Source organism: Leptonychotes weddellii, chromosome 12, assembly GCF_054177405.1.
Source record: "Leptonychotes weddellii isolate Sample4059 chromosome 12, ASM5417740v2, whole genome shotgun sequence".
Taxonomy (NCBI): Eukaryota; Metazoa; Chordata; class Mammalia; order Carnivora; family Phocidae; genus Leptonychotes; species Leptonychotes weddellii.
Window position 1 is genome coordinate 41,945,533 of NC_138380.1, and position 72,089 is coordinate 42,017,621.

The 72,089-nt window shown below is 41.8% G+C and overlaps 1 long non-coding RNA gene across 1 annotated transcript; it reads right to left on the minus strand.

Moving 5' to 3' along the window:
* Window positions 1–1,619: 1,619 nt before the first annotated feature.
* LOC145716526 (uncharacterized) lies at window positions 1,620–22,296 on the minus strand. The gene is made up of 2 exons (XR_014139232.1): window positions 22,045–22,296; window positions 1,620–3,725 (listed from the first exon to the last, which is right to left on the minus strand). It is a non-coding gene; the product is annotated as an uncharacterized LOC145716526 (long non-coding RNA).
* Between the last annotated feature and the right edge of the window lie 49,793 nt (window positions 22,297–72,089).

Below are 72,089 nucleotides of genomic sequence, written 5' to 3' on the forward strand. Positions count from 1 at the left end.
AGTATTTTTCTTTGGACTTTTGTCAACCATTTGAAAAAGTAAAAACCATTCTAGCTTGTTGGCTGTACAAAAACTGGAGCATGCGTCCCCCTCTTGTTTGCCAACGTCTATTGTGGAAGATCCCACATCTAGATATGTCTCATTGCTTGCTCAGAGTACATTCGTTTTTGGCAGGTGACATTTACAGGGCGATGCTATGTATTTCTTTTTTCATCCCAGCAAAAGGCTTGGGATATAAGGTCATTCCATTATAGGTGACACGAAGATCACCGTTTTTAAATTTTTTTAAAAAATATTTTATTTATTTACCTGAGAGAGAGAGCGCATGCGCGCGCAAGAGAGAGAGCACAAGCAGGGGGAGGAGCAGAGGGAGAGGGAGAAGCAGACTCCTCGCTGAGCAGGGAGCCCCGATGTGGGGCTAAATCCCAGGACCCTGGGATCATGATCTGAGCCAGAGGCAGCCGCTTAACCGACTGAGCCACACAGGTGCTCCTAAGATCACCATTTTAAAGGTACATTTTCCCCTTTGTAATTAGAAGTAATCCGGATGATACTTAGGATCCTGTGAACATCCGGTTCCCCAAAAACATTTCACTGAGTGGTTTTAGCTTTCATGGATGATTCTTGCCTGAGCCAATCATTACTCTGGAAGTAACAAAATAATTTTGATATGACTTTAAATGGCTGCCTAGTATGCCACTGTGTGGATTACATAATCACTTATTTAGGGAATCTCCCAGGATTGAAATTTTAGATTGTTTCTTTTCTTTCTTTCTTGGTTGCTATTACATGTAATGCTTTCATTTATATCCTATAGCTAAATATTTCTGTATATCTACGATTAGTTTTTTTCTCCTTAAAGATTTATTTATTTATATGAGAGAGAGAGAGAGAGTGCACGATTGAGTGGGGGGAAGAGGCAGAGGGAGAGAATCTTCAAGCAGACTCCCCGCAAAGTGTGGAGCTGACACGGGGCTCCATCTCATGACCCATGAGATCATGACGTGAGCCGAAACCAAGAGTCAGATAGATGCTTAACTGACTGAGCCACCCAGGCGCCTCCATCTATGATTAGTTTCTTAAAGAACATTACTTGAACTGAAACTAGGTCACAGAGTATAGCCATTTTTTAAAGGGTTTTGATCTATATTAACAAATTGTACTTTAGGGAATTATACCAAGTTTTGTTCCCATTAAGAATTATTAGTGTTTTGTTCCTGATATCTGAGCCAACATTTAAAGAGTACCATCACCATCATCAGATGAAAATGGTTTCTCATTATTTTAATTTGTGTTTATTCAATTATAGTGAGGTTGGAACATTTGTATTTCTTCTACCTGGTCATATCCTGTGCCCATTTTTCTATTCATCCTTTCCATATTGCTCTGTAAGAGCTTTTTATATATGAAAGATGTTAATTCTTTGCCTCTAATGTGCATTGTGCATATTTTTCCTAGATTTAGAAAAATGTGTTTTTTAAAAATATTAAAATTTATATGGTTATTTTCCTCCTCAAAAAAATTTAGGAATGGGGAGGGAAGGCAAAAAATTGACCAAGTGTAGAATTATTTTTGTTTACTATGAACTTAAGCATCTTTAAAGAAAAAGAACTGCCTAATGAAATTTAAAATTTTATTATCAGCACTCAAAATTCTCTTCTGATCTTTGCTACATATGCATATTATACAGCTGATCTCATTATGCACAAAACGTGCATTGTTTTTAATCCATCATTCCATATCTGCTTTACATAATCAGCACAGTTATATATATAATTTTTAATTAAGTCTATGAAATAATGCAATTTTTAATTAACAGCATGACTTAATAAATTTCATTTAGTTCTCATAAACCATTTAAGACCTATTTTTTCACTGGAATAAATAGCATTGCTGTGAACATCCTTGTATAAATTCTTTTTGGTTTCTTTAGGGTTAAATTCTTAAGTCAGTCTCAAAAATAAAACTACTCAATAACCAGAGGAAAAATCATGATACATTTAGGTTTTTATTGATCTCTGCCAGAGAACACTCCAGAATGACTCATTCAACATGTATTGAGTCCCAGGTATTTGAGTGTCACCTGCAGTGTTTAAAAGGGCTTATTTCCCCAAATCTCCAACATGGGTTTTGTTAAGTTTATTTATTCTGGCTAAGTTTACAGGGTTGTGGTTTCTGAAGTTATTGTAAATGGCACTTCCTTGGTGCTGGCAAGTCTACGCAAGAGCCCCATGATTGTCCCATGTATATTTCCTTCACTTATAAACTTCATCTCCTTTATCCCTTGTGGGATCAGATTCAGCAGTGGAACTCCAACACTGACTTCTATTCTTTCTACACTGGCTGGAGAGCTTTTAGATATAATTCACATTATGTGTTTTCTTTCCACTCTCTTCAAGGGCCAGAGCCAAGTTTCAGGCGGGTCTGTGTCCCTGGCACATCAGATATGGTCAGCGTGCAAAGCTAACGTCAGAGGGGGCGGCACCCAGGCACACCCTCACTCTCTCCAGGGGAGGAGGTCTGGCTTCTGCTGACTTGGTTCATCATCCCTAGGCAGCCCTGCCTCTGCAAGCCACGTCAACACGGCGTCTGTATCTTTCATCTTCCACCAGAAACAGGAGCTGTGGTCAGTGCTGGACCCGGCTCTCTGCGGTGGCCTGTGGAGGTCAGGCTGAGGGGGAAGAAATGCTCTAGAAGATGCTCAGAAGAAAGGTTTGTTGTCAGCATTAAGCACAAATACCCTTCTAAGATAAGAGGGGGATGACTGCACCTCTAGGGAAGATTTGGCAAAGTCTGGAGACATTTCTGATAGATTCAGTTGGTGATGCTACTGGCATCTAATGGGTCAAGGCCAGGGATGTTCCTAAACCTCCTACAACACACAGAACAGCCCTCCTCCACGACAAGGATGATCATCTGGTCCTAAATATCAGTGGTGCCGAGGTTGAGAAATCTCTGTTCTAAAGCAAAGTAGCTGCCCTCTGGGCCTCTCCTAAGCCCAAACTATTAAACCGAAGAAGAGTATCCAGTAATACAAACTGGAATGGACTGACTTCAGTCTTGTGTAGATAGGGAAATCACATTTGAGATTTACGTTTCACTGCGGTGTTTCATACGACCCTTGGCTCGTGTGGACCCAGAACTAGGCTTCTGAAGCCCAAGCACTGTGACCACCATCCACAGCACCCACCGGGAGCAGACTCCACAGCACGCCTTGCTGACTGTGCACTTCCCCGTGGCCTCTCACCTGAGGTTTCCAGTGAGATGGGAGAGGCAGTTAGGCTCGGGAAGCCTGCACAGAGCAGCAGGAAGGAGAAGAGAAATGATGCAGGCGTTCGTACACAACACCGAGGCAGCGGGTGAGAGCTGCTGAGAAATGGGGAGACAGCTACCTGGCCAGGCTGGTTTGGAATCAGACCCTGGAGCCCCCAGAGGCAGCTCCGAAGATTCGCCCTGCCACAGGGGAGCTGGGTGGTGGCTGGTTCTCAACGTTTAAAACCTGCTCAAGTGTATTCAAAGCAGCTTATGCTCAACAGTAAACCAGACTGAACGACAACAGGGCTTACCAGGGGCACTGGCGGTGGGGGAGGGGGAGGAGCCCCCAAGGGTGGGGGAGGTGGAGGCAGAGGAGGAGGCGGCGGTGGTGGCGGGGGCGGGGGCACTGGCATATGTCACGGCGTTGGTGGCTCTTGCTTCTGAATGGTCCCAGGAGAATCGTTTCTGCCCTGAAAGGGAGAAAAGAGACAGTTTTAAATCTGCATGTCTTTATTCATGCACCGGTGATATGTATCATGCAGACACGTGCATTTAATGGATAGCTTCCTTCTTTCACTTGTCCACTCACTCATTCGTGCTCTCATTCGTTCTTGCAATAACTACTGAAGGCCCCCTGTGAGGCAGGCATTGGGTCAAGTGCTAGGAACAAAAGAAGTAGCTAGATTTGGGCGCCTGGGTGGCTCAGTCAGTTGAGCGTCTGCCTTCGGCTCAGGTCATGATCCCGGGGTCTGTTTCTCCCTCTATCTCTGCCTCTCCCCCCTGCTCGTGTTCTCGCTAGCTCTCTCTCTTTCAAATAAATAAATAAAATCTTTAAAAGAAAGAAGTAGCTAGACTTTAGAGAGAATTAGGTGATAAAACTGATTAGCTATTAGTCTCAATATAAATGGAATATATAAATATGTCGATGGCAACACCCCATTCCGTAACGATCTTTCCAAATAACTGCATTCTATCTCTTTAGCATTAAACTTTCAGTTTTACCATTTCCGATGCAATTTGAAAATATTCTGTACATACTCCCATTTTCCTAAGCAGAGCAAATGGAATGAAATCTAACCTTTCTGAATGTCACAGGCTCAACGTTACTCACAATGCCAGCCTTGAACAACGCTTGCAAAGTGCATTAATCATTTTCCTGCTTCCTTCTCTTCTTTCAGCTCTCACTTTGCTTGCTGTTGCTGTGCTGCTGTTTCTATACAATCTGGTATTTGCTACATAGAGGGCTTTGGGGCACAATTCTGCAAATATGGTTATGTTTCAAACAGTTAATATTACAGGATGTCTGATCTCCAAATAAATGTGGTCTTTCTCTGTGGAGCGTGTGTGTGTGGGTGTGTGTGTCTTAGAATCCACATCAAGACACACTGAAAAAGCTTAAAATATATACTAAAGAAAAACCCCACAGTTTACAAGAATGAGGAAAACCTATATGAGAATCTAACAATTTAAGTGGAAACAGAAATAAACATCAAACTTAGGCAAGGGTGGTTTTGTGTTCAGAACTTCTGTCTCTGTAGTTAGTGGAAGGTAGAACAAGGCTTGTGCCCATTTCTTTAGCTTTAAACTCCTGTGGCATTTGTATTATTCCATGGTAATATTCTTATCTCTTAGAGGCAAAAAGCAATTATGTAACCTGGTACTTTGTTCTTAACCTAGTCCCCTGGATTTTGCTTACTTCAAACATGTTCTCTTTACCTTTGTGGATCGTGGCTGCCATGTGACCGGCTAATCACATTAATTTCCTCTAAGGTCAGTAGTTTAATCCCAATTTTATAGGTAAGAAAAATGACATTCAGAGATACTAAGTACTTTGCCCCAAATCCCACACAGCTAGTAATGGGTGGACCTGGTGGACTGGAACCCAGGCTTATCAGGCTCTAAAGCCCAGCCTCTTCTCAACATGATTTTTGTGTGTGTGTGGTAAAATGAACATAATACAAAATTTATTATTTTCATAATTTTAAACTGTACAATTCAGTGGCAACAAGTACATTCACAATGTTGTGCAATCATCCCCACTATCATCTCCAGAATTTTTCATCATCCCAAACAGTACCCATTAAATAATAACTTCCCATTCCTCCTTCCCCTAGTCCCTGGTAACTTCTATTCTACTTCATATTATTGTGAATTTGCTTCTTCTAGGTACCTTAAATATAATATTTGTCCTTTTGTGTCTGGTTTATTTGTCTTCAAGTTTCATTCATTTTGTAGCATGTGCCAGAATTTCCTTCCTTAATTGTATGTATACACCACATTTTGTTTATTCATTCATCTGTTGATGGTACTTGGGTTGCTTTCATCTTTTGGGTACTGTGAATATGACTATGAACATTGGTATACAAATATCTCTTCAAGACCCTGCTTTCAATTCTTTTGGGCATATACCTAGGAGTGGGATTGCTGGATCATATGGTACTACCCTGTTTTCAGCAGGGTTAAGAACCCCCTAAAATTGTACAAAAATTTAAAGTGGTGGGGCACCTGGGTGGCTCAGTCGGTTGAGCACCCGACTCTTGATTTCGGCTCATGTCATGATCTCAGAGTCATGAGATCGAGCCCTGCATTGGGTTCCTCACTCAGCAGGGAGTCTGCTTGAGATTCTCTCTCTCCCTCTCCCTCTGCTCCTCCTCCCGCTCACGCGCTCACTCTCTCTCTAATAAATAAATAAATCTTTTTTAAAAATTTAAAGTGGTATAAGATATACATGTAAGTTCAACTTTCATGTAGAAAGAGTCCATGATAGTTTTCATAAGAATTCCAAAGAGGTTCATGAGCTGATCACTATAGGAGACCACGATTTTCTTATAAAGTATTTCCCTCAAAGTTACTAGCACCTGATAATTTTTGTGTCACTGTTTCTTTCCTTGATAGTAAAACAGGAACAGAAAGACAGACAAAAATAATACTCATCAGAGTCCAGAGAGTAAAACTATACTAAAATTGAGCAGAGGTCCCAGGTGGTAGTAGATACTTCTTCTAAGTAGTGTCAATGTTATCTTATTATACAATAAAATGAATTGTGTGTATTAGACAATACGTAGAATCAGATAAAGCTGGCGTTTTACTGGCTGAATGCTAAAGCAAGTTGGATGTGAGCCCACAGTTCAGTTGGAAAAAATATGAATGATCAGTTATTTGTATTTTAACAATTTCTTTCATAAAAGGCACTGGCTATATCTTTTTGTCATCCTTCAGTGGCAAAATAATTTCAGTCAAAACTTTACAATAGGGATTAAAGGGTTGGCTGAAGTATCACAGAACAAGAGAAAACACAGAGGTCTCATTATGTAAGGATTATATCTTTTAAGCAAGATAGATGAGACAGAGCTGCTTCCCTTGAAGAACTGGAAAGGGATTAGAAAAGTAACTTTAGAAACTTAAATGTCACTTCCCTAAGGGTTTTGTCAATTATTGAAGGAAAAATGACCACAGGAAGTAATTAAGGGAAACTGTGGCCGAACGATTCATGTAACCCCTTAGCACACAACTGGATTATATATCCCAGTGTCCTCTGTGGTTAGATGTGACTATGTGACTGAGCACTGGCCAAGAGAATGAAGGTAGGCGTGATGTCTTCCACGTGTAGGTTGGCCCATAAAGACCTTCTACCCACAGCATTCCTCTCTTCCTCCACCCACTGGCTGGAAGGAAAGGTCCGATGTGTGGGCTCAACCACAAGGTATACAGAATCTGGGTTCCTGACTCACCTCTTTAAGGCCATCTGCCAAACACTCGATTGGACTTTACAAAAATGAAAAATAAACTTCTACTGTGTTAAGTCAGGGAGAGTTTGGAGTTAATTTATTAGAGCCACTAATTTTGAAGCTACCCAATACAGGAACTTAATAGAATATAGCCAATTCTCATTATTTGTGGTAGTTATATTCTATGAAGTTGCCACAGACACTGAGCTAGCAAATACTGAACCACTGCTCTTCACAGAAAGACAGGGTCAGACTCCTCTGGACATCTAGTCACAAGACTCTTGTAAACTCACTAATATAGAATCTTGTTTTATGTGTGTTTCTGCTTAAAGACACCTTATTTAATATATATTGTTGGTACATTAACTTGAACTCATGCCAACAGCATTATACCTCATGCCTGAATGAAGGTTCTCTACCACACATTTTCTCTGTAAGGCACGTCACAGCCTTTTTGTGCTCAACAACACTAGGGAGCACTTCAGCATTATATTTGGGAGGGGCCATTTCAAACAGCGAACTCATAAAACTTTGAAAAACATGGCACTAAACAGAATGTGCAAAGAACATAGGATTACAGTGTAAGAGCTGGAACAAGACTGCAGAGTCCTGCCTCGTTCCACCTCAGCTGGGAATGCACATGTGCATGGGGCGACTCCAGTTTTTCCCCTCTCGGCACGTTTCCTCCAGCAACCATGACAGTGCCCGTGAATACTGACTCTGGGGTTGCAGAGTTCAAGGAGTAGGTGATTAGCAAACTATGGAATCTGTGAATAATGAGGGTTGACTCTATAACTTTTTGAAACCCCTAGATGGGTTCAGGACTGCATTAGGTACTTATCATACAGTGTTCTGTTTAATGCCCTCAACGACTCTACAGTAGACACTTGGCATTTCCTATGATGGAGAACTGCATTTTGTCTCAGAGACATTACCTCGTTTCTACCAAATTTCAGAAAGAGTACGAGAGATGAATTAAGGCTCTGGTCTCTCTGATCCAAAACCTCATTTCTTTGTTGTCAGTTTTTAAAAAATTATTTATTTATTTATTTACTTATTTGAGAGAAAGAGAGAGCACACACAGAGGGAGAGGGAGAAGCAGCCTCCACGCTGAGCACAGAGCCCAACGCGGGGCTCGATCCCAGGACCCTGAGATCATGACCTCAACTGAAGGCAGACGCTTAACTGACTGAGCCACCCAGGTGCCCCATCATTTCTTTGTTTTAATAACTTGGTATCATTCAGGTCATATGACTTCTCTGCTTCCATTTGGCAAAGATTTTTAAATATTTCTGAGACCTTCAAGTGAAAGGGACCTCATACAGGTAAGTATAATTCTTCCACTTGCTTCTCCTGAACGGAGGCATCCTTGCTGTCCATTTAATTTTATCTTGAGAAATCTGAGAGGAATTAGGTGTCACTGGGCTTCTGTCTCGCTGAACTCACCGGAATGATTTTGCAAACTCTAGGATTAAAGGATATTTTTACGTGTGGGACTGATGGCTGTGAAGGCTTTTTCTTGACAGATAAAATAATTAAGCAATTACCTAGAGAAGTATTTGTTAAAATCTGACAGTTAAGAATGCAGAGCTCCAGGAAGTCACAGGCTGTACCCATGAGCTCTTTGAAGCTTTTGCTCTCCCAACAGACTTAAAACTGTTATTCTGCTCTGTAATGTATTAAAAAAAATGCCTAGGATAAAAAAAGCCAGATTCTCAAAGGCTTTTTTATATTTTCTCCTGACTCAGGAAGTAACTTTGAAAAACAATGTTGAGATGCAGGTTAGATATCCAAGCACCCTTAGAAGGTGTGCAGGATAACAGAACTAATGCCATTTCCACGTGAGACCCCGAGGACAGGGGACTGTGCTGCTCCTCGAGTCAGACCCGCGTCCTACTTGTGCCTCTGCTTTTCCCAGCTGTGTGGCCTTGGTCAAGCCACTTAGCCTCAGGGGGCCTCGTTTTCTTTATCTGTAAACTATCTATAATGCTTAACTCCTAGTTTGTCATCAGGACTAAAACAACGACTGTACATGAAGAGTATTATTACAGAGGTCATGACACACAGCAGACCCTTAACTGGAAGCTATATTTATCATCATCACACCACCACCTGCATCACCACAAATAACTACAACAAAAGGTGGAGTAGGACACCTGCCCCAAGAGGACTGTGGGGCGCTAAGGAGTGTAGCCATCAATTCAAACACCAGGAGGGCGGGGGAGGGGCAGTAAATAAATGTTTGGTAGAAGCTATTGCATTCTTCAGCAGGTGAAAATGTGGCTATAGGAGGCTGTTCTAGTTAGAGGGAGTAGCACATAAGCAGAGATACAGAAGGGGGAGAATGCAAGCAGCCTGGGAGGCTCTGTGTGTGTGGTTGGAGGACAGAAAAAGGCTAGAATCACAGAGGGGCCGAAAGGACACTACACTATTCTGCAAGTATCTCTTCTCTTGGCGGGGGGGAGGGGGGGGTGGACATCTGTCTCATTGTAGCTATCCACCATCTTTCGAACGTTTTTCCTATGCCTGAGGAATTTCTCACAGGAGTCCTACCTCCCTCAGCCAGAAGCCAGGAGCTCCTTTTCCCAGCATTCCTGGCAGGCAGGGAGCCGACTTGCGACCACTGAGTCAGAGGTGAGGAAACAGTGCATGGACAAGGTGTGGAGGGGCCCTGGCTCACAGGAATGACAGTCTGGGTCTGCAGCGGGAGGCTCCCCCTGCAGAAGGAATGCAAGCCCAGTATTGGCCCCATCCTCCCAGTTTTCCCCCAAAGGCCCCAAATCCAGACTTTTGTGGGAAGTCCAGTTTTGGAATGTGGGTAACTAATTCAAAAAGCATTTTTAAAAATCAGTGGGCCAACAGAACATCCCTGCAGGTCACACAGGATCCAAAGACTGCCATAGTGCAACCTCTTATCAGGAGCTAGTGGGGTTGAGGGTGTGGGAGTGAGTGATGAACCCTCCCTCCTACTCCTCTGCTCCCCTTCCTTCCCCACCAGATCCAGAAATAGATGTGGACTGGGCTTGCCGAGCTTGTTACTATAAAAAGTTCTATAGGTATATATACCAACTGAGCTTTTTCAGAGTGATTTCAGAGAGAAATCGCTTATGGTAAACAATTTTACACACCAGTTGTTTTTGTCAAAACTATGCGCTCCTTTTTTTTTCCCAAGAGTAATTTGTCAGATTACAGTTGGTCACAAGTAGAATATGTGCCTATTTTAAAAATATAAGCAAGAAGGATTACTGCTACTATTTGACAAAAGCTTCTTTTGCTGGTTCTTAAAATACATTTCAATAGGAATTAGAAAATAAAATTCTCTGTGCACTCATAACTTTTTATGTTTTGTCACTGTCCCACTGAGTCTCTTATTTCTTTGACTATGAAATGGGGGAGGCGAGCAGAGATTTCTCACCTCTGAACTTTTTTTTTTTAAAGATTTTATTTACTTATTTGAAAGAGAAAGACAGCATGAGAGAGGGGAGGGTCAGAGGGAGAAGCAGACTTCCCGCTGGGCAGGGAGCCCGATGTGGACTCAATCCTGGGACTCCAGGATCATGACCTGAGCCTAAGGCAGTCGCTTAACCAACTGAGCCAGCCACCCAGGTGCCCTCACCTCTGAACTTTTTTTTTTTTTTTAAAGATTTTTTAAATTTATTTGACAGAGAGAGACAGCCAGAGAGGGAACACAAGCAGGGGGAGCGGGAGAGGGAGAAGCAGACTCCCCGCTGAGCAGGGAGCCCAATGCGGGGCTCGATCCCAGGACCCTGGGACCATGACCTGAGCCCAAGGCAGACACTTAACGACTGAGCCACCCAGGCGCCCCACCTCTGAACTTTTAATAAGGCAATCGAGCCCCATGTGACTGACAACCCATTGCTCACATTATGATCTCAGCAGGGTCCTACAGATCAGTCATTTATTTATTGAAGGTGACTTGTGGCCAGGAAATCACAATCCACAAGCCCATGAGCATACAAGGCACAAATAAAACACTCCTCGAAAAATATACGTGGCAAAGTTGCCAAAGCTATAAGGAAAATAACAAAGAAAATTAAAAAAAAAAAACACCTTCTCTCCAGGCGACAGTGAAAATGATTTATGAGTGCTCACTTCTGCTGTCACTTCCTCATTGTGTGATGAGTGAATTCTTTGGGCATCGCCTTCTCCTGGGGCTTCCCACCTATAAGATCTCACATCCCACACACCACCTCTCCCAGTTAACATTGTCCTCATTTAGGCCAAAGGGAAGTTGATACCCTCACTGGTATGTATCCTCAATGGTATAAAAGTCCTGGAAATCTTTAGCCTTTTGGGGGAGTTGGGGCATGTTGGGCTGAGTAAGCAGGGAAGCAGGGGACAGGGGGAGGGGAAATAAAAAGCACAGGATAAAAAACCCTTGACCATTTGTGTCATAGAGAATAGTAAAACAAGTTAGCTCTGATATAGCCATTACTATGTATCGGATCCTGTTCTTAGGGCTTTTTGTATGTTAACCCATTTAAGCCCCACAACAGCCCAATCAGACAGATACTACTATTGTCCCCATTCTTAAGATGAGGACATTGAAGCACAGAAATGTTAAGAAATCTACCCAAAGTCACACAGGGAATTAGTAGGGGAGCTGGCATTCAAACCTGGGATATCTGGCTCCAGAGTCCATGCTCTTAAGCACCATGCTAACTTAAGTCACTTAAAAACACATGGCTTCTACTCTGGAAAATAGTATGGAGGCTCCTTAAAAAGTTGAAAACAGGGGCACCTGGATGGCTCAGTCGGTTAAACGTCTGCCTTCAACTCAGGTCATGATTCCAGGGTTTGGGGATTGAGCCCTGCATCAGGCTCTTTAAAGATTTTATTTATTTATTTGACAGAGAGAGAGAGAGCACAAGCAGATGGAGCAGCAGGCAAAGGAAGAGGAAGAAGCAGGCTCCCCGATAAGCAGAGAGTCCAACGTGGAGCTCCACAGAGAGATAGACAGACAGACAGACACACACACACACACACACACACACACACACACACACACACTGGAATATTACTCAGCCATCAAAAAGAACGAAATCTTGCCATTTGCAACAATGTGGATGGAACTAGAGGGTATTATGCTAAGTGAAATTAAGTCACTCAGAGAAAGACAGATACCATATGATTTCACCCACGTTGAATTTAAGAAACAAAACAGATGAACAGAGGGGAAGGGAAGGAAAAATAAAATAAGATAAAAACAGAGAGGGAGGCAAACAATAAGAGATGCTGAACTCTAGGAAACAAACTGAGGGCTGCTGGAGAGGGGTGGGTGGAGGGTGGGGGTAATTGGGTGATGGGCATTAAGGAGGGCACATGATGTAATAATGAGCCCACTGGGTGTTATATGTAACTGATGAATCACTAAATTCTACCCCAGTAACTAATAATACAGTATATGTTAACTAAACTGAATCTAAATAAATAATTTAAAATAAAAAAATTAAAAATTGAAAAAACACATGGCTTTTATAGTTTTTGTCACATTCGTATACCGCCTGAACTTACTTTTAATTAAATACTTTTATTTTGCAAAAGAAACTTTAAATTGTTGCTATAAATGGAAAACCAGTATCATCTGCCATAAATAGAAGGTAGTAATAAAAATGAATGCAATAATTATTAAAATAAAATGCTATCTATGTACCATCTAAACTCATTCAGGTTTCCCTGGTGATACCTAAAACTTTGTGCTTTGGGAAACAGTGATCTAGAGCGATGCTTCCCAGACTTTAATGGAGAATGAATCACAGTGGAGGGTGGGAGTATGGATCTTGTGAAAATGTAGATTCTGATTCAGTAGTCTGAGTGGGGCCTAAGATTCTATATTTCTAACACGCTCCTAGGTGAGACCAACACTGCTGGTCTGGGGACCACATTTTAAGTAGTTCTAGAATGTAAGAAAGGCACTGTGTCCACCCCAGACCTCCTGAATTAGAATCTTTGGGATTATCTTATCAACAAGTGATTTTTGCGCCTGCTAAAGTTTGAAAAGCTCTGTTGCAGAATATCTAGGATGCTGAAACTCTCTGTCCCACACCATTGGAAGTTGTGTCCTTCACTGAAAGGCTCCTTTTCTATAGATTCATTTAACTTCAGCAGGCTGGATCCATGAAAATGGCATACTGTACTTAGAATTGGAACTCACACACAAACGTGAAAGGGAAACCACGCTGAGTGCCCATTCACGTCTCGCCTAGGTGATGGGAAGGAGTTCTAACATCTGGGAAACACCGCCCTGATGAGAGCAGCTCCTGAAGCTGAATCTACTCAGCCCTGATCAGACATTGTAGTTAAGTGTCTGGTGAAATGCTGAAAGGATTAATGCAGTCTTGCCTATGCGAGTTCTAAAATGAAGACATACTTTAACCACAATCTAATATGAAACCTAGCAAGTCACGCCTACAATGACTCATAAATTGGTTTCCTTTTATAAGACTCTTACTGAAACGCAAATTTGTTCCCAGATCATTCATCGAATTTGTTATGATATTTGGACAGTATTTGGCAAAGGGAAAAATGGAGTTATTGGTAATATTTATCATTGATTCGGGTATTTAAATTATAGCTAAATGCCATGAAAATCATTGCGTGTGCCATTCCCAAGGGTGAAAGGAGAAAACATTGATTTCCTGTTTTTCTTTTTTTTTTTTTTTTGCTGCCTTTGAATGAACTAAAAGAAGAACTAGGCTTATTAAAAATACATGATATTAATCACACATTTATAAGTAAGCCTCATTTTATATAACAGCTATGCTTCTGAAAAAGGGCATCTCTAATTTTGGAAAATTTAGTATACAAAAGGAGGGGGTGCCTGGGTGGCTCAGTTGTTAAGCGTCTGCCTTCAGCTCAGGCCAGGATCCCAGGGTCCTGGGATCGAGCCCCACATTGGGCTCCCTGTTCCGCGGGAAACCTGCTTCTCCCTTTCCCCCTGCTTGTGTTCCCTCTTTCGCTATCTCTCTCTCTCTCTGTTGAATAAATAAATTTTTTAAAAAAGTATACAAAAGGAGTTTATTATGCAATGGAAACCCGTAATCAATGTTATAAAATAATGAGTCATTTTACACAATAAATTGCCATCTTTTTAATTAATTTATTTGAGGATGTTAGATTTTATGAGGAGGGTGTTTTTTACTTTCTAAGGCTAAGGTGGTAACTTTTGACTTAGGATGGTGAGCCCTCCTGAAAATGATTTTTTGAGAATCACTGAGGAAATAATGTGAGGACAGGAGGTGGCCCAGGGTTCAAGGCTACAAGACAAATCTTTCCTTTTCAAGTTTCACTTCTGAGACAGTATTTTCGCCTTATTTGTACTGCTCCAGCTTGGGTCAGAGAAGGACCAAGCAGATTCTGGCGCCTCTAGTCTCTTGTCCACCTCGACGTTCTGCTAGAACCTCAGACAATCCGCTGCAAGGAGCCACTCTCATCTCTCACCAGGCAGATCCCGTCCTATGGCAGCAAGCACAGTTCAGTGACAGCCAAGTGACATGAGGTCCCACCTCTCAGGCCTCAGGGCATCACTCCCCCATTTCACACATGCTCCTTTCGTGGCTCCTTTCGGTGGCAGCAAGTTCTACATCTCATCCTCCACTCTGTTCTACGCACCGAGACTTTACCCACACCACACTTGAGACATTTTCTTACATACCTTTTCTTTATATGTCTCTTGGTCCATGTTATTCAGGCTGCATATTATAGCATCTGCCACCTGAGAAATTCCTACTGATCCTTTAAAACACACTCAGGTCCCAGCTTCTCTGCAGAGCGTTCCTCCTCCCTTTGGCTGAGCTAACTGCATGCTGCCAGTGGACATGTAAAATGGTGTGGCTACTTTGGAAAAGTCTGGAAGTTCCTCGAGATGTCCAACAGTTATCATAAGACCCCCCAATTCTACTCCCAGGTATCTACCCAAGAGAAATGAAAACATATGCCCACACCAAAACTTACATGTGAGTATTTCTAGTAACATTGTTCGTAATAGCCAAAATGTAGAAACAACCCAAATGTCCATCAACTTACGAGTGGATAAACAAAATGGCCATGGGAGGAAATATTATTCGGCAATAAAAATGAGGGAAAGACTGATACATGCTATAGCACGATAAACCCAAAAACCATTATGCTGAGTGAAAGAAGCCAGTCGCAAAAGGCCCACATACTATACTGTCCCATTTATATGAAATATCCAGAATAGGTAAATCCACAGAAGTAAAAACTAGATTGGTGGTTGTTAGGGCTGAGGAAATGGAAGATGAGGAGTTACTGCTAATGGGTTTCTTTTTGGGTTGATGAAAATGTTCTGAAATTAGATGATGGTGATGGTTGCGTGAATATTCCAAAAACCACTGAATTGCACAATTTAAAAGAGTGAATTTTATGTTATGTGAATTATAACCCAAGAAGGCTGTTGTTACAAAAAACAATTGGTGCAACAGGATTAGTTTCAGGCAAAACAGAATCCAGGGCAAAAAATATTAACAGAAATATATGGTGGCTCTGGAAATGTGAATTAATTGCTTCCATGGGTAATGGACATGTAAACAGCATAAGAAACCTCTGAAGCAGACCTTCCGTGGTTGAAGGGAGTGAGGAGGGTATGAGCAAAGCTTTGCCACCCGCACATGTGCCACCCACGAGAATTATCGGGAGAAGTAGCAAATAGGTAGACCAATTTGGGGATCCACAGGAGTGAGGGTGGATATTTATTGCACTAGAATCACAGTAAATGGGATAGAACCAAGACTATTAGTTTGGATGTCTGGAATGGGGGAGAAGAATCAGCCCAGGATAAGCCCACTGCTCCTTGCCAAGACAAGCTAGTTAGTGTTAAATAAGGGGGACGGGAGAAAGTGTGTGTCTGGTGGGGAGGGGCATAGACGGGCAGGGAGAAGTGGGTGTAATTTGAAGCCTATGAGGTGCTTTTGGCAAATGGAAATTTAGATCTGAAATTTAGGAAAGAATCAGGACTGGTGATAGTGATTCAGGAATCTTTACATAAGGCAGTTGGGTATGTTTCATTCTCTCATGCTAATTGTATGAAGATCTGGAAACGCATAGCATTTTAAACCACTGAGTTGCCCTCTGTAATTTCTAATTAAGTCAGGGACATGGCTAATAATGGCAGTTAGTCAGGTGGCTGATCCTGCTAATTGCCTATTCAATAACCATTCCCTCTTCTTCCTCATGGCAAACCCCCTAATTTGTGGGTGGGGAGATGGCAGTTGCAATTTAACCAGCTAAAAATATTTGATTTCTCAGACTTCTTTATATTTTCAGCAACCTTGTGACATCATCTTGGCCAACAAGATGTAGGTGGTAATAGCTAGGGAGGGCATCTCTTTCTGAATAAAAAGGTAACACCTCCCTAATGGAAGGGCACTCACTCTGGATATTTACACCTTCCTTTTCGTCCTGAGTGTAAGCCCAGAGATACAGCAGCCATCTTGTGACCATGAGGCAACCAGATGTAAGATGAAAGCATTGTTTGAGCTCCTGTATCAGCCCTGGACTGCCCTTCTTGGGAGTCTAGTCTGGTTCCATAAGACAAATAAACATATCTTTTTAAGCCAGATTCTGATGTATATGTGGTTTTTGTTTTGTTTGTTTGTTTTGGGTAGCTGAATGCAATCCTAACTGATGTAAGTTACATTTGAACTAATATATATTGAATATATATATTAGTGTTACTGTATACATTAGTATTATATTAGTATATAACACACATATAGTGAGACTATAAAGACATGACCATTTCAATTACTAAAAAGGAAGTTTAAAAACAAAATATTCTTTTTTTTAAAAGATTTTATTTATTTGAGAGAGAGAGAGAGAGAGAGCGAGCAGGAGAAGGGGGAAAAGAGGGATAGGGAGAAGCATACTCTCTACTGAGCAGGGAGCTGACATGGGGCTGGATCCCAGGACTCCAGGATCATGACGTGAGCCTAAGGCAGATGCTCAACTGACTGAGCCACCCAGGCGCCCCCAAAATATTGATTCTTACTACCACGAAGTCCTGAAAGCATTAAGGGGCTTAAGAGGTAGTATACAGCACTGGATTTTTCTTTTTCCAAATAGTGTGATAAAATTTGCAGCTAATATGGGACTACCGTATTAAGAAAATTCATCAATACACACTCTATTAACGAGCATATGTGCATGAAACACCCTTCTGGATGAGGTAAACTGAGCTGGCATATTTAAACGGCTTTAGCCAAAATGAATGTTCTTAAAGATAGGATTGTTCACATGACTCTCACAAGAATTATAATCTGTGGAAGAAAGAATCTTTCTACTCCCCCAGGCCCTCAGTGAACATAGCTAAGAGAATAGCATGTCCTCAAACCACAGCTTCTGGCCCTTCACAGAAGAGCTTTGGCTGGACTGTGCTCTGGGATTATGTCTCCGGAACTGCAGTCCATAATGTTCTAGGAAACATTTATTATTGCCTTCTACCACAAAACTTCTATTGTCTTCATGGCAGGGACCACGTGGAACACTTAGATCTCTATGGCAACAGTGATTGCTTTGAAGACCTGCCAGGAGAAAGTTATCCCAGGTTTTAGGACCTGGAAAAGCTGTGCAACTTGATCTGTTTTTATCTCATGGCCACTGTGGATCAAGTAACTATTTGTGTTGTCCTCTTTGTTTTGGCTACTGGGAGGCTCTGACAAATTTTTAATCCTCTCTCCAGAAACTACACTAGACTTTATAAGTGAACTTACCTCTAGAAACTCCCTGCACCTTATGATATAGTCTTATTCTCTAAATTACCTCTGATTTTATCTTGCTTCCCAGTGTGTGTGTTCTCTTTACCCTGGTTTCATTCTCTATTAATTTTATGTTTACTATTTGTTTTTGTAAACTCCTCAAACGCTTTATGGAATAGGAAATATTTTAGGCGAACAACTTTTAAAAGCATCAGATAGTGGCAGTTATTTTATTGACCATTGCTATGAAGGAGGTACTGTTCTCAGCATGGAACCTATCTTAAGTTATTTACCCTCAATATGAGATAAGCACTCTGAATTACAAAATTTCTACAAGAAAAGAAATAATAATATTGAATTTCTCAAAGAAGCAGAGACCTTCTGATTTTATAGGCTGAGCTCAGCATCCGTCAGCTTTAAAGGAGATATCTATTATACATCTTGTCTTTAAAGTCATGCCTGATGATCCATATCAACAGAGGGGAATGAGACCGTAAAAGTCAAAAGGGCAGATAATCCAAAAATAATTGACTTTTGCTTTTAGAACATAGAGGTTTTCATTCATTCACTCACTTGTTCATGCAGTACTCATCATGTGCCAGGCATGGTCAGGTTCTGGGAACAGAGATGAAGTAGACGAGTACCTGCCCTTCAGAAGCTCAGCTGCAATAAGCGAGAGTCAGGGAGGCAAAAGGTACCTCGGGGTTATAAATGGGCTGATAGCAGACCAGAGCAGGGTGTGACATGATCATTTTATGACCAGATTAGTCCTTGGTCTCTGTGTCACAGCTGACAATGGGAGTAAGAAGAATCAGCTCCTTTGTAGGGCTATTGTGATGATTTCGTACATATAAAGCTCTTAGCCTAGGCTGGCATGTACTGTGTGTTCAGTGCGTGTTAGCATTTAGCTCCTAAGGCACAGTGGACAGCAGCTCGGCCATCTTGCTTTGTCACACACACATACTCATATGGACACATGTTCTCAGAAGCTCAAGAACTGAGGCTGGCTACTGCTTCCTCCGAGCTTCTCCCTAGGAGCTCTTTTCCGGATGTCATCATCTCAGATTCAGCATCTTCCTGGAATATATCACCCCCACACGGTGAATACTCCTTCAAGTTGTGCTTGAAAATCTTCCACGGTACCTGGTCCACACAACACCCACCCAGCATTTTCCCCACATTTGCTCTGCTTCACTCTATCTCGTTGGCACTTCAACACGGCGGGTAACTACACGATTCCCCTGCTGCATAACGGGTCAGGTTCCCACTTGAACAGGTTTAAGACCCAACTAGAACTGCAAAACGGGAGTCTCAAGTGCGTTACTGGCTGAAGCTGATAAGAAAACATGTGCTGCACCTGTTCAGCATCAGCTGGGAATAGTACGTCTCTTCAGTTCTGTGCAGTGGCTAAATAAGAAGGAACTAATCATTTTCTCACCAATCCTAACTCATAGTTAATCGTTCCCTCTCCCAGTTTGTTTTGTCATGCTATCAGCAAAGTCAGTCAAACATTACGATTCCTTTCTAAATATTCCAGCCGCCAGATGGCAGGAACACTACTGTGACAAGGCAAAACTCGCCTAAAGATAACTTCATGATGCATAATCATGCTTGATGGCACTCGGCTAAGCAGATTCACCCAGAGATACCTCTTTAGTTGCCCCACTTAACCCACGTTCTTTACACCAAAACCTCATAATTCCAAGAATAAGGCAAACATTCAACCCTGCAATATGAAACTGGCTGGTAAAACAAACACGTTTCTACTTCTCTAAGGTCTGAATTTTTGGCAGAAATATAAAATCCTTAGAAGACCACACATTAAGATTTCTCTCTAGATACAATGTTACTGTGCCTTAAAGTTTCAAATATTTCTGCACCAAATTTAATGTATATTTACAACATGCTGGCTAGAAAACAACTTTCCTTCCTCTGCCGAGTTATTTCTGTAGAGTGTGTGGTTTTTTATTGTTTTTGTTTTTACTTAAGCGTTAAGAAAAGTATCTTTGTAAATTCTAGGATGTAGGAAAGTTCACTGTTCCTCCCTGGAGAAAATTCTACTAGAGTTAATCATATTTTGGTTTCTCATACCTTTGCTAGGTTATATTATTCATTGTGTGTGTGTGTGTGTGCACGCACGCGCGTGTGTGTTTGAGTAACCATAAAATCACAACCTGTTCTATATGGTTTCTGAACAATAAATCTCCTAAAAAGAGCGTTGGCAAGCTAGGCCAGCTGGCTTTCTCCTGTTTCTAAAACTGTATGTTCTTAGACACACGCGCTTCCTCCATCCCTTCTGCTGCTGGCTAACTTCAGTCTGTGACAAAATCTCACACGCACAATTATATGAAAACAACAGAGACTCCTGGAAAGGAACACAGAGGGGGCAGGGCAGGAAGCCAACCCTGAAGTCTCTTATCCCCGCTTCAGGTAGCCGAAAATTGTCTGTTTATGGTGGTATGTACAGAATTTGAAGTCTGTGTACCAGGTACTTAACCCTGGCTCCCCCAAGTAAGGCATTTAGAGCATTTTAAAAGCGTGTGACTTTTTATTTGCTCATCTGTAAAATTGGCAGAATAACAATATCTCCCTTAAAGAACTGTGACTCCCACGAGGTGATGTTCATACAGGCATTTGGTAAAGCCCTCTGCAGCGCATGTTTCATTTCCCGTTATTTCTCAACTTTCTTTTCTTCCCCTGTCCTTTTTTTTTTCTTCTCTGATTGGGTTTTTGTAGTTTTTAAATGTATCTCTAAAATGCACTGCCTGGAAAACTGCACTAATCTGTGTGCTACCACAGTGAGTGAATTTTTAGCATTAAATTTTTATTTACTTTTTTTATCGAGGTAACACATAAGTCAAGTGCACAAATCTCAAGGGAATGACTTCATAAATATATGTGTACACTTGTGGAATCACTTAGTAAGGCAAGGGAGGGAGCATTTCTAATACCCCAGAAACCCCCCTCATGCCCTGTCCAGGTCATTACAAGGCCCAAAGGCAACCTCACTGCTAACCTGTATTGCCATGATTAGCTTTGCCTAAAGTTACAAAAATAAACAAACATACAAAAAACCAACTCAGGGAAGGCTGGGGTCCCAGTGATAACTCCTACAGCTGACCATAAGAAATGTACTTCCAACCCTCCCTCTGAAGCAATAAAAGATTTTGGAAATAAGGAGAGGGGCTTGAACTTTCTAAATCACAGGGGTCACGCAGAACAAGGTCCTCATTTTGTAGCTAATGACTCCCGGGGAGGCGAAGTGACAGCCCAACTTCCTGCTACAGAGTAACTCTGCTTCCAAATGTTGCTGTCACAAAACACAAAAACATCCCGAATGTGAGGGATGCTGCCGGGGCATCCCAGCGAGCCGGGAACTGCTCTCCGGGCCTCTCCCAGTAGAACTTTCCAGGGAGCAGCGTACACTCGGTCCCTACTCGGCTCCAGCTCCAGCTCCCGCTGCAGGCACACCCACGCGGCTGGCACGCCACGCTCAGAAGGCACTGTTCCTGCGAGCCTGTGCCTGCCTGCCCACAGGGGCAGGGCTTGTTCCTCACACCCCCTTCCCAAGTGTCCGCTCCCACACCCCTGCTCTCCTCCGCCTCCGGGGTCTGGGGGGAGGGGCAGTCTCTGCCACCTTCTCGGACTCCTTCAAGGGACTTTAAAGCCCATGTGTGGCCACATCTAAATCTCTGGAGCACAGCCAGCGACTGACCTCAGGGGCCTGGAGATGAGCACTGGGAGGGGAGTCTTGAGACCTTCTGTTAGGTGCCAGCTAGGTCACCACGCACGAGCTGTGTGACCCTGGGCAAGTCACTTCACACCTCCGGGACTGGCTTCCTCGTTGGGGGGACTGGCTTCTGTATCCCCAAAGCCATCTCCAGTCCTGCCATGTCCTAGCTCTTCTTTACTCCGCCCCAGCTCTTCCTGAGACTGCCCCCTCCTCAGGGAGACCCCAGCCTTTTGTTCTGGGCGGTGGGGGGGAAAGCGGGGAAGGGAGAGCTCGGTGAAGCCCAGGCCGGGCAGCCTGGGCTCCAGGAGCCGCTCATTGGACAGTCGGGTCAGGGCAAGTCACCAGGCAACCCCACGGTGACCGCGTTCCCTCCGCGGTCGCGTTACCGCCTGGCTCAGAAGGCGCGGCACGGCGGGCAGCGGGGGGGCGGGGATCCCAGGACACCGGCGCGCGCGCGGCACCCCTGTCCGCGCCGCGGGCCACTCCGCCCGGGGACCGGCCCGAGCGGCCGCTGCCCCAGCGCGTCACCACACCCCCAAGCCACCCCCAACCCCCCAAGCCCGGCACGGACCCGGACACGCGCGCGCACCGCTACCTGCAGCTAGCTGTGCCGCGGGCCGGACAGGACTCAAGCTCCGGCCGACGTCCCCGCCGCCGCCGCCGCCGCCTCCAGGCTCCGGGCTCCGTCCCGCAGCCCCGGTGCTCCAGGCGCCGCCGCCGCGGCCACGCTGCGCTCTGTGCCGCTGAGCTCGGTGCTCCTGCGCCCGGTGCGCCCCGCTCCCTTGTCGCCGCCGGCTCTGGGGCTGCCGGGACGCGGAGGCGGGGCCGTCGCCCCACCTGCTCCGCGGGCTCCTGCCCCTGCCGCCGCCGCCCAGCGCGCAAGGACGCGGCCCGGCGGGCGGGGCCGCTCTGGAGCCGGGGGGCGGGTCCCAGCGGCAGGGGCGCGCCTCCCCCGGTGCGCGTCCCGAGTCCGAGCCGCGGACGGAGGGGGCCTGAGACACCGCCACGCTGGGAACACGCCACTGCTTCACCAGTTTACTCGACGACATCGGGAATCCCTCTTATGCTGCAGGAGGCGTCCTAAGCTGTGGTGACAAAAGAGAGAACAAAAATCACCTTTTGCCCTCTCAGAGTTCACGGTCTAGAAAGGGAGACTAATGGGCAACTACAGTCCAGAACCAAGAGGGTGCGGCAGAGGAGGTGGCACCCGATCCAGACTTGGGGGAGGTCAGGGAAAGCTTCTTCAGGGGGCGATGTCTAAGAGACATCAGCTAACTGAAAGATGAGCATGAATTAGCCAGATGAAGGAGGGCCTGGGGAGGTAGGCTGTCCCAGGTGGAGCCTAAGGGGCAGAGGAAGCGGACTGTGTTTTTGAAAACTGAAATGTTTGAGCCGGAAAGACTTGGTGTGGCCGGCACATCCCCATCACACTTCATGTGCAGGCCCCCTAGAACATGCAGAAAGTTTGTGTCTAAGGCTGGGTGTGTTCCTCTAGGTGCAGTGCTCCTTTGGTGAGGATTTCCTACCTCCCATGTCCTGGACCTTCCTACTGGTGGAGGAGCTAAGAGGATACTCCCGGACTGTTCACTCAGCCCTGCAGTGTTTGAACATCTACTAGGAGCCAGGCCCTCTGCAGGGTCCTTAAGGTATGCTGGTGAGGGAGGCAGGGTCTCTAACACTAAAGGAACTACTGGGCTGGAGCAGAGGAGAGACCTGTGCTCAGCGTTGTGCCAAGGCTTGTATGAAATGCATGGGAACACAGGGAAAGAAGCAGTTAATACCAGCAGGAAGGATCTCACACATGGGTTGCAACCCATCTTCAGGTTCGGATTCTGTAGGAGCTGCTGTCAAAGTATGTTCCCACGCAACCCTTAGCTGGTTTCTTAATTACTCATGTTCATAGCAAGGATAAATAATTCACTCCGGATGTCTTTCACTCCTGGGTTGTCAGGAACATGGGTTTCCGTTAGATTTAGGTGAATAAGGGCATATGTGTAGTCAGTGGAAGCCAATGAGGTACATGCTTCCTGCATATTTGTCCTGTGTTCCTCCTGCCTTTCTTCCTTTAGAACCAATAAAATGATCATGGGTATAAAATCTGAAAAATTGTGCTCAAGCTAAAATTCAGAAACAATTTTGCACAGGTGAACACTATTTTAAAAAAACCTGAAATATAATCAGACAAGACACTCCTCCGAATCCCTAATGCTTGTTCTCATTAAACACGTAACGGCTAGAATTCTAATCTTTCAAGAGGGAAGAAAAGATAAGCCAGAGAGTTCCCATTGGGGCTTCTGCTGAGTGGCCCAAACAGGAGCTAGTTGAACGAACAGGCTGCTGGCTCTGTTATTCCATTTCCCATGTTCCTTATGCCCGAACACAAATGGGATGCCTAGGGATGCTGCAACCAGGTGACAACTAAGAGACAATGAACACGAAGCCACAAAGCTAATATGACTAGGATGACTGAGTGAAAAATAGCATGGTACTGCTGGGCATTAGAAGCAATGCCAGCAACAGCCCACCTCTGAATTTCTTGCCATGTGAGAAAAATAGTCCCTGTTTGTTTAAGCCACTAGACTGGGTTTTCTCTTCCTTGCAGCCAAACGGACTCCCAGCTGATACAGTGACCTGGTGAAGGGCAAACATCTCTTCTCCTCCCACTGCTCACAAATGCCTGAAATAGCTCACCTTTCATACCTTCTGCTTGTAAACATGTATTTCCATCTGCTGTGACTTCCTAAGCTTGCCAGAAGAAAGGCCTAGAGGCATCGTAAATGTTTTATACATGTATCCACATCAATTCTTCAAGTGTTTATGAGGAGCTATTAGATGGTGATAATATACTGGTTCTGAGGCTGCAAAGATGAATTCACAGCCTTGCCTGTAGGGAGCAAACAGCTTATTGGGGACATGAGCTTGCAAAGAGTTTTACAGTTCTGTGCGAGAGAGGAGTTTGCCTTGGACAGAGAGGTAATACAGGAGAAGAAATGATGAGCTCTGTGTGGTGTGGGGAAGGAGGGAGACAGTAATACCTGGGCTGGGCTTCCATGGAGGAACTGGAGTTTTCCCTGTCAGAAATTTGGGAAGGGAGGCCATTTCAGAGAAGAGAATGTCTGACAGAGCTTGGCGGTCCAGGAGCCTCAAACTCCACATGTCCGAAACCACACTCAGGGTCTTCCTCCCAAACCTATCCTGTTCTCAGTGTTGCCCGTCTGCCCACATGTCCACCTGGCCCACCCAGCAACTTCCTCAGCTGCCTTTCCCTCATCACTCCTCCCCAAGGTGGATTTCGTCTCTTGGGTCTGTGTGGTCTTACCCACCGGCACCAGGGCCCCTTCTCCCCAGTGCTTCCACAGCAGCCTCCCAGCTGGTCACTCTGCAACATGCTGCTTCTCTCTTCCAGACCTTTCTCCACAGTGTGGCCAGAGAGACCATATTGAAACCCAGGCTGATCTTATTAACCCCCATTATCTGTAGTTTAGTGACTTCCCTTTGCTCTGATAATAACAACAAAGATCCTGAGCTTTGTCTGAAGGCCCTCACTATCTCCAGCACTACTTGCTCAAGCCTCTCCCCCTGTCTCTTTTCTCCAGCCCTGTGGGCCTGCTTTCACATCCTTGAGCAGGGAACATTCTTTCTTGTCAAAGGCCCTATGCACAGGCTATTCCTTCTTTGTAGAGAATATCACCCAAATGACCTCCTCTTCATTTTTCAGATCTCAACTAAACTTCGCCTGGATCTTGACTAGGTCAACTTCTCCTATTATAAGCTCTCAGAATCCTGTGTAACTTTCTGTTGCAGCATTTATTACAGTTTTAACGATGCCTTTAAATAGCCACACTGTCCCAAAGGGCAACAAGGGGATAGTTCACCATCTACGATGCAGTTAAATTCCATCGTGCTGCCTCTACAAATTCTGCTGTTCCAGAAGGTGCTGCACACACAAAAAGGTTGAGATCTACCTTCCTCACTTGGAAGGTCAAGGTGTATGGAGAACATAGGGCTTTACTGAACAGGCAGAGAAAGAAGAGCCAGCCCACAAAGGAGATGGGGGGAGAAGGGAGAGGGCAGAGGAAGAGCTCAGAGCAAGGGGGCACAGAAACCAGGCAGAGAGAAGACATGGTCAATAGTGTCATACTGCATGGAAGTCACATTGAAGGGCCAAAAAAAAAAAAAAAAAAAAAAAGAACCAGTAGATAAAAGGGTCTCAAGATTTAGGAAAGAGAGGGAGTAGGAAATGGAGCCAGGAATTCTCCGAAGTACCTTCACAGACCTGTTCTTTGAGAAACTGAGAAGTAATCTGCTGAACAACATTTCACCAAGTTTTCAAAACTATGGACCCTTCTATGTAAATATATAAAATAACATAAAAAGTCTTCATCTCAGAGACCAGTGATGTGGATTCAAGGTTGCATCAACTAGCTGTGTGATGTTCACTAGCTTGTCAGATCCCCCAAATATTAATTTTTTTATCTACAAAATGAGTGTAATAGTTTCTGCCATGCCTCAGAGTCATTATCAGAATACCAAGAGGTGAATTCTGTGAAATTCAAAAAATTGAAAGCACTTTGTTTCACTACTAAGGGCTATAGGAATGGAAGGAACTTTACCTGTTTTACTGCACCATATTTTAAATTAATCTGTACTTATTGGAAACACCAACTAAAAGAAATTATTATTTAAAATGAACGATGTTACTGATAACTGTTCTCAGCTTTACAGACTCCCCCATGCTAATTTCAGAGTGTTTCCCTTTATCCAAGTTACACTGCGGGTGAAGGGACAGTCAATGTGGTGTAGGAGGGGCGTGATGGGCCCTGTGAGTCCCTTCCTCACTTCTATCCAGATCTGTCACACTGCTAAGAAGATGCGTTTTTCTTCACCTCTTGTTTCTTGGCTCTTCTGTAGCCAGCATGGTCCATTATCTACAAGGCAAATTCCGCTTTCAGCTTCTTTGTTGAAATTGTCATTCAGGTTCTAGTGATTACAATTTACCGAGGGCTTTACCCAGTGTTATCACAACGCTCATCCAAACGAGCTGAGGGTGTGGTCGCCATATTTGAGATTTTGACATGGAAACGTGATGGGCTCGTTGAGAGTCTCCGGGCTGGTACGGAGTAGAACTGTGAGAGGAAATGACTCCTGCGCCATAGGACTCTTGTCCCTCTGCCCAGCACAGTGCCTGGTACAAAGCAGATTCAGTGAATGCATGACTATAGGAATGACTCGTCACCATCTCTGCGTGGTTGTGCCAATGTAACCTCCATCCTGATAAGAGCTACCATGTCATACTAGAAGCCGTGTAAAGTGGAATTTATCCTCCTTCTGGATCACTAGTTTCTGTTAATGATACTATCACTCACCGATTATCTCAAGGCAAAAACCTGGTTCATCCTAACCTTCTTCCTGACTTCCACCACCACGCCCTGGTCCATCACAAAACCCTGTCCATTCTGCCTCCCAGACACCTTCTTTAGTGGCAGACCTGGTCTACTGCCACCATCTCCAAACTGGCGTCTCTGACTACAGTGTTCTTCCTGTTCCTCCCAACTGTTCTCTATTCTGTATCCATAGTGATTTTTCTAAAGGGAAAATTTAATCATCTAATTCGCCTGCTCAAAATCCTTCAATTACTCTTGTTTGATCTCTAGATAAGGCCTAGATAACTTAGTATTGCCTATAAAGCCTCCGAGATTTGTCCCTCCCACATCATCTTCCACTCCTCATCTTCCCTTCCGTATTACGCTGTGCTCTGGCTATCCGGAAGGACTTGGGACCCCTTGGATTCACCATCTGTGCTCCTGACTCTGCCTTCACCCAAGCCATTTTTTTGTCTTGGAATACCTTTTCCCTCTTTGCTACCTGGAGAACTCCTCTTCATTCTTCAATATCAGTGCCCACTTACTTTAACCAACTGAGCCACCCAGGCGCCCCAGTGCCCACTTACTTTAGAAAAGCTTTCTGAGCCCTCAGTGTAGACTAGGGGCCCCTCTTCTGAGTATCTAGCACCTTCTTTCTCTATCTGTACTGCAGCACTTCGATCATGATGTCGGAGCTCTTGGTTACATCTTAAGGGCAGAAATGGTGCCATTTTCTCAATACCACCAGCACCTAGCACATTAGGTGTCGTATAATAAGTCAGTACTCAATAAATGTTTAATTGATTAATTAGTTATCAAAAAATATCTAGCCTTCCTTTTCTCATCTGTCCAGGGAATAATCTGCACCAGAAAGGTAACAGCTTAGAGGGAATAAGTCATCTGAAGTGGATGTTTTATTTCTGTCTTGGTGAGAAAGGACTCTGATTAACCCTCCTGGTGTGACATTATGGAGCAGGTTGGAACAGAATGGTAGGATAAGAAAGACAGTCTCAGAGCAATTCCTGAGTCAAAGCTCAACTCTGTGGCTTTGTTATTTTGTTTAAAATGGTGCAAACTTCTGTACAACAGCTACACATTTCAGATGTTCAAACCAAAAAGTAGTCCAAGAGTAAATAGACATACTTTAAATTTTCCTGCCATTTTGGGCTCATTGCATTTGTATTGCCTAAATAGAGACACCCTGTTCTCAAGGATGATTAAGAATCAACTGTTCTCGAAAGTCCTGGAATTTTGCATATTAAGATGTTAACAAGAGGGTGGCATGTGACACGGTGTTAAACTCACTTAATGGCAACAAAGGAGAGGGACAGCTTCTCTGACTGAAAGGTCAGTCACCCAGATGACACAGCCAGGCCTTGGTCCATCACTTCTCAGAAAAAGAAACCTTAGTCTTCCTCTTTCCACATCTGTAAGGTAGCAAGTTCAGATATCGGATTAGCCGTGTTTCCCTGTCATTAAAAAGACTGATATTCCTATTTTTTTCCAGCACTGGTAAATTTTGATCTGAGATAACGTAAGCTTGAAGGAAGATATTATGTCATGCAGAAAGAAAGGATAGCACAGTTGTCTAAGGGCCTTGCCTACCAGCTCTCTACTGCTTAGTAAGAATAAAAAACTGCATCCTGAAAACATTTGAAAAGAGATGCTTCTAAATCAAAGTTCATCTTAATCAGCCTGAAATATTTATCCTTCTTGGCTGTTCAAGTAAAGAGTCAGGAAGCACTTGGTGAAGGTGGAGGAAGGCACTTAGCTGGAAAAGTCTGCTGAAGAACAGAACCCCAGCAGGGAAGCCAGATTATGATATCAAAGGCCATGTGGTCTAGCCTGGAAAAAAATGTAACTCCCAGTATATCTCCACACATCCAACCAGATGATGTTATAACATAGAAGATGCAAACAGGTGGAAAATATGCTAGAAGTTCCTTTTGCCTTAAATAGGGAAAAGAACGAGTTCTATTCAAGGTTTCCTTTGTTTTTTAATGATAAAGTAATGTATGCTCTTGGCTCCATATAGAGAAAATTTAGAAAATCACAAAGAAGAAAATTTGCAAATAACCCATAATTATTCTACAACACAGATAAGCAGAGGTAATATTTTAATGTATTTCTCTGAAACAAATATACCCATCCATGTAATATAACATATGTACCCCAATGTTCTCCTTTTTTCACTTAACATTACCTCATGAATGAATTTCCTTGTCATTACGTACGTAGTCCAGTAGCAAGAGTGCAGGGACCCAGGCATCTGAAGCTTGGTTGTGGTTCACTCCTCATTTGATGGGTCAACCCGAAAGTGACATGACCCTTGTGGGCAGCTGGGTTTCAATTCCAGTGAGATTGAGGGCTAGCAGCCGCTAATGGAAGAAAAGCTGCACCTGTAAAATAAAAAGTCATGTCCCTAAGAGTGAAATCACAAGTGAGCCAAGAGAGGAAAGGCACAGAACTCAGGTATGCCAGAATCAAACCCTCCTTTCTCCTGCTTGGGGACAGCACAGAATCAAGGAGAGAGGCTTGACATGACTTTTATTTTGCTCACCTCGTCAATCACACTTTAAAGGCCCATTAACAGTCTTCCAGTTTTTTTTGATCTCCAAGGAGAGAAAAGCTTCCCGGGGCCCTTCAACCAACTTCTCTTTCCAAGGGAACGAAAGGGAACTCCCGGTTACTTGGCATGTGTAAACAGAGCACACACACATTCTCTTGTCTTGATCAGCCCAGGAAAATGCTTTAGCTGGAGTTCTTGTGAAAAATTTGCACAGTGAGTTTTCAAATAATACTCATCTTTGCAGAGATGTTATGTTAGCTGTCTCCTTTCCTGATTTAGTTTGACAGATTCTTTCCCTCCACAGTTTATCTCATAAATGTTTTTGGCTTTTTTTTTTTAATCAGTAGTTAAACAGTTAAAATAAGGACCCAGGAATTTAACAGTTTGGTACTTGGTAAACCATTCCCGTGGATCTTTTGTTCTAAAGCCTTCAAATTGAATCAATGAAACATGGACAGAAATGCCGTGTGTGTGTGTGTGTGTGTCTGTCTGTCTGGTGTTGACCTTCCTGAATAAAATGGCATTTTTTTAGTAGGTGCTGAGATTGAGATAGATAGACTTTGAACATAGAAACTTTGATTTTTAGAATCCACAGTATCAGTTGATAGAGGTATTGAGTTCCTAGTAAAGATAAATTAATTCAGATTCATCTATTGGTTATTTCATTTAATATTTTATTTCTCAATTATTACAGTGAAGGATGCCACTGAAGTAGTTTGGATGATTTAGTAAAAGGACAATGACTTGGTAGGTTGTTTTCATATTTTAAAAATGGATTTTTTAAAATCAAAGTGATAATGCACATAAGTTTAAAAATAGTGCTAAAAAGCTTATGAAAAAGAATTTCCTTACTCCAATTTCCCTCCTTTGCAGAAGCAACCACTCCCAACTCCTTTAGATTTTTCTTTTTTATCTCTGCCCACATGTTAGTAATATGCATTACGTGTTATTGCTCAATCTGTTTTAGACATGATCATCTAACTTCTATTACGGTGGATAAGGATTTAGCTTTTTTTTTTTTTTTTAGATTATTTATTTATTTATTTATTTATTTGACAGAGAGAGACACAGCAAGAGAGGGAACACGCAGGGGGAGTGAGAGAGGGAGAAGCAGGCTTCCCGTGGAGCAGGGAGCCCGATGCGGGGCTTGATCTCAGGACCCTGGGATCATGACCTGAGCTGAACACAGATGCTTAATGACTGAGCCACCCAGGCGCCCAAGGATTTAGCTTTTGTAATTGCTTCATTTTTTTGTTTAGTTTTCTTTGACTCTATTGCTAAGTTTTCTTACACCTCTCAGAGGTTCTCAGTACAAATTTCAGATAATCTATCCATTCCATTCTCTTCCTCCAAACTGGGCTGGTTCCTCCTCAGGCCTGCTAACCAGCTGCCCTCCTGGGAATTCTCCTACCCTTCCTCCCATGCTGGATCTCCCAGTGCTTGGAATCCATATTTTCTTCTCTCTCAGCTTTTTGCCTGGCACATGCTTTAGTGCTTGAGACTTTACACACTTAATTGTTAGTTGTGGCAAGTATGGAACTCTAGATGAACATTATGTTCCTGAAAATGTTGATGGTACTTCACTGTCTTCCAGCTCCCAGTGGTGCGGTTGACAAATCCATTGCTGTTCTTAGCCCCAATCCTTTGTTTGTGAACTTACCTTAGATCTTCTCTTTATGTCCAGTAATCTGAAATCTTTTGATGGGCCTTGGTGGGGTCCTTTCTCACTCATTATGCGTGGTAATTGGCAGTTCATCAACATGGAGACATGATTTCTTTGTACTAATCCTGAGTAATTCCTCCTTTAAAAAAAAAAAAGATTTATTTACTTATTTATTTGAGAGAGAAACAGAGGAGGGGGGAGGAGCAGAGAGAAAGAATCATCAAGCAGCCTCCCCGCTGAGCGTGAGCCTGATGCATGGCTGGATTCCAGGACCTTGAGATCATAACTTGAGCTGAAACCAAGAGTCAGATGCTTAACTGACTGTGCCACCCAGGTGCCCCTGAATTATTTCCTCCGATTCATTTTCTCTGTTTACCCTTCATAGACTTCCTATTAATCAGAAGTTGGACCCTGTAATAAGGATTGCTAGTTGCCTACCTAAATATTTGCATCCTCCCCTTCCTTAGTAGGAAAACACTTACTGGTTGGCTGTGGTAAAGAACCTAGATAAAAGAACACATTTCTGGATTCCTTTGTAGCTGGATGAGACCAAGTTAATAAATTCTGGCCAATGAGATATAATTGAAAAGTGTTGGTAAGATTTATTGGAACACTGCTTTTGGAGCTGACTTAGCTGAGAAGCGTACCCTTTGTCCCTCCTGGCTTTGCCTTTCCTGATGCTGGAATGCAGACATTATGGCCAGAGCTCCAGCAGTTGTCTTGGATCATGATGTGAATTTGAGGATAGAAGCCACATGCTGGAAGAGGCAGAGTAAAAAGACGGGAGTCTCTCTGGAGCTGCCATCCCACCCTTAGTACGCCTACCTCCACTTAAGAAAGAATAAATCCTTGCATATTGAAGCCACTAGCATTTTACATTTTCTGTTACATGTAGCCAAACTTAATCTCATCTGATACAGACCTTCTGGATTGATACTCTAATTTTAATATTGTTTCTCTTACTTGTTTTCTGTTAAACTTCCTTGGAGTCTTACTTGACTTTTTTTTAAATTTTGGCTTTCATTTTTTTTTTAATTTCCAATTTTTAAATTTTCTTTCTTTTTCTGTGATCTTATTTCATGGATGCAACGTCTTCTCTTATCTCTGTACTTTGAGGGGAAGTTTTCTTCTGATTTTGGCACTGTTTCTGCTGTCTTCAAGTCCTTTTGCTGCTTGTTTGAGTCTCTCTTTTTCATGTTAGAAGATTTCCTCAAATACCGGGTGACCTTTAGTTGTCAAATCCTGTTTTAGAAGTTCATCCCTGATCAGAAGCTCCATGTTCATGGATGAGACTTGCTGACCCCGGGTTCCCTTGCAGGAGGTCGGGAAGGAGGCAGCCCATCCACTGGATGATCTCCAGAGTTTGAAGATAGGTCTATGTTTATTGAATTCTTCCAGCCTCCTGTGTGAGGATTATAAACCTGGCTGTGGAAATTCTGGGATCTGAGTAGGGGAAGGGAATGTTGCTGTTCAGTGTGCGGATTTATATATTATCCTACAATTTTCCACCCCTTACTGTCTGCCCTATCCTCCACGGGGTCTATTGTCTCAGGGCTGCAATGTCTCTGGTTGACTTTCTTAGTTATTTAAAAATATTGAATCTTGTTACTGCCCTCTCTCCTGATTTGCCTCTGGAAGTTAGTGAACAATGATCTACCATTAAATACCCAGAGTGTACCCGGTAAGTAAAATGCAGGCAGCTTTTTTCTCCTCCCCCAATACTAAGCTAGAAAATAAGAAGACAGGGTTGGAGACTCATAGAAAAGGGCACTTGTGCCATCCCTCCATCTGCCATTGGTACATGCCAGATGGGTTGAAGGCAGGTTGCATTGTTTTCTTCTTCCATATAACTATTGTCTCAGCAATTCCTCTGCTTGCTTGCTTTATTTATTTATTTATTTATATATATTTATATTTTTATTTTTTGGCTGGTTGAGAGAGAAGGGTGGGGAAAACAAAGTTCTAGCTCCACATTCCATGTGATGAATGCTATTGATTTTTTGCAATTGCAGCCAGATCTGCATTGTATCTGCTGATAAAGGGGGTCATGGTACACTGATCTTCAGCTCACAGAAATGTGAATTAGGGCGAAATGATAATAAGAATGATAATGATAGTAAGAATAGTTAATTGAGTGCTAGGCACTATCTCCTTTAATCCTGAGAGCAGTGCTGTGAAGTACACATTATTATCACCTCCATTTGTCAAGTGAGAAAAAGAAGGCATAATGGGGTTAAGTAACCTGCCCCAAATCATACCGTGGACAGTGGAGGATCTGGAATTTATAAATAGATCTGTTTGGCTTCACTCTTAACTATAAGGCAAATATGCTATAATGTGTTTTTTTATTCATTTTTTCTTTTTAATTATGTTGTGTCAGACGTTAAACATGTGGTATGTATTTTTCTTGATTATTTTCCTCATGCATTTGCTAATACTTAACATGTTTTGAAATTGGGATAAAATTTTATCCCAACTTTGTTTTAAAATAAATTAACTGTAGTTTGTAATGACTACCCAGAAATTTATTCATTCATTAAATATTGGTAGATCACCAACTCTATGCAGGAAAGTGTGCTACCTCCAGGTGGGATAAGCCTCCCAATAGCCCTCCTCTCTTGTCTTTAAGTGTTTAATAGTTTGTAGGCATGCAATCAGAGGATTCCCCCTGTTAAAGACTAAAACCAACCATCATGCTATTGGTTTGAGCTTTTAACAAGTCTTAAAAACACTAAAAAATCTTAAGACAAGTTTAAGACCATATTTGGCTGATCCCCTGTAATGAATAAGCATAGGTAGAATTCAATGTCAAAGCCTAAAATTTGGTCTCTGCCTTAATTTGCAGTACCTCCGTGAACCTTGTTTTCCCCACTTAGACAATAAGGGTAATAATAAAGCTAGCTCATGTACAGTTATGATAAAGAAATGAGAGACTGTATGTGAAATACAGAAAAAGAAGGTCTTTGTGTTAATTAGGTTATTGAATTAGTGGCATGAGAAAATTCTAAGCAGGGGAGGAGGCAACAGCTAATTAGCTGACCAAACCAATAGTCCCACTTTGCCCTTTCTAAAGTGCGAGTGCTCACTTAGGATTGAAACTTCTAGGCTTCTATCTTAGTAGCACACCGATGTTGTTTTGAGGGTTGTCAATTTGTGAATAATAATTTGCACACGGTATGAGCTCAGCTGCTTTAGGAAGTTGAAATCAATGAATCCAGGTGGCTTGTCTACTCCTCACTCACTCCCCTTCCAGGAGGAAGGTTTATTTGATTGAGCCAACAATGACAAGTGATTTTGTAAGCTGCTTGGCTGTTTCTGGGTTTGAAATTCATTGGCGGGTGAAGGAGGGGGGAGAAATAAGACACGTAACCCAGTATATAGTCAGGGTTACTCTTTATCCCTTTTCTTAGGGAAATAGGGCGGGGGAAGAGAAGAGAAAAGATGGACAGAGCAGAGCCTCAGGGTTGTCTAGTGGGCTGGATTCTCATGATTCCAGCACAAATGAATTGGACATATTACTGAAATTGTCCACAAATTGCACCAGGTTTAAAAATCAGTGAATGCAAAAGCCCTTGGATAATGTCAGGTTTAATATAACTCAAAAGGCAAGATGGAGGGGGAGGGGGGATGCAAAGCAAAGCTCTGTTCAAGCTCAGAACATCCATTTATTGCATTCTGTTAGAGGAGCCAGATTTTTTCTCTTGGAAATTATCCGGGAAAAAAACAGAGAAAGACAGAGGTAGAGGATGAGAATCTGGACTGTGTCCTCATGTGGATTTGAAAAAGCAAAATGTTCCTTGAGACTCAGCTTCAAATGCTGCCCAATTTGGTGTCTTCCATCCCCAAGACTAGAATATCTACCATACTGTGTCAGTATATAGTGTGTCCCGGTATCCTTTGATAGACCTACAAGATCACAAGAACCTGCATGCACCCTCTTGTGTGAAGAAATAAGATGACCGAGTCTGACCTTCTTCTTTCTTCCTGGGAGTCTTATTCTCCTCCTTCTGAGGACCTTGGCAGAGGCCCCCGCTCTGCCATCCATCTTTATTTTGCTAATATCACTGCTTGGCTGCCCGCAGAAGATGGAATCATGGTTTATTTTCAGTTTGAGTAATGACAGGATTCACCATTTTCCACCACGCAGGTTTCTGGGAGCTTTTAAAGAAATCGTTATAGGTTAAATAACCAGAGGCAGAGACCTTGATGCACTCTTATTGGCAGCTGCCCTTTCTCTAGTCCAGAAATTGAGCAGTTCCCTCTCTCCTTCCGACAAGTGCATTGGAGAATATTTTCTGTGTGGTCAAGTAATGTCAGACTTTTAAAAAGCCCTGAGAGAGGTGATGGGAAAGAATCAATCTTTGCACTAAAATGGAGAGCTTTTCAGATTTAATAAACTTAGACGGAAGGTGACATCTCATTAGTCCATGAAAAATCTCTTCCCTTTCTCTTCAAGAGGGGATTGGGGCTGCCCAGGGAAAGAGCCCTAAAGAAGCTTAGTAGCCTGGCCTAGGGAAACCCTACTCCTTCAAAGCAGGCCCCACTTCCCTGGATTTGCACAAAATAGCTTCAGAAAGGGTCTTGAAAGCTCCCCACGGGACCCTCTTCCTGGGTGGACTCAGGGCAAAGAACATGGGCCTCGGAACTACAAGCTCTGAGTTCATGGCCTGGCTCACCTACCCACTGTAGGATCTTGGACAAGTAGCTTGACCTTTGGGAAAGTCTCCTTTTCCTTATCTGGATTTCGGGGTTGTGAGAGTATTAACACTATATTGTAAGACTGATTACCAAGCATGATGACATTTATAAAGACACTTGAGCATAGCAGGTGCCTAATTAATGACCACGGTTATTGTTGATTGTTGCCATATTATTTAACTGCCCACTCAGCAAGTCCATTTGGATGTTTCATAAGTTTCTCAAATGTAACTTGTCCAAAATAGAACTCTTGGTTCACAAGTCCCACCCCCTTCAACAGTATCCTCCCCCGAAATGATCCTCCTTAGCTTTCTCTACTCCCAGCAAAGGGTAACCACCATCCCACGAGGGGCCTGGTTATCATGACTCCTCTTTCCTTTAACCCCTACAGTGAATCCAAATCAAGCCCTGTTCTGCCTTCAAAAGTTACCCCAAATGCCATAACTTTTCCTATCTCCACTGCTACTCCCAGGGTCTGAGCCACCATCATCTTCCACCTAGATGCCTGCAACAGCCTCCCAACTGGCCTCCCTGCCTCCATGCTTGGCCTTCCTACAGTCCATTCTCCAGAGAGCTGCAAAGTAGTCTTTTTTTTAAAAGGTAAAACAGATCAGGTCACTCACCTGTGTAAAACCCTCCAATGCCTTCCATCCTCTTCCAAGGCCCACAGACCCCTACACAGTCTGGCCTTCCTGTCTCTTCAACTTCATTTCCCACGTCCTGGTTCATTATGCCCAAATCAGTCACACATCAGGTTTATTTGCAGCTCAGGGCCTTTGCACGTGCTGTTCCCACATGTTGTCTGAAACACCCCACCCCACCCCCAATCTTTGCATTGTGGCCTGACTCTTATTATTGAGGACTCTGCTCAAATATTACCTCTTCAAAGAAGCTCTTCTGACTTATTTGAAATTACTAGGGTCATTCTCCATTCACTCTTTATCTGTAACCCTTTAGAAGTTTTTTCATGGTGTTTATCACTGAGATAATAAAAAAGATATGGATAAAATAAATTTACCTATGTTTTAATAAATATATATCTCTGTTCTAGTATGGAAGCTTTGAGAAGACAGAGACCTCCATCTTATTCACAGCTCTGTACTCATCACCTAGAATAGTGCCTCAAATATTTGTTGAATGAATGAATGAATAAAAGCATTATTAATGGTACGGTGTTTTAATTCCATCTCTTATCTCCTTCTTCTGTGGCCTTACACACATGTACCTCAGTTCACTGTGACACATTCTTATTTCCTGCCCACTGTTTTTCCTTTTGGGCTTATGACTACCAACTGAATAATCAATTGGCAATGTGTTAAGAGCAGGGGTTGGAGGAGGGGTGGGGTCGTGAAATTCCTAAAATAAGATGTGCTTCTTCTAATTGGGTTTTTTCTGTCTTATCATTTTGTAGCTTTAATGGTGAACATTTGAGACACTCAGGCTGTGGGGAAGATCTCTGGGCTGTGACCTCCTAAATCCTACCTTCTATCTACGTGGGGTAGGTGGGGAAGGAGGGCTAGTTCTACTCCTGTTTAATAAACTGGACTCCTCCATTCTCCCACAGAATTCCTTGAAACAGTAGTCAGTGACACACAATTGTGTCATTTTTCCTCAAGTGGAAAGCCTATGGCTTTACCTACTTTTATTGGCATACATTCTTCTACTTGACTTTTGAACACAAAACCAAGAGAGTGGCAGGATAGTAAACCTCTTTTAGACCAGCACTTTGTAGAACACTGTTTTAAGGGTATTAACAAAAAAGACAATAACAAATCCAAACAAACAATCCGATGCTCTTATTTCAAACTACCCAAGGGCTCATACTTCAGCTTCCATCTGGAAGCATCCAAGTAGGAGCTTCCATCTGCCAGACCCAACGGCTGACAGCCAGTGTGGTGGGGTGACGAGAACCTGGACACTGGACTTAGGCCTGGCTTTCATCCTGGATCTGTCTTTTCTTAAACCTCTTTGAACTCAGGGCTCTCATCTGTAGATAGAGATGCTAAGAGCAACTTTATTGGGTTGTCTGAGGAGCTAATGAGCTAGCATATTTAAATAAGCCCAATCCCTGATGTACAGAAGCTGCTCAATAAGTATTACTTCCTCTTTACCTCACCATGATAAAGGAGAGCATTTGCTAGGAGTGCTTTGGGCTGCAAGTAACAGAAGACCAATTAAAGAGACTTAAAACTTAGAGGTTTATTTTTCTCACATAACTCTAAGTCAGAGGTGGGCAGTTGCTTGCTATTAATTCAACAGTTTAAACAACATTAAGGCTGATGTCTCTGCATTTCTCTTGGCCTTTTCCTTTTGCTCATAGGGTGGCTACTGCACTTCTACTATCACATTTTGTGTTCCAGGAAGGAAGAAGGAAGAAGGAGGAGAGTAAAGGCAAAGGGGCAAAGGGCCATGTGCCTTTTTACCAGGAAGGCAGCCATTTTTTAAAAGCTCTACCAACCAGAGGTCTGCTTACATCTCATTGGCTGAACTGTGGCAGATGGCCCTCCCTGGACCAATCACAGGCCAAGGGGAATGAGCTCTTCATGGCTGATGTAGATTCATTGCTGAGTATTCTCTGGAGCAAAATCAGGGTTCTGCATTCAGAAAAGGGGTGGGGTGGTGATAGTGGAAAATGACTACTGAGTAGGCAATAAGTGGTGTCTGCCACACAGAAGAAGAACCCATCCATATAATTCTGGCTAGAACAAAACAAAAGAAACTTCCATCTTGTACTGCAAGTTCTAATTACTGATGGAGATCAGTAGCATTTATGACATTGAAAAAAAATTAATGAGAACCTCAGGGATCAATTTCCTAGGAATGGTCTTGCCTGCAAATCTGTCCTTCCTTTGACCACTTGAATTAAACACATGAAAGCATTTAGTGGCCCAAATATCAGGCTCCATCCAGAAAAATAATTCCCATGAACTTTAGTGCACTATGAACTAAATCTAAAGTGAGATTAGTCTGGATTTAAACATTCACTCTAAAACTGTATCATAACTTCAAGCATAGAAATGTTCACAGGCTGTGAAAGAAGGCTGTGATCCAATATTCCCAAATTGTTCTTGGAAAATGATGCCATTGGCAAAATGAGAAATTCATGGAACTCTGAACAGTGTTAAGTTGAAAAGGCCAGAGTGGGGGGGCTGGGTTTCAGGAGGGGGAGCAGGAATCAGGCACCAGGAACACAACAGAATTACCAAGCAATGGGTGTGAAGAAGGATCGAGGATAATTTACTAAATAAGATGATAAACACAAGCATTCATGCTTAATGAAGAATAATTACAGTAAAAGACTACATTTCATTCTACAGTAAGCCTGTATCTTGACAAAGTATCTTGACAAAACCTTATCCGCACGAGAATGGGCTGTATAGGCAAGCATTTTGCAGCAATAGGAAGTAAATCTATGAAACTGCTGCTTATTTCTTTGTTTATCCCCCTGATGGAGTAAAACACTGTTGGAACTGGGGAGGTTGGGGGGTGGGGGAGGGGGTGGTGAGAGTGGAATCACATCAACGGTCCCAGACCTAGAGATCCAAGCCCAAGGGTAAGAGAGAAAGAAAGGTGTAAGAAGGAGAGGAGAACTGTGGAAAGGCCAGCTGGAGTCCCCAAGGGCACCAACCAGGAGATAAGTGTGGCCTCAAGTGTAAGAGAGATTGGCTCATCACCTCCCCGGCCACATTTACCTTATTTTTATCCCTACCCCTAGGTGTCTTCTATCTCAGGAGTCTCCATCTTCATAGGGGTCAGCCATAAGGATGTTTGAAGCAATTTACATTCCCACAAGAAGGATATGGGGGTACCAGTTGCTCCGCTTCCTCTTCCACACTCAGTCTTTTATTTTAACCATTCTCATGGCTGAACAATGGTGTTTCACTGCAATTTTTAACTTCCATTTCCCTGCTGACTAGTGATGTTGAAACCCTCTTTATATACACATTGGACGTTTGGGAATCTTCCTTTATGAAGTGCCTGCTCCAGACTTTTGATCACTTAAACTTTTGGTTTTGCCTTTTAAAATTTAATTTGTAGTAGTCTTTATCGCCGTGGGATAGGAGTTCTTAGTCAGATACATGTACTGCAAATATCTTCTCCCACTTCATAGTTAGCCTCTTATCTCTCTCTTTTTTAAGATTTTATTTATTCATTTGACAGAGAGAGAGAAAGCACAAGCAGAGGGATTGGCAGAGGCAGAGAGAGAAGCAGACTCCCCACTGAGCAGGTGGGGAGCCCGATGCAGGACTTGATCCCAGGACCCTGGGATCATGATCTGAGTCGAAGGCAGACGCTTAACTGACTGAGCCACCCAGGCGCCCCTGCCTCTTATCTCTTAATGGGGTCTTTTGATGGACAGAAAGGTCTTACTACTAAAGAGAAATGTTTCTATCATTTTTTTCTTTTATAATTAGTTCTCTTTATGCTCTGTTCAAGAAATCTTTGCATTTCTTTTTTTTTTTAAAGATTTTATTTATTTATTTTTCAGAGAGAGAGAGAGAGCGAGTACAGGCAGGGGGAGAGGAAGAGAGAGAAGCAGGCTCCCCCCAAGCAGAGAGCCCGATGCAGGACTCAATCCCAGGACCCTGGGATCATGACCGGAGCCGAAGGCAGCCGCTTAACCGACGGAGCCACCCAGGCATCCCGAAATCTTCGCATTTCTTGAGGGTCATGAAGATGATCTCTAATTTCTTCTAGAAGCTTGATTGGTTTTACTTTCATTTTAAGTCTATGATTGGCCTCAAATTCTTTTTTAAGCATCACGAGCTCTTTCTAGTAATACCTGACACATGATTTAAAGCACACTGAAATCCTTTAATTCCAAGAATTACAGTGCCATTTTCAAGCTGAGACAGGAAGGAGTCTATGTCTATTTATGTCATCTGGGCAGGGCTTCAGAAGTGCTCTAGACAGGTTTCAAGGCTCACATTAACGCACAGACAGCATCCATCCTGCATTTCCACCCACAGTGTGAGGTCAGAACATGTTCACAAAAGTACCAGAAGCAGATGGGAATGGAGATAAACAGCCAGCCATTATGCATCTCGAAGCCTTGACCTTTTGATTTTAAGTATTTTAAAAACACTTCAGGGTAGAAATACTATTGTCCTGAGTTGCATTTTTACCAAGGGCTTCAAATTGTGCTTGTAAGCAAACATCTCAGGCTCCTTGGGCTTCTTCAGCTCCTTGATGCCCCAGAGGACAGTCTAACTACGGGGGTGTTTTTCTTTAGGATGTGCTGTCAGGTGAAGCAGACAGCCCTCCTTGTCAACTCGTCAGCAGCCATGGGAAAGAGCGGGGGCAAGGCCTCTCTTCCTTGGACCCAGACAAGTGGATCTTTCTCATTCTGAGAAAGAACCATCCCTTCTAGAAGCCCCTCTGCATTCCAAGGCAGAGTGGGACCTTCCTCCAATCTTTATTGCGTGCCTGCTTCCTGGAAGTTACCTTCACACGCTTCAGTCTGTTAGGTTCTTGCTGCAAACCCGTGAGGTGAGCAGTAGCACTTCAGAGAGGTTAAGTAACGTGCCCAAATTCGCGGTCCTAAAGATGGCAGAGCTGGCGTGTGAATCCAGACCTTCTAACTCCACACTGAATGTTCTTTGTCCTCCTTTGCACTAAACGATACTACCTCTCATTTCTGTACGATTTCGTCAGCACTCGTCTTTCTTAATATGCTTCTCTTAGATGATGTCTTACCATAATTGACTTAAACAACAATTTCTTTCTCACAGGCTTAGGGCTGGAAGTCTCACGATCAGGGTGCCCACAGAGTTGGGTTCAGTACATCTCCTCTTCTGGGTTGCAGACAGCTGACTTTTCTTTGTATCTTCAAATGGGGGAGGGGGTAGAGCTCCCTTCATCCCCTTATAAGGGCACCAACCCCATCATAAGGGCTTCACTCCCATGACCTCATCTAAACCTAACTACCTCCCAAAGACCCCACCTCCGAATACCATCACACTGAAGCTAAGGCTTCAACACATGAATTTTGGGAGGACACAAACATGCAGTCCATAACATATGGGTAGTTTTTAATCTAGGGTCCCCTTTTCATGCTTTTGTGAAGGCTTGAAATTTTAAGGAGATGGTGTTTGGTTGTGCCATTATATGCACAAAGGCCCTTCCTTTCATCAGCTTCCAATTATCGAAAGTTGCCACGAAATAAAGTCACAGTGTTGGATGATGATAAAGCCGGAGCCCCTGAGGTGGCCTTGTTGGCTGTCAGGCGTGGGCAGCCTGGCTTAGTGATGGGAGCATTTGGTGCCCTCCTTAGCTCCTCAGGCTTTGTGAGCATGACAGCCGTCCTGTTTGTGTGGTTGGTGAACTCCTAGAGGTAATATCCCTCAAGTGAAACAATATGTTTTCTTTTCTCTTGTGATTATAGGGAAGAAGAATAATGTTCATAATAAATAATCAAGGCCCCTTGTAAATCATATATACAGTACAGAATGTTCTTCCAAGCTTTTTTTTCCCAATTCTCTTCCCACGTTTCTCCTCTTTGTGTTGTGCTCACATCCCACGGCAGTGAGCAGCCTTCAGGCTGGTTAAAGATTGTCGTAGACGTTATTATCATAACCACAGACTCTCTGGGTGGCAAGAAGCACATGCTGTGTTTGTTTACTGAGAAGTCTCCAATACCAAGAACTGTAGTGAGGTTTACTCAGCTGAAGCTGTTAGGGGTCAGAGAGAGAAGAAATACAAAGCGGAAAGGGAGAGGGAATGAGTAAGGAGGGAGAGAGAGAGAGAGGCAGAGAGGGGAAATAAGCAGCCGGTGGAGAAGGGTGAGGCAGTAACTGGGATTGTAGATTGTTTTTGCAAATGTGAGGCTTTTCATAGGTGTATCAGGTGGCTCCAGGAGGGGACCGACATGCCTTGGAGGCAGCCCCGCTGGCAGACAGGAAAACAGAGCTGGTATCTGTTATTCTGAGTCAGGTGTTATGTTGAGTTTGCTTATCAAAAGTTTGGCTCACTGGCTAGCAGCATTGGCGAGGAAGCTTGTTAAGAATGCAGAATCAGGGGTGCCTGGGTGGCTCAGCCTTTACGCGTCTGCCTTAGGCTCAGGCCGTGATCCCAGGGTCCTGGGATTGAGCCCCACATCGGGCTCCCTGCTCGATGGGGGAGTCTGCTTCTCCCTCTTCCCACTCCCCCGCTTGTGTTCCCTCTCTCGCTAACTCTCTCTGTCAAATAAATAAATAAAATCTTTTTTAAAAAAAAATGCAGAATCACAGGCTCCACCCAACTACTGAATCAGAATCTTTATGTTAGCAAGATCCCCCAAGTGATCCATAAGTACATTTAAAGTTGAGAAACACTGACCAAGGGGACACTCAGGCAGGTGGCAGAGGGGCTTATAATGTGGGTTACTGTGAGACACCAAGAGTCATTACTGAAAGAAGCCAGTAACCAAAATGATTGGATGACAGGTAAACAAGGGTAGTGCAGCCGAATGGTTTAGGAATAGTTCAAATCCCAGCCCTGCCACTTACCAGCTGGGTGACCTTGGACAATGACTTAAACTCTGTCAACAAAGAAACTGTGGACTCCAAATGGAGTCACTTATGCTAAGCCCCACGTCAACAATTCAAGACTTAATACTTAACCTAATTGCAGTTTCAGCCCCTCCCAGGGATGTGACCTTTTGCCAGTCAATGGAGAATTACTTGATCAGCACTAGTGAGGTAATCTACACGATAGATCTCTACCCTCCCCACAACTGAAGGTGACCTTGCCTGAAATATTCCTTTCTTCTGTTTATGACTTCCTTGTCCCAGCTCCTTTCTACTTTTAAACCTTCCCTTTTGTACAGCTCTTCAGATCTCCCTTCTATTTGCTAGATGTGTTGCTGCTGGATTCATGTATTGATTCAATAGAGCCAATTAGATATTTATATGTACTTAGTTGAATTTTGTCTTTGAACCACTCTTTGGGCTTCTGAATCCTCATCTTTAAAACAGTGACAACAATAGCACCTCTATCAGAGGGTGGTTATAAGGAAAATTGAGTTTACATATATGAAGTCTTAGAACTATTCCTGGATGGATAGTCACAGTAGTTGTTGTTATCATCATTATTATTATTTTATTACGTACCTGGCTTCAGCAAGTACACTGAGAGTGAAGAAATTAGAAGCAGGAAAAAGTTTCAGAGTTCAGGGATAGTCAAATCAAGCTGGGAAGAGAGCAGAGGCATTCATCTCTGGAACTTGCCCCAGTACAAAAACAGCTGATTTCATCCCTGGGTAAGCTGCTCTCCTGTTTACCAAGGGCACTAATAATAACCAGCCCTTGCATCTGTTCCACACATCACCTCCCTCCCTCCCCCTTTCCAGCTCACAGAGTGCTATCCATGCATATCTCCTCTCTCCTCCTTCCTGGATGTGGGCACAGGCTCAGGTGGTGTGTGCCCTGAATAGGAGGGCAGTAGGATAAACAGGAAAACATATGATCCAATTCCAGGAGTCAAAGGAATTCCTGGTTCTGTCCTTAGATTGCAGGTATGTCTTTGTCAAACCACCACTCACTTGCATCACTCACCTGCATTGACCATCTGTGTAGTAAGAGGAGAATATCACCTGTTGTGAGCATCAACACTCCCTGACATTGGCCTGAAGGCAGGTGATCACCTGGATTCTGCCTCCTGCAGCTCTCAGTCTTGAATTTACAAGTACGTAAAAGGATTGACAACTTTTCCAAAGTTATTGGCTCTGGGAAGTTGAATTGGCTTTGTTTGAGAATGAGGCAAGTATCTCAAAAAATTTACCTCCCTTCCTCTATTGTTCTAACTACAATGGGTTAACAAGGACCTCTATTAAAATGTCAATACCCCTTGAAAGTAAATGTTAAAATTTATAAGTAATTTCTCCTTTATTATGAATTACTATAGCTAGATAAGTTCTCATCGACTATCAATAACATTAAGGGAAGAGCAATGTTCTTGGATGGGGTGGATGGGAGGAAGAACTTGGAATGGTTTTGTAGAGTAGGGAACTCTCTACATGGGGGAGGTTGGGAGAGTAGCCAGGAAATCAAGAGCTTTTGGGGAGGGGAAGAATATTAAAGAGAAGGCAGCAGTAGGTGGAATACAGGTCACAAAGTGAAATGGGATGACACCAATGAAAGTCTTGATGACTTTGGAACTGGGCCAATGGTTGGTGGAAACAAGCACCTGAACGTACAGTTGGTCCTTGAACAATACAGGGGTTAGGAGCATTGACCCCACCTTGTGCAGTTGAAAATTTACATATAACTTCTGACTCCCCCAAAACTTAACTACTAATAGCCTATTGTTGACCAGAAGCCTAACCAATAGCATAAAGAGTTGATTAACACATATTTTGCATGTTGTATGTATTATATTCTGTACTTTTACAATAAAGTCAGCTACAGAAGAGAGAATGTTATTAAGAAAATCCTAAGGAAGAGAAAATACATTTGTAGTACTGTACTGTATTTATTTTTTTTAAATCCATGTATAAGTGGACCCATGCAGTTCAAACCTGTGTTGTTCAATGGTCAGTTGTAATTGCAAATCATCTCCTGGGCTGCTTTGGGCATTTATGGTATAAAGTGCTGATGTTCTGCTTGCAGAATAAACTCAAGGTACTTCACTGGATACTCACAGCCCTCCCCAGTTGAATGGAACTCAACTTCATACTCATCACCCACCACTGCCCTATATGAGCTCTCCCTTAGAGTAAGTATGTTCTGCCTCAACTCTATGAGCAGGCTCCTTTCCTGGCCTAAAATGCCTCCCCACTTCCTCTTTGCCCAATCACACCTGCATACTTTAAGGCTTAGCAAAAGCTCTGTCTCCCATGAGGCCATTCCTCTCACATGGTTCACAGAGAGCTCCCCTCCAATAATCTTGCTTACTATTGGAACTTTTCTTTTTTTTTTAGTGGCATTTACTGCCTTCTATTAATCACTTGCCTTTTACTTAAGAAAATAGAGTGCTTTTTTTTGCATTAGTATGTGCTCTGTTAAGTATAAAAAAATTGGAAAACATAAAAAGCAAGAAAACAGAAATCATACAGAAAGTGTTAAATTCTGGTATTCTTCCTCCCAGCCATTTTTCTCTTTATACATTTCTTTTTCATTTAGTTAATATTATGGACATATGTAAATTGTTCTGATTTTTGTAAAAGTAATGTCCACCTTAAATGATAACAAAAATGCTCACTCAAAAAATACAGAAAAGTAGAAAAAAAGAAAATTCAGATCTCCTGGATTCCCAATATATAGAAATAATCTCTCCTTATATTTTTATATATTTCTTTATAGTCTTTTTCCTATGTCACTTTACATGGGCAAGAGCATGTTGTCAAGATCATATTTATGTATCTTAAAGTCCAGTTGACCCAGGAATTTTGGCAGATCCTGATGCTCTGAAGAGAGATCTGGTGAGTAGTATCTACCCCTGGGCAGTTTATTAGATTTTCCCAATTAAAAAAAAAAAACAAACCTTCTCAGAATCATTTAAAATAAGATTTAAGGATCCAAAATGTCATTATTCAAATTGCTCAGCCATAAAAATGTCCATTAGGTTTTTCCATATAAGTCTGCTTTTATAAAGCGGGGGGAAAGGGGGACTTTTTGTGAAGTATTTCTTCTGGCATAGCGTTCCAACCGAGTTTAAAACTTAGCCATTGTTGGGCGCCTGGGTGGCTCAGTTGGTTAAGCGACTGCCCTCGGCTCAGGTCATGATCCTGGAGTCCCTGGATCGAGTCCCGCATCGGGCTCCCTGCTCGGCAGGGAGTCTGCTTCTCCCTCTCCTGCTCCCCACTCTTGTGCTCTTTCTCTCTCTCACTCTCTCTCAAATAAATAAATAAAATCTTTAAAAAAAAAAACAAAACAAAAAACTTAGCCATTGTTAGCAAGTTCTGGAAGAACAACAGCAGTTATTGTTTTAAATAGTCATCAAACAAGTCAAGAGATTCCATCTGATTGGTTGGGTGGAGATTATGGTTCAAGAAGCATTACACTGGGGAAGGAAGAGAGGAATACGATGACTAGTTAATTAAAAGAACATAGGTCAGGGCGCCTGGGTGGCTCAGATGGTTAAGCGTCTGCCTTCGGCTCAGGTCGTGATCTCAGGGTCCTGGGATCGAGTCCCGCATCAGGCTCCCTGCTCCTTGGGAGCCTGCTTCTCCCTCTGCTTCTCTCTCTCTCTCTGTCTCTCGTGAATAAATAAATAAAATCTTAAAAAAAAAAATTTAAAAGAACATAGGTCAAACTTTCTCCTGAGACTGCAGGATCTACTTGGAAATATGTAATTCAACTGGGTTCCTGAGGTTGGCATTAAAACTGAATAAGGAGAGATTTTTTTATCCTCTCGAACTACAATTTTCCCATTGTTGCTATGCTAATCTTTATTATCTCTGATTCAGCCTAGGTATATCTTTAAATCATTATTTCCAAAAAGAGTATAGAAGAGGTATATCTTATAAGTAGTTGAACATCTATTCATTCATTCATTTACTTATTTTTTCATTCAAAATATTTGTTTAGGTTACCATATAGAAGCACTCTGCTACACATTGGTGCTATACAGCACTTACTTTCTGGGGGAAAGTTCTAGGCCAGTAGCCTGCAACAAAAATGCTGTGTTCTGCTAGACATACAGGGTCCTATAGAATTACATGGGGTACCATCTAACCTGACTTTTAGACTTAAGCAAGCTTCCTCAAAGAAGGAATATCTAAGTAGAGACCAGAAGTTGAAGAGAAACTAGCCAGAAGTCCTGTGCAAAGATGGGAGAGAGCACAGTGTGTTTGGAAACTCAAAGACAGCATGGGCAGATACAGAGTGAGCAGAAAAGGGGCAAGAGAAGTATCTAGGGAGGAAGGCAGGTGCTAGATTCTGCAGGGCTGATAGGCCAAGAAAAAGTGTTTAGATACTCCTTAAAGAAAATTAAGGAATCCTTGAAAGGTTCTTGGCTAGAAAAGAGACTAGTTGCATTGATGGATGGAGGAAAGGCAAGCGTAGGGAGGGAGACAGTCTAACAGGCCATGCTAGTATCCAGGTGAGAGTTTATGTTCACCTGAACTAGGGAGGAAGAATTGGGGATAAAGAAAAAGGAATGGGTTCATTAGAATGTAGAAGTGACACAACTTGGTATTTGAATGTGGGGCATGAGGAAGGGGAAGGAAGAAAAAAGCTTTTCTGATCTTTGGTCTGTAAAAATAGATATATGGTAATGCCACTCACGAAAGAGAAACACAGAGAAGGGTGGGATTTTGAGGGGGAAATGATGAATTCCATTTACCAATGTTGACTTCAAAGTGCTTCTGAAAATGTCTTTCTGTTGCTTGGCTATACAATTTGACAGTTACCGAGATTTTTCTTCACAAAATTTAGTAAATATCATAACATTATCTTCATGAATTAAGAATTGCAAACAAATTAAAGTTACCCTTTAAAAAAAAAAAAAAAGTAAACCTTCTTTCCATTACTTATTTTTACCTTTTTTTTTTCCGGTGATTGTAGGACTTTAAGTAATGAGAATATGTCCAAGGCAGTCAGGACCCACCATGAGCTCCTACATGGGAGCTTGAGATGAATGTGGCATAATGTCATGTACATTAAGACCAGCTCACAACTGGTGAATGAACTTCACGAAGCTGAGTATAAGGAACAATGAAGGTGTGAAGAGCCCATTGGGCATGTTAGAAATTTTGAGTCTCTATACCTAATCACTTCCCTCTTTTTTTTCATACCCATTTTGATCCTTTTGGGTGGCCTGGCAGTTGGGGTTGCCTGGTTTGGGAACAGTTTCATGGATGTGAATTTGGGTGCTTTCTGCCCCTGTGAAGTCATCTCAAGGTTATTGCCACAAGGCAGGCAACTCTGACAGTTTGTGTTGAGTTTTCTGTGCTTCCATCATTCTCTTCTTCTGTGATGTGGACATGGCTGTGACATAAGCACATGTAGCAGATCCCCTCTTCTCTATAGGTCTGTGAATGTAGCCCAATAACAAAATGATGCCTCCCTGTTCTCATGGAGCTTTTGCTGAGGGAAAAGTTCAAACGGTCTGGATCAACCAAGAGTAGGGTTGGACGTGAACATGTCTGACCCAGGAAGATGGTGGGACTAGAGGGTGAATTGTTTTTCTTCCATTCCATTCCAGATATGGGTAGGGAATGGAGAATCGCCTTCCATGGGTGTCTCAGGCAATGGCCTATTGTGTCAACTTATCTCTATATCATCCCTAACTTGGGCTGGACAGAAAGGACTTTATCAATATTCTACTCCCTCAGACAATGATACAGGAGTCGATTCCACCTAGCAGTGGTACAACTATTTACCCTTGCCTTAGACAATCATGTTCTTATCCCCTGGGTAAATGATGTTAATGTCAGATTGATGCAGACGGTCCACCTTGAACTGGACTCAGGTTGGCACTGTATGACGTCAAGACTGGTTTTTCTTTCTTTGTGAGGTGGGTGAGCCCACTCCTGCCTTTTCCTTGAACCTAAAACTGTTTGTTCCCTGGGAATAAGCTATGGTGCATTGCAAGGCCCCAAGCCCCAATGGCAACAGCAACATCCTCAGCCTCTGCTATCAATGTCAAGAATTCTCTGGGGAAGAAAAACCAGGTTTTCCTCCCAATTACATGGTACAATGTCTTCCAGTGACCCTAGAAAGATATTGCCAATAATATAGCCATTGTTTGTTCTGGATTATTTGTTTTAGAAGACTGTCTAGTAAGTCTGTAGTACTAAAGGCAGTAAAGGAAATTTAAAGACAGACCTTAGGGCTGGAAAAGACTCACTTCTTTACCCCAGGCTTCTGATACATTTTTTACTATAATTGGACAAACAATAAAAATATTTCCTAGAGAAATCTTATTTCTCCTATTTATTTTCTATATAAAGTTTGATTTTAACAATGCATTATTATAATTTCCATAACAATGCTCTACTTTTCAGTCTCTGAAAATATTCACATACTTAATTTTCCTAACTATGCAACTCCACAACTTAGGAAAATATTGTTCCAGAAACACATGGACTGTCTATAATCCGGTGTGAAAGAATTTTATGACATGTCCATTTAATTCACTGTGACTCAATTGAACATAATCATAGGATTATGTTCCATTTAGGCGGCTCATTTAAACTTTTTTCAACTTTTGGAGAACTAGTTTAACTTCTGTCCCTCAGTCAGGAGCAGCTCTATGCAAAGTTGTATTTCAATGTTGGTTGTTCTTGAGCTGTCAGAAAAATAGACACTTTATAGTCTAAAAATAAATATAATAAGTTTTCTTATTCAAAAATGGCAGAACAAATTTTATACAACTGTTCCACTGAAATCCTGCATATCACTGGGTTTGGAAAATTTCAGCATCCAGAATAATAACATGGAAATTTCTGGGCATGAAAACAAGGGCTAGAATGGAAAGTTCTTCCCTTTTTTCCTTGTGAAAAGAGAGACAACATTAGCCTTGTGAGCTGGCAGAGAGAGTAGCAAACATACAGTGTTTCTGCTTCCATATAGGACCCAAAACAAAAAGCAAAAAAGCCCTCAGGAATGCAAGAATGATTAGTTGGTAAAGTTTTCCTTGGCCACTCCCCAACCTTATCAAGAAGGGCTTCTGTCCACCAGCAGACAGACTCTCACTCACTATCACTCTTCAAATTATTAGACCACTATTTCCTGAAGAGTGTTCCAGGAATTACTAGCTCTAAAGGATAAATATTATTAGAACAATGGGTTTCAGGGTAAAAAAAAAAAAAAAAAAAATCCGGGAACACTGATTTAAACAAGTCTTCATTGGTTTATTTACGTGAGGACTCCGAATATGCTGATTGACATGCAATGTGAATCTCCAAGAGTGAGCTAGAGAATGCAGTTTGGGACTCCATTTTCTAGTAATGTAGTGAACCAGACATCCTAGAAGTTCTGGGTAAAATATATAAGTAAAATGCATAGCTATGCAAAGTTAGGGAAATCCTCAGGGGCAAAAATACAAAGGAAAAACCAGGCCAGTAGGCAAGTGCTAAAGCCACACGTAAACTGGAAGCATTTTTCCAATCTTGGAAACCCAGCACTCTGAGTTTTAACAGCTGCTGGGAAGACCAAAGTTAGAACTGAGACACTGCCATTAAGCATTATCCTCAAATGTTTACTCTGTTAGATGAAGGGAAAAACTAGAAAAAATCCATTCAAGAAAAGGGAGATGATAAGGGATACTTCTAACTTGGGCTATGTTATTTATGTGGGAAAAGTCTCATGTTATATTTCAGAATAACAGACTCCCTTTATCATCTGAGAAATCACAAGGTAAAAAAAATTAACTTATTATAATTTCAGATTATAATGCTCCAGTGTTCCTTGAAGAGGAAAACAAAATTCCTTTCTGGAGGCATTCATTCTCTACCCAAGCCTTCCAGTATTTCCATAGATAAAGTCCATGGAACATGAGTTCAAAATTCAAAATTACAGAACATGTAAAGAAATAAACCATTATGAGTTTATGAGCAGAAACAATTAACATCAGAATTTTATCTCCAAGGATTTCAGATATTGGAATTATTGGATATGAAATGTAAAATAAAAGTATTTAAATTATTTAAATAAAGGAAAGAGGGAATAAAAACATGAAGAATAAGATGCTTCTACAAAGGAACAGGTAGATTTGAAAAAGAAATAACTAGAATTTGTAGAAATAAGAACATCAATTATTGAAATTAAAATTCAATGTTCAGATTAAGTAGCAGATAAGATATTGTTAAAAACAGAATTAGTAAACCAGAAGGTAAATCTGAAGAAATTATTCAGATGGCAGCATAGCGAGAGAAATATGGAGAGTTTAAAAGAAACAGAAAATGTGCAGTTGTTACTATGTCTAATAGGAGTTCCAGGAGGAGAGAATAGAGAAGAGATAAAATATTCATAGATAATGGCAGGAAATAGTATGGAACCTAAATCTATAGGTTTAGGAATGACAATGAATCCCAAGCATAATTAGTAAAAATAAATTCATATCTAAACCTATTGTAATGATTCTATGAAAACAAAGAAAAGATCCTTTATCTTGTCAGAGATAAAAGACAGATTACATACAGAGAAATGTCTGTTACTGATGACATGACAGCAGACTTCTTAGTCACAACACCACAGCTGGAAAACAGTGGAATGTTGAATGGCATGCTGGGAGAAAAAAATCGTCCAGGATTGAGGATTGTCCTCAATCAGACCATCTTCCATGAAAGAGGTAAAAGGAAGACATTTTCAGACACACAAACACTGAGAGGTTGCCATCAGAAGATTTCACTAAAGGGAACTTTTAGTTCTTTTTCACAAAGAGGGTGTCCTTTAGGAAGAGAAAACTGATCCCAGAGGAAAGGTCTCAGATATAAGAAGGAGTGGTGAGCAAGGAAATTGGTTTAAAAAGGTGATAAATCTAAATAAACTTTCGTGTATAAGGTTAATATTTGAAATGTGCATTTATTACATAGATATTACATATGTTGTGCTATATGTAATATTACATGTAATGTATATAATATTATTATATAGATAATAAAAAGATGGAACCAAAATATTAGACAAGAATAATCTCTAAACTGGGATGGACATGATTGGAGTTGAAGGGAATGCAGAGTTTCCCCAATGTATTTGAGCACAGATCTGTAATTTGCAAGCATCTTGTGGGTTTATGTTGCCAGGAAATGTACTTTGTGTTTGGCTTGGCATATACGGCTCAACAGAAGCAATCCTGTTCACATCTTGGGTCCTGTTGGGCTAGACAGGGCTGCTGTTAGGAAGCCTAGCGGCAAGTGTGTTCACAGTGGGTGGATGTAGGGGTGCCAGATAAAATACAGGAGACCTAGTTGAATTTGAATTCCAAATAAACAACAAATAAAAATGAATCACAGTTTATCTGAAATTCAGATTTAACTGGGTATCCTGTCTTTCCATTCACTGAAAACGGCCACTGTCAGTGGATGAAGAAATTGGGCAAGAACTTGGGCCAAGCAATGATAGAGGTGAGGACATAGTCCTCAGGGTAACTCAGGGTACTTGTACTTCTAAGTCAGAAAGGACAAAAGCAGAAGAAGCTGGTCACATTAGCTGGCTCTCAGCTGATCTTCACAGATAAGCAGATTGTGCTGTGCACTGTCATCTCGGATCACCTTTGGGGATTTTCATGTTCTGCTGTCGAAGAAGAGGGGGATGGAATGGGCTGAAGAAGTGAGCAAAGAACAGAGGAAAGAGCAATCATTATTATTATTATTATTATTATTATTATTATTATTATTATACATTGGTGTGAGCCACTTTATATTTTTCCTACTTGTCTTACACATTACAGAGTATGCTAAGAACTTCTCCCAGAGTCAAGACTTGGATGAGTCAAGGGTGATGCCTCGGGGGCAAAATTGAAGGAGGCGCTCACTCTCGGGTTCATGCAAATGCAGGGCAGGCACCTAGGGAAAGTCTTTCCCTTAAGGCCTGAGGGAAACACTTACTTCTACATTAAAGTGAACCAATCTTATAATGCAGGCATCGTAGATGAATAGCAAAAACTTCTGAAACCTTCCATGAGCTGTCCTCACCTCCAATTTGTGCACATTGTTCCTTGGAGAGGGAGGAGCAAACCCTAATCCAGATAGATTTCTGATATGAGAGTCTTAGGAATTTCTTTTTAAAGCTTAATCTATCCATTAAGAATGTCCCTCAGGAGATTGGTTCTTAACTCTGGCTGCCCACTGGATTCATTTGGAGAAATCTTATAAAACATCCGTGGCTGCAGAGCCTGAGAGTGAGCGTGCATCATTTCCTGGAGGGCACCATGGTTTCTCCTGGGGGAGCCATCCAGAAGCAAAGCTGCTTCTTGACCTGAGATGTGCAGCAGGCACATCTAACCCATTCTGGGTGTGTGCATGGTGGAGGCAGTCAGCATAGGCTTTCTAGAGGCATGGATGTCTGGGCTGAGAGTCTTGCAGGACAGCAAGTTAGAGGGAGGTGCAGTGATCCAGGCAGGAGCTCAGAGAAAGCATTTCACATCTGTAGGGTTGCCAGATTTAGCAACTAAAACTACAGAATGCCCCACCCATTTAATTTGAATTTCAGATAAACAGTGAAGAATCCTTTAGAATAAGTATGTGCCATGCAATATTTTTAGTATAAGTATGTCCCAAATAGGGTAGAACAAGAAAAATCATTTGTTGTTCATCTAAAATTCAAATTTAGCTGGGCAATCTGTATTTTATCTGTCAATGGTATCCATCCACATGTAGGGAGATGAAGGTATTTCTGTGTAGCGGAAATACCTCCCTGGGGGGGAGGGAAGGAAGAGAGGGTGAGGCTGGGAGGCATGCAGGAACCAGATCATAGAAGATCTTGTAACCAGGGCACAGGGATGTAAGAGCACCTGGCCCTGGGGTCCCAAACAGACCAGGTTCAGCCACTCACTGCGGACAAAATCCAAAGGCAGAGAAATGAGTGGTGGTGAAACCAAAAAGGAATTAATTTCAGTGAGGCTGACATGGGCAGACAGCGGATTAGCGTCTTAAAGACTGTCTCCAAAGTGCTGAAAGTATTTCCAGGTTTGTATAAGGAAAATATGGGACAAATGTTCTTGGGTACATGCAGGTGGGCGTAAGGGTCGGGCGATCGCTGTCTTGGGGTCTTGCTGGCCAGGGCAGCCCTTATTCCTTGAGGGGGCAGTTTCCATTCTCCTCAAGAGATGCTTTGCCTGAAGGGTCTTTTGCCCAAGTTAAGAGATAAGCTGGAAAGAAGAATTTAATCAGTTCGAAAGTACAGACTGAGGGCAAATTGGAGGTGGTTGAAGTCGTCTTTCAATCTCAGGCCGTGTCAGGGATTTGGATTTTATCCTGAAATCAGTGATGAGCCTTTGCAGAGCATACACCACCAGTATGTGAAATCACAAGCCAGGAGTGCTGAACATGTCATCAGGCACAAGGAGAGTATTCGTTTCTATGGCTGCATAACAAATTACCCCCAATTTAGCATCTTAAAACAATACACATTTATGATCTCACATTTCCCATGGGGCAGGAATTCGGAAGTGACTTAGGTGATTTTGGCCCAGGGTTTCTGATGAGGCTGTAGTCAAGTGGCCACCAGGGTTGCATCTTCTGAAGGCTTTATTAGGGCTGGAGGATTTGTTTTCCAAGGTGGCTCGCTCCCGTGGCTAAACCCCTGCAGGCTGTTGGCAGGAGAGCTCAGTTCCTTGAAACAAGGACCCTCCATGGGACTACCTGAGCCTCTCAGAGCATGGCAGCTGGCTCAATGATCCAAGACACAGAGAGGTGGAAGCCACGTGTCTTCTGTGACCTTAGCTGTGCAAGTCCCACACCAGCATTCCCACAGTATCCTAGCGGGTACAAAGGGCAGCCCTGCTGGATGCCCGAGGGCACTAACGTTACACATACGAGGTAGGCAGGGATCACTGGGGCCACCTGGGAGACTGGCTACAAGTGGGTAGCTCAGATAGTGATGCCTATGGCTTTGGAGATGGAGGACAATGATAGAAGCATGTAATCGTGAAGAAAGGCTTGGAGGAGCAGGGATATGGGAGAGGAGGGGAGACAAAAGAGAAAGGAAGGAAGGAGTGTTGGAAGAGTTTGCAGCCCAGTCACAGCAGAGCATAACCAAAGCCATCACAAGAGAAACTAAACGTGCCTCCTTTTTCTTTGGACGTGTTCCCAAAACAGCTTCTGCTTCTCCAGAGAGGACCCTAAGAAAAAGTACATAAACTGGAGGATGAGAGGGCAGTACCCCAAAGTCCCAATTTTTTGTGCTCAAGATTGAGTTCCCAATGTGAAACGGGAAGTTAACATGCCTAAGGAAAAAAAAAGTGGTAATTACTTAAGGGAACATAATCACATGTGGTTTTAGTATTAATGGATGGGGAGAAACCATAAAAGTAATCTATCCATCTGTATTTGTGTATGTTACTTTTATGGCTCTTTCTAAACATATATATACATAATTGAAATATACAAATACATTGATTTACATATTAAAATGTATTTATAAATATATATTTATATAAACACATAAACAGATATTATACATATACATATAAATAAAATTATATGTGTTATATTTAGGAGGAGCCATAAACATTAACATACAGACATTTTTAACAGTTTTCCTTTAGGAAGAAAAGGTCTGATAGAAACGAATCTGTAGGAAGAGCGCCCTCTGCTGCCACTTGCACAAAATAGATTTTCTGTCAATACCAAGAAAAACACGTTAAAAAGGCTCTTAGGTTGTCTGGCTGTTGTCTATTACCAAAAAAAAAAAAAAAAATCACATTAAAAAAACAAAACTATAGTTGAATAAATAACACATTTGTCTCTTCAAATAACTTTAAGATTTTTTTCTGTGTTGTAGAAAGCCATGTTGCTACATCTTTCAATTTGACTTTATTTTTTCAGTGGTTAATTATAATACAAATATAATTGAGAAACAGAGACATGGGATAATGATGTAATATGCAATTAGGAGCATTTCTTCCAAACTCAGCTAAATAAAATAAATCCCTCCTTAGATTCACAAATCCATAGGTCAGGGGCTATGACTACCCGATCAAGAACAACTCTTTACAGTGGCAGGAGGAAGTGGCTTTATTTGTTCCAGAGCACCCAGGAAAAGTAAAGGTGTTGACCTTTACAACCAACTGTGCTGGCTATTTCTGGGGACAGTAGTCAGGGGGTGGGGTGGGGAGAGCAGACCAGTCAATGCCCTACAACTCTGTGGCATCAGTGACTCAAGAAAATCAAGGATGCATTGGCTTGACATTCTGTATTAAGCTGTACATGAACCCGGTTGGTCCCAGATCCTGACTGCCTTCCCATACCTGACCCATCTCAGCAAACTAAATATAGACATGAGTGCATCACTCCCCCAGGTGTCAGCCTGGAAACGTCCACCCCTTCCATGCATTCATCCCTGCCTGTATCTCTATAGTTTGCAGATTCCCTGGCTCTGTTCTGTGGCTTCCAGATCAGTTTCTGAGCTCTCCCATTTCTCTGATTTATCACCGTTGGCTCACTGCTTAATTGAAGACTTTGTAGGGATTTCTTGATTTTGAAATATTTGCAACTTCACAGAGAAGACACTCTCTTAGCCAGCTTCATCCCAGCCTCTTAGCTAAGAAAAGATTAGACATCACCACATGTTTGGGAAAGTTTTTATCTCCTCTAAACCCCTTATCATCTCTAAAATGAGAACAATAAAAGAATTCACATTATCCAGTTTTTGTGAGAACAATAGCTGATAGAGTGCTTAGGATAAATATAAATTATTATAATATGTAATTTATTTATAATTTAAAAAATATGAAATTTTTCAAGCAGAAAAAAACATTAATAGATGGGCATCTGGTGGCTATGTCCAGGCCAGTGGGAGGAAGTTTAAAAATCAAGGGAAGACATTTTGTCCATAACAAACTAATTTTGAAAATACATAAAAATAAGTCTGAGTGGGGAAGTTATAGTTTATAGTTTACTTTTCTCCTTCCTTCATTTAAAAATTTTTCTCTAGTGGAAATACAATACTTTTATAATGGAAAAGTATGAAATTTTAATGTTAAAAAATTCACTATCATTTCCCTTTTCATGAACTTGGCTTACACAATTAACACATGATTTTATTTTCAATCTAAAATTTAAATGTTGGGGATAAGACTAAAATCTGTCATGGACACATACACAAACACTCTGCTGCCACACCAAATTCCGTCACTTCCCAGAGGTAACCTTGGCTATGAGTTTTGTGTGTACTCTCCTAGATATCTTCTTATCCAGTTACATGTGACTGGCTCATTCCTCAAGGACAATTTGTGACATGATCCAACATCCTTTATTTTTCCTCCTGTTGTCCCTTTAGAATTTGTTCAGTGGGGCTAATCATTGCTTGTTGCCTGATGAAAAACAGGGCCATTCTCAAGACTCTTCTGATCAGTCCGAGGTCATAGACACTTCTACATTCACGGTGTTGTAAAATAAAAGGTCACTTTGGAAGTTTCGAATATCCAGTGTAAAGTATACAACAAACATCTCCTGTCAAAGAGTGGAAATATTGAAGCTAAATATGAGTAGAACTCTAGAGAAGTGATTTTCAGTATTGGCTGCATAGTGGGATCATCTGAGAAGTTTTTAAAAATCCAGTGTCTCTGTTTCACCTCCAGAGTTTTTGATGCAGTTGACTTGGAACTCTCTTGGGCTTCAGGATTTTTAAAATCTCCTGGATGATCTCCATGGGCTACCTTTGAGAACCACAGCTCTAAATCCAACTTCCAATTTACAGAAAATACAGGAGCCAGAAGAACATGGTAAAAAACACCATGGGGATGTGAGCAGCAAAAATCAGGCCAGAGGAAATGCTGTAAGACAAAGACCCAGTTACTTTACAAAAAATTGTAAGGAAAAAAGAAGGCAGGGAGGAGAGTGAAACCTATAGATTAAAAGTGACTTAGAAGAAATAGTAACTCATTGAAATGTATGGATCTTTTTTGGCTACTCAGGTGAATAAAGTAAGTATGTGAAAATTTTTATACAACAAATGGAGAAAGCTGAACATTTAGTAAATAATTGATATTAAGGGATTCTTTTTAAATTTTGAGAATATGATAATGATATGGTGGTTATGTTTTATTTTTAAGAAAAGTTTTTATTTTCCAGAGATACATGTTGAAATATCTCTGGATGGAATTCTACAACATCTGGGAATTGCTTTAAAATAATCTGGGGAAGGGGGAGCTTGGGAAGGTGTAGATTAAAAAAAAAATACTGGCCTTGAGTTGATATTCATTGAATTTGGGCAGTGGGTACATAGGGAATTCATTATTCTATTCTCTCTACTTTTTGTATGCTTGAGTTTCCATAATAGTAAGTTTCAAAAAAATGTTCAGTCCAAGATATCAATCAACACTTTAATCTTCATTCAAAGATAGGACCTCTTTTCCCCACTAGAGCTTGTACTTAGGTAGTGACTGTCTGCTTTTGGGGAAAGATGTGTCCTTCTCCTTGCTGCCCACCTCCTCCCCTACCCACTGTTAGTTAACTGTTAGCTGTTGCCTCCCAAGGCCAAGGCAGAAGAGAGGAAGTGAGAATGGGGGGAAGGGTTAGATAGCTTTCACCTGCTGGGACATCTTGGGCTCTTTCCCTGGTTGATCTAAAACAGATTATTCATGGCTTTAGTCAATTCCCTTGTGTTGTAGTTTAAATTTTGCCCCACCCCCACCCCCAAATATGTTGAAGTCCTAACCCTCACCCTCAACAGAAGGATGCTCCCCTTCTGCTGCAAATGTGTTTGATCCCCTGGGATGCCTGCTCCAACTGTGGTTCCTAGGAGGCCACCTAACTGTGGGTGTCAGGCCTGCATGGCCGCCCTAGCCCAAAGACGACCTTACCCATCCTCTACCTCTTGCGTGCTGGGAGAGATGGCCTTTCTCAGCACAGTGGTGCTCTCTGGCTCCCACACAAAGCACTAAGCCAGCCATTGTCCACCCTTTAGATTTCCTGGGGAGGAGTCTGGCCCCATCCGTGCTGTCCCCTCCTCAACTTTACCAGGTTTTCCCTCAGAGCCCCTCTCATTAGACCTGAATAGAAGATAACAGGAATTCTCCCCTCTCCTGGAAATCTTTCCCGAAGACATCTCTGGAATCCCCTTTCTCATCACTCTGACCTCTTTTTATACCCTTCCACTGTCTGAGGGGGTCAAAAGCCTAGAAATTTGGTGCAGACCATTTCTTGTTCATATGGGATTATCTCTCAATCATTCCAGCAGCTAAATTATGCACCCAGAAAACTTTCTACAGTATGTCCTCAAGATCCTTCAATGACAGTACAGATCATCCTTTTTTTTTTTTTTTAACTTTTATGTTTAATTCTCTAGGAAGGTTTTTCCATAGCTTATTCAGTCATTATCCTGGTGATGAATATGATTGTACTTCTAAGTATTGCACTGTTACACATGATCTTAAATCAAATCCTCATACATACCCCCTTATGCACGTGTGCAGCTGTTTCTCTGGGCTGGAAAAGGATAGGTGGGATTACTGAGTCATAACCTATGTCCAGTGTCCAATCTCCAGATTTTTGTATGGTGAGAGTACCAGTAACTTCTGGATACCAGCTACTTGATTCTGGATCTTCTCCATGCTGACATTTTCTTGGACCCAATAGTTCCAGTGGCAGCCTCTTGATTTTCCACCTTCCTGGTTGGGACAGACGTGAAAGCTTCCCTGGTGGGTCAGTTCCACATGGTTCTGGGCATCATTCTTGGAGATCTAGCCTACAGCACAGTCTCCTGTTCCTTCCACCAATTTCTGAAGCACCTGATTCCTTGTATTAAATAACGTTCTGCATAAAATCCCTAGGGTGGTCTCTACTTCTTGCAGCTGGATTCTGACTGAGACGTGCTTGCTACACGACATCTGATTTTACTTCTCAGTTACAAGCAATGGCCTTGGTAACCACAATCGATGGCCTCACCTTCCTTGTTGGTAGGCCAGGTAGTGCAACTCTTGGTATTCAGTACAATGGATTCCACAAAAAAAGTATTTAGCTGAGCCTAAGCTAGTGGACTATCAGGTGAAAGACACATTATCATGTTGTGCCCCAAAAGCGCCCCAGACATCAGTTCTGCATCCTGTGTTCTGCTCTTGGCTCTACCAGCCAAATGACCTTGGTTCTACCAGCCAAATGACCTTCTGCTCTTGGTTCTACCAGCCAAATGACCTTCGTTAAATCCCTTACGCCTTTTGGGACTAAGTGTTCTGGACTCTAAAATAAAGGTTTGCAGGTGGCTTTTAAGGCCATTCTAGCTCAAAGACCCTATGGTCCTATGAAATCATTAGATAAACCTCAGCGTGAAATGGTTATCTGTTGAATAACATCAGAGCCCACTAAGTATTGAAAGTCTTCCAATGACGCATTTACTTTCCTTCCGCCTTGTTCTGCTTGTCAGTCTTAGGCACTAAGCTTTCTCTCTTCTGTGTGCTTTCTTTGTTTCATCTTCCATTAATAGTAAATTGACATAAAATGGCAGTTCCAGAGAATTAGAGGTGTTGCTATGGAAACAGCCTTGATTCATTGAAGTAAACATTAAGCTGTTGATGCTATTCTCTGAGGTGCTGGTAAAAAGAAAAACAAAATAAATGTTCTGGTAAGAATGACATTTTGTCTTTAGAGACAATGGACCACACTCTGAAGACTTGATCTGAAGGTGTGTATAGCGAAGATTCAGATTTACCCCAGGTCTAAGTTGCTTCCTGACTCAGCGGCTGATGTGACGGAGCGAGACTGGCAGTGGATGCTGGTCCTGTCCCTCTGCACCCCGCTTACAGAGGAATCTCAGAACTCAGTGTGAATAATATAAAATAAAAATACCTCCACTTCAGAGTCATTGGTTGTGGCTCAAACTTGTCTTTTGTGTGTGTGTGCGGGGGCAAATGAAATTTTATTTCTTCCCTTCAAACCATTTTATTTACTTTCAGAATGAAGATCTTTTTTTTTTTAACTTCAAACAACACTCCTTTATTAGTTCATAGTTTCTTTTTTAAATTTTATTTTTTAAATTATTTTTATATTGTTTATATATATATAAACATATGTATATGATTTCTTTTTAAATTTTATTATGTTATGTTAGTCACCATACATTACATCATTAGTTTTTGATGTAGTGTTCCATGATTCATTGTTTGCGTATAACACCCAGTGCTCCATGCAGTACGCGCCCTCCTTAATACCCATCACTGGGCTAACCAATCCCCACACCCTCCTCCCCTCTAGAACCCTCAGTTTGTTACTCAGAGTCCATAGTTTCTCATGGTTCGTCTCCCCCTCCAATTTCCCCTCCTTCATTCTTACCTTCCTGCTATCTTCTTCTTCTTTTTTTTGTTTTTGTTTTTTTAACATATAATGTATTATTTGTTTCAGAGGTACAGGTCTGTGATTCAACAGTTTTACACAATTCACAGCACTCACCATATCACATACCCTCCCCAATGTCCATCACCCAGCCATCCCATCCCTCCCACCCCCCCACCACTCCAGCAACCCTCAGTGTGTTTCCTGAGATTAAGAATTCCCATCAATGAGATCATATGATACTTGTCTTTCTCTGATTGACTTATTTCACTTAGCATAATACCCTCTAGTTCCATCCACGTCGTTGCAAATGGCAAGATTTCGTGTTTTTTGATGGCTTATTCCATTGTATATATGTACCACATCTAGAATAAAGACCTTTTATTGTTGACCTTATCTCCCTCCCTCCCTTCCTCCCTCCCTTCCTTCCTTCCTCCCTCCCTCCCTTCCTTCCTTCCCTTTCTCTTCCTGTTTCTTTTTCTTTTTCTCCCTCCTTCTTTCTTTCCTTCCCTTTTCTCTCATTTTATTGAGGTTTAATGTACATACAATAAAATTTACTCACTCTACGCACACTGATAAATTTTAAGTCATTAAAATTACCCAAGTCAGATAGAACAGTTCCATCATTCTGAAAATTCCCTCTTGTCCCTTTGCAGTGTTCCCTCCATCCTGATCCCCGGCTCCAGACAACCATGAACCTGCTTTCTATCCCCATAGTTTTACCTTTAATAGAATTTCACCTAAATGGAATCATACAGTAGGTCGTCTTTTGTGTTTGGCTTCTTTCCCCTAAAATAGTATTTGTGATATTCATCCATGTGGTTGTATATATCGGTCCATTCTTTTTTTTTTTTTTGATGTATAATATTCTATTATATGTTTGTACCACAGTTTGTTTATTCACTTACTAGCAGATAGAGATTTGGTTGTTTTCAGTTTCTGGCTACTGTAAATAATACTGCTACACACAAATCTTTGTGTGGGCACATGTGAATTCTCTTGAGTAACTGCTTCACAGTAAGAATGCCAGGTTGTACGGTAAGTGTACAAAGCTTCTTAACCTTATAAGAAACTGTCATACTGTTTTGCAAAATGTTTGTGTGATTTTTGCATTCCCACCAGCAACGTAGGAGAGAGAGTTCCACATCCTTGACAACAGGGTAGATCATGTCTCAATTTCTATACGTTTCTCAACATGGACAAGCACAAGTTTGTGGACCACGCTTTGAGCAGGACTGCTCCAAGCCTTTCACAGGAATATGTCCATGGTCCCAAATGTAATTTGAAAAACAGTGAGGCACACTGGTTATCCCTGACCAGAACAACAGGATCTATGCAAAGCTCCCCCTGGGTCAAGAAAATGAAAATGACGCAAGTCTAGTCCTACAGAGTTTTATGGATTCTTTTAATGAGAATCCTGGGGTATACTTTTTTTTTTTTTTTGAGAAACACTTTGAATTTTCTTTCTTTTCTAAATAATAGAAAATAAACATATCTATTTTTAAAAAATGAATCCTGGGGCGCCTGGGTGGCTCAGATGTTTGAGCGTCTGCCTTCGGCTCAGGTCATGATCCCAGGGTCCTGGGATCGAGTCCCACATCGGGCTCCCGGCTCAGCAGGAAGCCTGCTTCTCCCTCTCCCACTCCCCCTGCTTGTGTTCCTGCTCTCACCGTCTCTGTCTCTGTCAAATAAATAAATAAAATCTTTAAAAAAAAAAAATGAATCCTAATCTAGCTTCAGCAAGGCCATTAGCATCTCTGGCCTCTTTACCAGGGTTTGGATTGACCTTGAAGGAGCCAGACTATCATGGGTGGATGAATAGTCAGACTCCGGAACAGAGGCAGGGATACATGTGCTAAACGGGGGTGGATGGAGTCACAGACATGCAACTTGAGCCAGAGCAGGAAAAAAATCAAGTAGAGCCCTAATTAAATGGAGCTATGGAGGACAGAACATTGCCGGAGGGAGTAGCTGAAGCAACTTTTCTAACTCAGGTAAGTTTCTTAACATTTGGTGTGAGGAAGAAGGAAACTCACCACTGATCTGAAATGTCAGGAGAGCCTGTTGGCTGTTTTGTTTCCTGCCCCTTTAGAAGGCAAATTTGAGTCACCGTGCAGTCGGGTGGGTCAGGTGCTACACAATTATATGTGTAGTTCTAAATCTGGATTCAACAGCCCCAAAGGCAGGTTGATTCAGCCGCTTATTTGTGACTGAAGAGCATATTAGAGTAAAAGATTCAGAAATGCATTAAACATACTTACCTCTAATTACTTATAGAGGGTGGGTTAGCCCCCAGTGGGGTCGTTTCACTAAATAATGCAGAAGAAATTCTATTAAAAGATTAATTCACTAAGGAAGAGTGTGCTATTCTCAGAGTAAAAGTAGCCATAAAGTATGGGAGATCCTGCTGAGACAAAGCTTTGGCTGCTGCTAATGGGTTATTTTTGGCAATATATTTTGGAATGAAGTATAATTATTGAAGACACATGAAGAATTAGAACTGCATTAAAATAGAACACACATTTTTTCACAAAATATAAAGTGTAGGGAAAGTTTATGGTGAAGAGTTTTTGGGTAAGAGAAGGTTGTCGGAAATAAAACATATTACCGTTTTGATTTGAAACTCTTCTCCTTTTTCTCTTTGCTATAATAATTACAATGGCTGCAGGTATTAAAATGAATTTATCTTTTAAGTAAAAATACCAAGTAAAAAAATCCAAACTTAAAGATAGTGAGCCAAAGCACTGTAAGATGCTTTACATGGTTTATATACATTACAAATTTATTACATAATCAGTGGGTTGGTAAGTCTGAAGTCCTCCTTAAGGGGTTGATTCCAATGAAATAAATAATTTAAGTATAGAAATAATTACTAGACTTTGGGTTAAGAAGGCTGCTAGGCAGCAAGATACCTAATTTATCACCCCCCCCCAATATACACACTTTCGAAAATGATTGATGAAGTCAGTTGTAAATTACAACGCCTTGGGGATTAAACTCATTGGTCAACTCTCTGACTCACTCCCGGAGAAGTTTTATTAAGGCGAAACCGGAGAAGTTTTATTAACTAAGTGTTTAAGAGGCTCCTGATCAGGATGCTGTAAGGAAGTTTCCATGTATCCCGAGGCTCCAGAGAGATGGGGCCTTCACAGGTGAGCACCTGGCGGTTACTTCTCTACAGCACCGAGACAGCTCTGTGAGGCAGTGAAGACCCTTTCACCCCAGACCAACACCTCTCTCTCTCCTTGTACTGCAGGACTGCATCTCAGTAAGGCAAGGCCCCCGGAGGAGGAGGGCTGGGGGGTGGGGTGGGGGAATGCAGGTGTAAAACCAGGGAAGGTGGGCAGAGTGGTAGTTGCCAGAGGTTTTAATTTCTATATACTTACTTTTAGCAAACAATGAATTACAAACTGCCTCAAATTATTCTGGAAGAACGAACTTTCTAACTGGTTCAACAATTAAGTAGCAGATCTTAGTGGATGTCATAACTTAGTATCTCAATAGTTGGTTAGCCATTTGGGAAAAAGAATAATTTAGATCCTCATATCACACATCAAACTAAATTCCAGATGAACTAAAAGAATTAGATGTAAATGATTAAGCTATAAAGTAAAGAATTCAGTAACAGATTATCTGAGTTTGGGATGGGGAAGGACTTTTCAGCTACAAAAATCAATGGAAAAATATTTAAAAAGTAACATTTGTAATAGATTTGACCACATAAAATATGTATTACTCTGTATATGTATTTGACAACCACCACAAACAAAATAAAACTATAAAATTGAGCGAATATTTACAAAATTATTATTGAGGTGAACTCATTGTTCTTGTTAACAAGGACCTCTCCCCCCAAATTAAATTAAAATGAACAAAGGACATGAAAAGGCAATTCATAAATTTAACATTTTATGAAAATAGCAAGTAATATATTAAAGTGCCCAGTCTCCCTAGGAACTAACTAAATCTAAATGAAAACAGGATTGTTTCTTTTTTTTTTTTTTAAGGATTTTATTTATTTATTTGAGAGAGAGAGAGAGAGCACATGAGAGGGGGGAGGGTCAGAGGGAGAAGCAGGCTCCTCGCCGAGCAGGGAGCCTGATGTGGGACTCGATCCCGGGACTCCAGGATCATGACCCAAGCCGAAGGCAGTCGCTTAACCAACTGAGCCACCCAGGCGCCCCTTCTGTGTTTATTTTTAAATATGAGTTTAATTCTGAGTTATCCACAGAACGGTATGCCGTTCGCCGAAACGCTGAGCTGATTGGGTTTGCAAATTACCGCCTGCAAAATTCTACTTTACATGTTGGAAGCTGACCTTTAACTCTTACTTTCCCGTTGTATTTCTGCTACTCGATCCTATCTCTTCCCAGGTCCTGCCTAGGAAGCCTAACTAGGGAGTGTGTTGCATAATGCAGAAATGCACAAAGGGAAGCACAAGGACATTAAAAAAAAAAATACAATTTTTGTATGGCATCCACACATAATTCCACATCCTTCAAATAATAAATTTGCAAGATATTTTTAAGTAATTGTTATTGTTATAAAGCATTTAAGTGACAGTAGAGTTATCTAAAACTAACCCCAGATACGACTTCTAAGTTCACTCTGCTTAAAAAATATAATGACTTCCCAAGAACTACAATGTAAAGGACCGATCTCTTATCTTGTATGGTAAAAAGACTATTTATAATCTAACCCAACTACCTCTCTCCTCTCATTCTCCACCATCCCTTATTACGTACACTATAGAAAAATATTTCCATATCATCATTTCTCTCAAATGGCTCATATTTTATCACTTTGTGACTCAGCTGAAGTTTCTGCCTTTACCTAGAGTAGGGGTTTCCCAACCCTGACCACCCATGAACATCACCTGGAGAACACTGAAAAAAATTTTTATGTGTTTATATTTCAATTTTTTAAATTTTAAGTGATTTTAGATTTATCGAAGGATTATAAAGATGGTACATCAAGTTTCTATATGCCCTTCACTAGCTCCCCCTAGTGTTAACATCTTATCACAGTACATTTATCAAAACTAAGAAATCAACATTAGCTCTTTAGTAACTCAATGCAGACTTCATTTGGATTTCATCCGTTTCCCACTAATGGCCTTTGTCTGTTCAAAGATGCACAAAATAGGAGATTCTTGAAAAGGCACTAGCTTTTCCTTTGTCTGTCTTTTTTTGGGTTATTCTTTCAAATATCGATTACTCTGCATATGTATCCAGGGAATGGCTTGTAACCACAAGGGTTTAGTCACAAATAAAAATTCTGAAGAAATCATGTGGGGACATGTGATAGCACATATGACTTATTTCTGGTGATGTTAACCTTGATCGTTCGGTCAAGGTGGTATCCCACCAGCGTTCTCCACCGTACAGTTACTGTTTTTCTCTCTCTGTACCTATTAGTCAGAGAGTCACTAAGTCCAGCCTCCACTCGCGGGAAGGGAATGAAGCCTCAGTTTTTGGAGGGAAAAGTACATTAAAAATGCGGACATACATTAAAACCACCACAATAAGAAATATTTTGAGGGATTATTTTGAGACTATGCAAATATCCAGTTTTGCCCACTGATTTTAACATCCATCTATGGGTCTTAGCCCCAGCATTTGTTACTCTGGTGTTCTCCGAGTGATTTTCTGTATCCCTCATTTCTTCTGTATTTATTATTTGGACTTCTTTATGTAAAGCAGATTTTCCCCTTCTCCCTGCTTATTTAATGATTCAACTGTGTATGAACTGGTGGGTATTTATCCATGCTTTGTGTTATAATCTAATACTATCTTTATTTTGTTGCTCAAATTATTCCAGCTTTGGCCACTGGGGGCTACTTCAGACTGGTCCCTTTGTCCTTGGGACGTGCTCCCCTCATCCTCCACCCCCACTTTTTTTTTTAAACAATACTGTCTTATTCTGGTGCTACAAATATGCTCCAGGTTTACCTTGTATTTTCCCCACTTCAGGCCTTAGAATTCATCATTCCTCTGGGGAGCCCTGTTTCCTTTTATTGGAGAATGGCGTTTAGAACCTAAGGTCCTATGTTAGGTATGTTCATTATTATTGGTGTATCATTGCTTCTAGGTCCTCTCAGTGGATAAATCTAGGAATGGATGCATAATAACCCAAGAATACATACATACTTATATTTCTTATGTTCCTATCTGTAAATATAGGAAAATAAACACAAATTCATACTAATATCTTCAACTCTAATCCAGCACCACAAGCTTCATTTTAGCCTCCCCTAGGGAACATTTTTTTTCATTTTCTTAAACCTTTTTATTGATGCATAAAACAGATATGAAATCTTACCTGTACAGCTCAATGAATTTTCATAAAGTGAACACACTCATGTAACCCTGGGGAACATTTTAAAATGCCCTTATTTGTGCCCCAACCCAAGCCAATTAAATCAGAAACTCCTGCCTCCGTTGGTTTTTTTTTTTTTTTTTTTTTTTAACTCTCCAGGTAATTTTAATGTTCAAAGAGGGTTGGGAACTATTGGCCTACAGTGGTCTTTCCCAGTGTATCCTTTTGACTAGGGTCTACTCAATGACCTAGTGCCTCTATTCAGCCTTCTAGCATCCCCAAGCCATTATCTCCTTCCTCCCCCAAGCTCACGTCATTGCTTTGTTCCAGTATGTGATCTTAGGCTTTCCCTCATTGACTGTACTTACCTCTTTAGATTTTGGTCTTATTCAATAGTCAATGAGACCCTCAATAGCAGCTGACAGTTTCATTATCTGCTCCCCTTCATAGTTATCTGACCAAGAGAACAAATATTGGTGCCACCAGCCCTAGAAAGGAGACCTCCACTGGCAGCCCATGAACAGGTCAACCTCACTCACTAGACAATTCTAAGAGACCAAACGGATTTAGGGAGAAGGGCTGGAGTATCAGGTGATTCTGCTGGGGAGGGAACAGGATGGGAAGAAGCTCAAAATCAGGGATATGACTGTAAGGGGCTCTATTGTAAGAGTAAGTCACACCCTCTGAACTGTCTGCCCAGTCCTGTATGACCTGGGAAGCTCAGGTTACAGAAGCAAAAAGTATGCATATGCCTGAAAATCAAGAAGAGCATAGAGAAATATAAAGCGTCATTATATTAAGGAGAAAGAGCTAAATATGTACTCTTGGTAGTTGTTAGGTTTATAAAACTCTTTCGATGAGAAATATTATTTTAATTTTTTTTTTTTTTGCTAAAAGTTTCAACATGTAGTCCCAGTGAAATGAAAGTGTAATGAAACTCTCCAAAATGGCATCAGCAACATCCCATTTTACCTCTCGGAGTCAAGGAAGGAGGAACTAGTGGGCAGAGAAAAGACTAATTTTTTAAAATGAGTGATTGATGCATTCAAGTTATTAGCTTAAAAGGGATCAGTCATCAAGGGGAACATAATTAAATAGAAAATTAGGATAATGAAAGAGTCCGTATGGGTACTATTCAAGGTCTTGCCTGTTTGGGAAATTGAGTGGTGTTACTCAAAGTATTTCGGAGGCCATGATTGCCAGAACAAAATCAGACACGAAATGGGGAAAGCAGTACATCCATAGTACATTTCCAAAAACAGACCAACGTATTATGGGTGACACTTGAGATAGTTTTTATTGGTGATATTGACAGCAGAGTTTTAATCAAGATTTACACAGACACTTCCCCTCACAGCCCAGGCCTTCAACACAGGAGCTACTAGATAAATATTTATTGACTTACTGGCAGGGAATTTCTCTCAAGACTAGGGTAAAATTGTAATGGTGGTTGAGTGGAGCGGGAGGTTGTCTTGAGGATTCCTCCCATGTACTTTCTCCTCTTTCAGTCTTGCTCTCTCTACCTGATTCCTAGCGCCTGCTTTGCCCCAGTGGAAAACCATTTGACTTCACAAGTAAAGGGAGTTTTTGAAAATTTAAAGAGATCTTATAGGGGAAAGGCAACATTTAACCTGAAGGAAGGAACAGTCAGCAGGAGGTCATCAAGCATGGGTAGAAGGGTAGCAGGGGAGATGTTTCTTGGTTAGGGGTCTTTCCGGTAATTATGCCATGTTATATATGCCCACCACCACCATCGTCAACTTAGTTCTTGGAGTGGAGTCAAAGAAAAGTTCAAAGTGGCATGCACTGACTTAGGGAGACATTCATGAACAGTAGAGAGACGCATACATTGCAGGAATCTCACTTGAATTGTTGATAGAAATCTCCCACTGGAAATGCATGATTTCTTCAGAATTTTTATTTGTGACTAAACCCTTGTGGTTACAAGCCATTCCCTGGATACATATGCAGAGTAATCGATATTTGAAAGAATAACCCAAAAAAAGACAGACAAAGGAAAAGCTAGTGCCTTTTCAAGAATCTCCTATTTTGTGCATATTTAATGAGTGTTCTTTCATGGGAATTCAGCAGCACACCAAGGTTAGGGGCTGTATGGGATTTATCTAGATTTCCTCATCTTCCACACAGTACCTGGTACAGAATAAACTGTTGTTGAATGAATTTTTAATATTTAGGACCCTAGGAGCAGGTTTTAAGTGAGTACTGAGTTAGATATCCTTTTTTTCACACACTGGGGAACTGAGACCCAGAGAGAGTAACTTGCTTGTTTGAAACTATTGGAAAATCAATGACTGCACTAGGAACTAAATGCATAATTTCTACTCCTGGTCATTCACTTGTGGGAAATGATTAGCCTGATTTTCCTTTCCGGCAGGCTTGGGTCACACCCAGGGCCAACTTTTCCATTAGGCAGAGTGCCCACGGCTCATGACGCTTTTAGGGGCCCACAAAAAAGTTTTAATCTCTTTTAAGATCTGAAGGAAATCTATGAAATAAAATTTAAAATTCGAATTTAATTTAAATTTAATTTTAATTTAAAAATTGAAATAAAATTTAAATAAAATAAATTTTAAATTTCTTTTAAAATCTGAAGAAAAAGTTACATTGACACAGTAATAAATATCATCTTTAACAACTTTTCTTTTTTAAAGATTTTATTTATTTATTTGTCAGAGAGAGAGAGAGCACAAGTAGGGGGAGTGACAGGCAGAGGGAGAAATAGGCTCCCCACTGAGCAGAGAGCCTGATGTGGGACTTGATCTCAGGACCCTGGGATCATGACCTGAGGCGAAGACAGACGCCTCACCGACTGAGCCATCCAGGTGCCCCATCTTTAACAACTTTTTAATGGAGGAGGGGGCCCACGAGAGTCACAACACGGCCCTGATCGCAACTCCCTCCTACCACAAAAGTGAGGAGACACACTGGAGTATCGCTCTCCAGGACAACAGAAACCACCATCGGTGTAAGACAGGAGCAAAATTTTCAGTATAAGGTCTTTCAGTTATAGCTTCTCAACAGCCCCCTTTTAAAAGTTAAGCTCACGGAGGTCTAATTTCCATACACTAAAATCCACTCTTTCACTGTATAGCACTAAGAGTTTTGACAAATTCATGCCGTTCTAAACCCATTGCCACCATCCTATAATGTTTGCCTGAAAAACCAAAAGAATGGAATTGCCCTTCTCAGAGCGAGAGAAGAGCTACAGTCCCAGGGTTTGAATTTAGATATGTTAAGTTTGGGATACTTACTAGATATCCAAACAGGAGTATTGAGTTCGCAGTTGGATAAACGGCTCTGGAGTTTGGGGGAGAGGTCTCGGTTGGGAGATGTACATTTAACAAGAGACAAAATGTAAGAGATATTTGAGGCCACAGGAAGGAAAGAGAGGCCTTAGGGAGTGAGTACAGTTTCAGAATAGAAGAGGCTCGGAGACTGATCTTAAGACCCACTAGCGTTAAGAGGGACCAGCCAAGAAGATGGAAATAACAGACCTTAATTCAGAGGGCTCTTAATTCATAGGTCTTAAGGGATAAATGAACACATGGAAAATATTTAGAAGAAGCACCTAGGAAGTGCTTAGTAAATGAGAGCCTTATTTATTTATTTATATATTTATTTATTTATTTATTTATTTATTTACTTACTTACTTACTTATTTACCAACCGGATCCCCAAAGGATATGAGTGAGACATAAAGTAGTATTTAAATACCAGATTCATTAATTTTACAAATATGTACTAAGGGCCCACCGTGTGCTGGGGAAATGGCAGTGACAAAATGGACAAAATTCTTTGCCCTCTGGTGAGGTGAAGGTGGGAGGGACAATCAACAAAATAAATAAGTAAAATATATAGTCTATCAGATAGAGATGAGATCCACAACTGAAAATAAAGTGCCAGGGGCAGGCATAAGGTGGAACCATCTTAAATCTTATGTTCCTGGGAGGCATTACTGATATGGTGACACTTGAAAGTGAGGGAGAGAAGAGCAAATGGGGAAACAGAATTTCTGGCAGAGGGAACAGCAAGTTCAAAGGCCCTGTGGTGGAAGCCTGCTTGATGTGCCCAAGGAGCCAGAGTCACCTGAACAGCGAGAGTGCAGGGGAGGAACAGCAGGCGAGGAGGTCAGGGTGGAGGCACTGTAGGTCAT